Here is a 72,089-nt window from a genome sequence, read left to right as displayed (position 1 = left end):
TCTCTATCCCTCACTGAGCTATCCCTCCCCCACCACTATTTCCTGTCTCAAAAATGGCAGTCCTAACCAGTCTGTTCCAAAGCCTTAACTTGGAATTTTCCATTTGGACTAAGAGGAAAAGATATCTATCCCTTTGTCAAGCTGGTGCAGTGCCCTTCTGACACTGACCACCCTGAGTGAGGTCAAATTCCAGGTTAAGGGCACAGTCCTCTACAGACTTCCCTCATGTCAAACGTCAGCTGCAACCCCAGGGGGGTCCCTGGACATCCATTCTTCTGACCAACTACTAGAAATTCAGCGGTTTCCATCCCTGGTAGGTGAGCAAAAGAAAACCCGGGTAAACACTTACTTAGGGTTACAGTTTTATTATAAAGATATAAAGAGAGAAGTCAGGATCAGACAAAGAAAAGAGTCACATAGGTGATTTCCAGAAGGTTCCAGATGCAAAATTCCCACATCTTCAGAGGGCATCGCCCTCCCAGCACATCGGTGTGTAGATGCCAGAATTTTTATGGGGCTTCATTATGTAGGGATGATTGATGGAGTCAACAGCCCCATGACTGAACCGGTCTCCAACCTTCTCCCCTCCAAGAGGTCTGGCTGATAACACCTGGCTCACAGCCCAGCTCTCTAACGGTTGGCCTTTCCTTTCCAGAATGGCCAGCCCCATCTTGAAACTATCTGGGGGCCACCATGAGTCATCTCCATGGTTAAACTCAGGTGTGGTCCAGGCAGCCCACGATGAATAACAAACACACCCCTACCACTCAGGAAAGTCAAGAGTTTGGAAGCTGCCTCCAGGAAACAGGGACCAAGGTCAGCCAAGTCCATTGCACAACAGCTGGGCAATGGCAAAGCCTGCAGACTGTGCTACCAGGTGCACCAGCTCCCATCGCCTACCACACAGAGGAACCCACCTGCGGGAGGAGGATGAAAGCAACGAAGAGAGAAGCAGGGGCGGGAGGTGGGGAGCAAGAACACGCCCGGACACAGTCGGACGCCCTGGGCACAGCCCTGCCTTTCCCACTTCAGAGTCCTCGCTCTTGCCCAAGCCATGTGAAGTTGAATCCCTGTGCTTTGAATCCCTGATGGCCCCATCCTTCCAGCATGCTGTCTGGCTGAGGGGTGAGAAATGCAGAAGAGATGACAGTTACGAGGAGGTAACCTAAGAGTAGTCACACACCTTTATATGAGCAAGTTCCCAAAAAGGAGGACAAAATTGTTCCTCCAGGAGAGTTCAAGAGCTACGAACCCCACCTTCATTCCACTCCTCCCTCCTCGGCAGGCCAGATCTTGGAGTGACAGGGCAAACTCCCCAGGAAACCGTGCTGAGCGCAGGTGGAAATGCAACCCAAGGAACAGCGGAGGCTCCCTTCCCCTCTCCCATTATCTCCAAGGGAGGAGGACTTGCTGGAAAGCACACTCAGAGTCACAGAGCTCAAAAGGCCATGTTGATTTTAAAACAAATCCAACATTGTTGCATTCACCTTTTTAAAATATCAATTCACAGGCTGGGGCTGGAGTTCAGCGGTACCGCACTTGCCTGGCATGTGTGAAGCACTGGGTTCGATCCTCAGCACCACATGCAAATAAATAAATAAAATAAAGGTCTATCAACAACTAAGAAAATATTTTTTTTTTTAAAAAAAGGCAATTTAGAGCTCCCCAAAACAAGTTGAAAGTTGCATTTCGATGGCTGTCAGGTGGAAGGCATAACAGCAAATTCTCGAGGGACATTTTTCACTTCTGAAACATTGGAAACCACTGCTTTACACAGTGGGTGAGCTTCTGAGACTCACTCTGTGAGTGCCAGACAACGTCAGAGCTGCAGTCTGCTCCGCTCACCCTGGCCATCAGCCCTGTGTCATCGCCCCCCAGCCCTTACTAGGTCTATAAGCAGAGCAAAAGCAAGAACAGAGCAGGTGTTGGTTCTCTGAAAAGTACATTTCCCACCAGGAGAGCCCCAACTCTGAGTGGGTGTGATGAGCAGAGACTGGCAGCCCACTCTGAGCAGCTCTTACTAACGTCCTTCCATGGAGGCAAATTGCCAGCTTCAGTGTGAGCTGGTAAGTCCCCAGGGACAGCCTCAGCTCATGCAAATTTGACAAGGAGCTTTGGTGCTCAGGGTGTCCTTCATCCGAGAAAGCAGAACAGAGTCTGAAACCCCTAGAGAGCTGGTGAGAACATGGTTATTCATGGGCTTGGACCTGCAGACAGCATCTGGCAAAACCGCCAGTTGCCTACCCACCTCCCACCACCGGCAGGCATCCTCCTGTAGCATAAAGTATGCAGTGGAGACACCAGAGGAAGAGCAGGTTTGCAGCAGGGAAGAAATCAAGAGCTTAGTTTTGATGTCTTAAATTAAAGACAACAACTAGGTCTGTATTTCTGGCAAATTCTGGCACTACATGCACAGCTACCTGGCTGATGTCTTAGGAGCCTGAAATGAGCATCCGTCATAGCCAAGTGCGTCCAAGACTGGTTTAGAAAACTAAACTTCAGAACATTTCAACAGCACAGCACCTGGGAATACCAGCCAAGGACAGTCTTCCCAGCAGGGGGCCAGCCAAGACTTATACTGAATGAAATGAAGACACTGACTACCGTTTTATTCAATCTCCCTACATGCCAGGTCCTGTACTAAGAATTTTATGTCTGGTTTGGATGTGAGGTGTCCCCCAAAATCTTACATGTGAGATAATGCAAGAAAGTTTAGAGGAGAAATGATCGAGTTATAAGAACCTTAGTCTGATCAGTGAATTAATCCCCTATTGGGATTGAGTGGTAACTGAAGGCAGGTAGGGTGTGGCTGGAGGAAGTGGGTCCCTGGGGGTGTGACTTTAGGGTGTCTATTTTGTATCTGGAGAGTAGAGTCTCTCTCTCACTGCTTCATGATCAGCATGTGAGCTGCTTTCCTCTACCACACTCTTCCACCATGGTGTTCAGCCTCCTCTTGAGCCCCAAGTAATAGAGCCAGCTGAGCCTTAAATAAACCATGAGTCCTCAAATAAATTTTCCTCCTCTGCAGTTGTTTGGGTCAGGCCTTTTAGTTACAGTAGCCAAAAAGCTGATTAAAACATTATACAAATATCATCTCATTAATTCTCACAATAACCCTGAACAATAGGCAGGGTTTCCCCATTTTGCAGATGAGGAAACGAAAGCTCATACTCCAAACACTTAACTCCCATGCAGCCAATGCTCCTGATGCCCTTCCAGCTGCTGCCACCCCCACCTCCAATACTTGCAGATCCTGGTTTTTATACTAGAAAGTTCCCTCTCCACCTATGGTCCAAGCAAAGCATACGGCTCTAAGCTAGCAGCCTCCAAGAGAAGTTGAATGAGATCCACAAATGCAAGTTAGCAGATTAAATTCTAACTTTTGTGGTTAGTGGAAACATTTAAAAACAAACAAAATTTTTAAAATTAATTTCTATAATCTGTTTCATTTAACCCAATATATCCAAAATATCATCATTTCACCATGTAATCAATGTTCATATTATAGATATTATTAAGTTATGAATACGATGGGAATGATAAAGGAAAGAAAACAGCAAATGAACCCAGGGTTATGGGGTGAGGAGGGTGCTATTTTTTGTGTGAGATCAGTTAACACAAACTCTGAGCAGAGAGGAGTGAGTGAGAAGTGGGCCACATGAGTGTGTGTCTCCTGAGCTGAGGGGAGTACAGGAGAGAAGACCTCGGGTGAGACGTCTGAGCAGGAGGGAGTTGGAGAAGTCCAATGTGGAGTGTTCTACCTTAAAGGAAAAGATGAAGGGAAAGTCTGAGGGCAGGTGTTGAAATCAGGTAGGGCACGTTCTTCTCATCTGAACAGGACAAGAAGCCACCACAGTGTTTTAGAAGATAAATAGCATTATCTGCCATACACTTGAACACTCACGACTGAATGGGACCAGACCAAGTGGGCAAGGGGCTGCGCCACCTCCCAGGAGAGGAGAGAGGGTTGGAACTAGAGTGGTGAGACACTGTTGGATCTGGGTGTCAATTTGAAGATTTGCTTTGTGCTTGGGAGATGTCGGAGAAAGAGAAGAGTTGGGGAGAACTGCCCTGAAGATCAGGGGTTGGAAGAAATGACAGAAAGGACTTGCCTTTTATTGAGAAAGAGACACCTGGAGGAAGAGCAGGTTTGGAGCTAGAAGAAAACCCAGAGCTCAGTTTTGGTGTCTTAAATTTGGGATGCCAGTTAGGCATGCCATAGCAGAGCTGGTCTTATGAGCCTGGAGTATGGTAGGGAGATCCAAATTGGAGGTCTAGATTTAGGAAGTCCCCAGCACAAAAGCAACATTAAAGTCATGAGACAGGATGAGGTCGCCCAGAGGGATGAGAGGAAGAGAGAAGAGTGCGAGGACTGGACAAAGGGCATTTCCATGTTTGAATTCCAGAACATCAGAAGGATCCCACTGGGACCAAGGAGGAGTACCAGTGCCCAGGTGGGACAGGACAGGCTGCTGTGTTCAAAGCCGCTGAGGCGTCAGGAAAGGAAATCATCTCCTGGACTTGTCAGCACATTTGGGACCTTGATAAGCTTTAGTGCAATTGTTAGGAGCTTAGATACCAGGTGTCCCCCAAAAGCTCATGTGTGAGACATGTATGTGTGCCACAAGGTAAGAATGTTCAGAGGTGAAATGATCAGACTATGAGAGCTCTAACTTAATCAATGGGCTAATCCATCCACTAGTGTGGTTTAACTGAGTGGTAACTGTAGGCAGGTAGGGTGTGGCTGGAGGAAGTAGGTCACCAGGGGAGTGTCTTATAGAGTTTGTATTTCGTCCCTGGTGAGAGGAGCACTCCCTCCGGCCCTTCCTGGTTGTTAGGAGCACTCCCTCCCGCCCTTCCTAAGCTGCTTTCCTCCACCAAGCCCTTCCACCATGATGTTCTGCCTCATCTCGGGCCCAGAGCTATGGAGTCAGCTGACCATGGACTAAACCTCTAAAACCATGAGCTGAAATGAACTTTTCCTCCCCAAAGTTGTACTTGTCAGGCCTTTTGGTCACAGTGAAGGAAGGAAAATTAACTAAAACAGCAATAAAGAAGCATGAGTGGGGAAAACTGGAAGTTTGAAGGAACTGGAGGAGAGTCAGGAACAAGGGCAATCTTTGGAGGCATTTTGCCATAAAATAAATAAGAGCATTTGTGCTTTTAGGTTGAGATGTTTGGGGTGGGGGGGTTGTAGGTGCCTCTTGTGTTTGTATTTGATTTTGAAGACAGGGAAGGGAAAGAGTGGCACAAATGAAATCCTAGGTAGGGGGAGCCTCCCGTGAATTACTTGAGGGTCTTCTCTGGGTATGGAGTCATGGAGATTTAGGTTCTTCCTCGGGAACTACCCAGGCTCCCCCCCACACACATTAGATTGCCCGAGGCACATGACCTTTATCTCCGCTCTACTAGGAAGACCCCCCTTGTAGCTCAGAGTTGGGCGTAACCCGTTGGGAACTGGACAGACCACCTCCTACCTTTGATGTTCCCCAATATGAATAAAGCAAGTGCGGGCTCCATTTGGCTCTTTTCAGTGTGGAGGCTCCATCCCTAAGATCGGCTGGCCCGCCCCGCCCCTGCTTTTAAAACAATTTCCTGTTCCGTGGGTTTTTCACTGCTCTGTCTTTCTTAGCCTTTATTCCACAGCCTGCCCGTTCCACCAAGAGGAACCCCTGTCCACCGCCCGTGGGGGATGTGGACGGGACTTAGGTAGGCAGAGTGGGAGTCGAGCGGCACCCAATTTGGAGGAGTGAAATTTAGATGGGATCACAGACAACTCACCCGCAACTCCTGGTTATGTCAGGAGGTAAATCTTAGTGATCAAGCCTTTTCGTTTGCGTTTTCTGCTATCTACAGCCAAAAGAGCATCCCAACAGAATCACTTCAGTGGAAGACCCTGGAGGATTTTAACAAGTGACTTGGGTGGTCAGTCCAGGCGTGGGCTTTGAAAACAGGCCAGTAGGCACGGCAGAGTCGGCAGCACCCAGTCAAGGAGCCCGAGGGGCCACGCAGGGCGGGTGAAATGCCTGAGTGTTCATGATGGCGCTCTTACCAGTTGGTCCCTAAGGACCCTCTCAGTGAAAACAGAGCTGGCCCTCCCCAGCGACTCATCCCACCCTGGAGTGATCTCCTTGAGTAAGAAGCTCGGCTGGAAGTGCCTGTGCCCATAACAGACCAGGAGAAGTGCCCCACCCCGACCTAAGCTCAAGGGGACTGCCCCCACAGGCAATAGGGACAAGTCAGTTTTACTCAGGATTTCGTTTAAGGAATGGAGAAGGAGTGATAGTAGGGATGTGGAAATCTGTCAGACCACCCCACACAGCAAGGTGAAGAATGTCTATAGGAGGCCCTTTGGTCTTGGAAGTCAGGGAGTCGGGAAAGGGGAGAATTACAGGACCTGGCTGGGCCTCTAGTCTTCCCACAGAAGTCAGCCCTCATCTCCATCTCATCAGGCAATGATGAGTGATTAAACCCTCTCCTGTCCACCCCGTGAATTTTTAATCAGGACCTCACCTCCTTCCTCTCTGTCCCTCTTAATGCCATTAGCTGATGAATGGGTTGACTAGTTGAGGGGCTGGTTGACTTCTGGGCTGTCTTTGTTGGGTAACTGGTTGGTCGGTCGCTGGAGGGGGGAACTTCTTTGTAAAACAACTCGAAGGGATTATTTGAACATGCCTGTGCTTTAAGAAATTTGTACAAAAGACAGAAAGTGATTTTGATGCTCTCTGTGCCAGGGAGACGGACCGAAGAGTCAGGAAAAGAGGGCCAGAAAATTTGGGGGTGTAGGTGGAAATATGACTCATCCTCAGATAAAAAAGGTGAAGTTAGGCAACACCATCTGCCTTCGCCTTACTGATAGAGTAGGACTCTCAAAGTTGACTCCCCGGACAAGTTTGTTTTTTTTATTTCCTATTCTTAAGTAGTAATAGTACTTCAAATAATAATCGGAATTCACCACACAAAGCTCAATTTAAAGTATGTTTCAGAATAGATTATTGCTATGAAATACAGATTTGAGAGTTAGAGTTGATCCTGGATATACCAAGTTCTTAGTTTTAAGCATTTTGTATGGAGAATTTCCATAGAATAATAGCATATAATTTTAATAGTATAATCATTCTATACATAATTCCAATAGTATAATACTCTATACTTTTAATGGCATAATTATAATAATATCATGAATTCTTCATGCATCCATCAGAAACTGTCAACACAGGGAAATTTTATCCTGAGGACCCTCTCCACATCACCCAGCCTGGGCACACTACAGCAAGTCTCAGATGCACTTTATTTCATCCAAATTCTTCAGTATGTATTTTCAAAAGATAAGGAGTGGCTGGGATCTTTCTGTTTAACAACCACAATGCTATTACCATGTTATATATTAATCACCCTTTAATATCACAGTCACAGTTTGAATTGGGAATAAATATTTTGAGACCGTTCCTACAAAAAAATTTTAAATATTTTATTTTAAAATGTTTTTTAAATGAATATGAACATTGTGTATAAGTATTTGATGAAGCATAATGCAAAATTTGCATGAACTTCTTGGTTTGTCTTACTGTTCAAAAATTTCTAAGCAAGTGTGGTTGCTCATAAGCCCATAATTCCAACTACTTGGGAGGCTGAGACAGGGGTCTTATCAAGACTCCACCTTAAAAAATATTATGTAGACATTCACACATAGAATTTAATATGGAAGTTGTTTGGGCTGAGAAGGGAAATCTTTATTTTTTTAATTGCTTTTACACATACGTTGGTCATCCCTCAAACTAGGTACTGATTTTCTTATTTTTTTTTTTCTATTGCTCTTCTAGGCATTGCAGATCCTGGGGCTAACAAGAAGCCAATGCCTATGAGATTTGAGCTCACATTCCGGTGTCACATGCACTGCACATGGGAGCATGTACTACCCATAGAAACAGCAGTATTTACTGAACACACTAGACACGGTTTTCTGAATCTTGATTTTCACACTCAACACCATCAAATCAACAGGCTTAGTTCTATTCATCCCTTCTAATGCTTCAATATATGCTGTCATTTGTTTGACCATGTCACTGACAAGTATCCCCTTTGTCCACAGGTTTTTCTGGCCACCAGACATCCTTCCCCCATGTGACACACGAGATTGGAACTTTTAATTCAGTGACTATACAAATAAAATCAAGTCAAGTAGGCACAAATGACAGGGAGGGCTTTAGTTGAGGCTTCATTCAAAGAGGGTAATTGGAGCTTCAGCTGAAGGGACACTGCACCAGTCGGGGGCAGGGGGCAGACTGCTCCCCAAATGAAGGGAGATGCAAGCTTCTATTGAACACTATTTGCTGGTGTTCGCTAATGCCTGCTAATTTCCAGAGAACAGGAACAACTCCAAAAAATGTCTCTCCTTGTGCAAGACTCAGACCACTGGGCAGTCATGGTCAACTAGCACTCTGTGAAAAGAGCCTTTTAAGAAATGGTGCAGGGAAAACTGGACATAAGTCTATGGAAAAATCAAACTAGATCCCTGTCTCTCACCCTGTACAAAAGTCAGCTCAAAATGAATCAAAGACCTCAGAATTATACCAGAAACACTGCAAGTACTAGAAAACAACACAGGGTCAACACTCCAACATATAGGCACAAGCAATGACTTCCTGAATAAGAAGACTGCTAAAACCCAACAGTAATACCAAGAATTAATAAATGTGCTGGCAACAGGTAAAATGAGTCTGAGCTAAAAACAAGAGTGTGAAGAGAGAAGCCTACAAAGTAGAAGAAGATCTTTGCCAGTGGCTCTTCCAACATTGGATTAATATCCAGAATGTACAAAGAACTCAAAACAACACCAAAAAATAAATAAATAACACAATCAATAAATGGGCAATGAACTAAACAGACGCTTCTCCAGAAAAGAAACACAAGCTGTCAATAAATACTTGAAAAAATGTTCAACATCTTTAGCCATCCAGGAAAAGCAGATCAAAACTGCACTTGGATTTCATCTCACTCTGGTTATAAGAGCCATTGTCAAGAATACTGCCCTTGCTGGACACGGTAGAGCAGGCCTGTAATCCCAGCAGCTCAGGAAACTGAGGCAGGAGAATCACAAGTCAAAGCCAGCCTCAGTACCTTAGTGAGGCCCTAAGCAACTTAGCAAGATTCTGTTTCAAAAATTAAAAATAACTAGGAATATGATTCAGTGGTTAAGTGGCCCTGTGTTCAATCCCTGGTACCAAAAAAAAAAAAAAGAAAAGAAAAAAGAATAGTGTTAACCCTGCAACTGAAGCACCAATCACCCTCTTTGGAGGAAGACCTAATTAAAACCTTGCCTGTATATTCACGTTCACTTGATTTTATTTCATTTGTAGAGTCACTGAATCATCAAGATAATGTAATAATAATAATAATAATAATAATAGAAGGAATATAAATAGAGCAAAGCAAATAAGGGGAGAAATAGAAGGAAAGGGACGTTACCTTGGAGAGACTTAGCAAGTTATGTGCGTGTGTGAATATGGCATAGTGAATCCCACTATTATGTATAATTATAATGCATCAATTTAAAAAAAATTAATTAAAATTTTTAAAAAGGAATAATACAAATGATAATAAATGCAATTAAGGATGTCGGCAAAAAGGAACACTTACAAGCTCTTGGTGGGATTGTAACTTCATACAACCTCTATGGAAATCAATATGGAGGTTCTTCCAAAAACTGGGAATTGAACCAGCATATACCCAGCTATACCACTCCTCAGTACTTTACAAAAAGAAAACTGAAATCAGCATCCTATAGCAATACATGCATATGCATGTTTATAGCAGTGCAATTCACAATAACTAAGCACAGCTGTCTGTCAACAGACGAGGGGATAAGGAAAATGTGGTATATATACAAGATGGAGTTCGACTCAGCCCTAGAGAAGAATTGCAAGAAAACCGAATTTTTTCTGTTTTCAGAAAACTTGAGAGCATTATGCTAAGAGAAAAAAGCCACTCAGAAATCAAAGGTCATATGTTTTATCTCATACATAGAAGTTAGGGGGAAAAGTGGGTGTGATCTCATGAAAGTGGAAGTGAGAGTACAGAATAGGGAGGAGGGAAGGGACGGGAGAAGGAGGAGAGGGAAAAAGGGAAGGGACTGGAGAATCCAGTTGACCAAATTATGTTATGTGCATGAATGAATATCTCACAGAGAATCCCAAATCCCACAATTGTTCCTAATTATAATGCATCAATTTTTAAAAGAAACATTTTTAAGCGTATGCTGGCACCGTCATCCTGTGCAAACATTCTGTGGCTTTATCTGGGCCTCAGGATAGGGCTGAAGGACTTGGGATGCTCAGGCTGCTATCTAGCTGTCAGAAAAGCCCACGCATGGGTAGAGGAGAAAACATCTCAGCTGAGACCAGCAGGGGACATATCTACATGCAGAGCTGAGCAGAATCTGACCCAAAGGTTAAGACAGCAGAGGAGACAGCAATGATGTGAAGACAGAGTCCTGTTCCAGTCACCCATCAGGTACCTGCAGGCAAAGCCAAGAGTCAGTGTTCATTGCAAAAGCAGCCTTCTAGTTACCTAGGCAACTGCCATCATGGTAACCCATGGGTCAGAGGTTCTTATACTTATTCTTATACTTCTCTCCCACGACCTGGGAAGGCTGTGAATTTTTGATTTCCCTTGTGTGAAGTGTACTGGCTGAGAAATACAGCGAAAAATCACACGACACAGAAAGTCATTTTCAAAAAGCAGGAGACGGGGCAGCTCTCTGATCTTAGTCCTGCTTCAACATTGAAGGAGAGAAAGAGAAAGAACCCACATTTTCTTTATTTATACAAGGGGGCTTCAAAAGGATTTCAATGAAATGTTCTTTTGCCAAATAAGGTAGGAGGTGGGCTGTCCAAGCCTAATGGGTAATGCCCAAGTCCAGAGCTACAAGAGCTGTCCCATTGGTAAGGCAAGGGCAGAGATCTCACTCCTTGGGCAGTCTACACACTGGAATGCCAGGATCGTTCCCAAGGGGAGACCTAAGTCCCCATGGCTCAGTACCTCGTAAAAGATCACTCAAGTAGCATCACAGGTAGTATACCACAAGAGGTGTCATCTACAATAAAGCTAGCAGGAAACTAGCAATGTATTGCCCAGCTGTGTAACCTCCAAAATGATTTCTAAATTGACTTAAAATAAGTGAAGCCAGAGCCAGGTGCAGTGGTGCTCACCTGTAATCCCAGCAGCTCAGGAGGCTGAGGCAGGAGGATCACGAGTTCAAAGCCAGCATCAGCAATGGTGAGGCACTAAGCAACTCAGTGAGACCCTGTCTCTAAAGAAAATATAAAATAGGGCTGGGGATGTGGCTCAGTGGTTGAGTGTCCCTGAGTTCAATCCCTGGTACCCTCCCCCACCAAAAATCAAGCCAGGGGTTTATCTAGGGTTTTCCCCAGTAACAAAGCCATCTTGTGCAAACCTTCTACTTCAGGATTTTTATCAGGGTCTCATGATGAGTTTTGCTGAAAATAGCACAAGGTACAGAAACAGCATGCCATGCCACCTGGGGCAATACTGCTCTGTGCCCACAGGTTTACATCATTGTTCCAGCCCTTCATCCCCAGGGCAGTTCCTGTCTCACATGTCACTATGCCTAGGTGCTTTAATGTCTGCAAATTCAATTCCTAGAAGCCCAATCACCATGACAAAGGATATGTGTATTTTTAAAATATTAAGATTTATTTTTAAATCATGCTGCAGGTAGAATACTGAGAGATAAGCAAGGGTCAAGGGAAAGAATTTTTCAGGAAGGTGGTGGTGGGTTGTATCAGATGTGAAGTCAGGGCTGGCTCCTTTAATTCTGCTCAGAAGGCATTTAAGACTTTTCTCACCACACACAAAAAAAAAAAAAGTATGTGAAGTAACACATATGTTAATTAGCTTCATCTAGCCATTCCACAATGTATACATATTTCAAAATAACATGTCAGCACATGATAAATATGTAATATTTTTACTTGTCAATTTAAATAAATAGAAGACTTTTTTCTTTATCCTTAAGGCTTCATAATTTTAACAGGAAATTCTTTGGCTTCTTCACATCAAATTAGCCCAGAAACTGATTCAAACTTTTTTTTTTTAAAGACAGGCTCTCAAGAGAATGGAAAGACAAGCTCTAGACTGAAAGAAAACATTTGCAAAAGACATATCTAAGATAGCTCTGTTATACAAGATATATTTTTAAAAATCTCTTAAAAGTCAACAATGAAAAAATGAAAACCCCCATTAAACAATGGGCCAAAGATCCAAACAGACACCTCACCAAAGAAGATATACAGATCATAAACACCTAGCTATTCATATCACAAGTCTATGAAAAGATACTCAGTAGCACACACAGTCACAGAATTGCAAATAAAATAAGATACTAGTGTACAACTATTAGAATGATACAAATCCAAACATTGAAACACCAAATGCTGGTGAGAACATGGAGTGAAACTTAAATGCAGGTTACTGAATGAAAGAAGTCAATCTGACAAGCTACATACTGTATGATTTCAGCTATATGGCATTCTGGAAAAGGCAGACCATGATGAAAATAATAAAAAGATAAGTGGTTACCACTGGGCAAGGTGGTGCACACCTATAGTCCTAGCAACTCAGGAGGCTGAGGCAGGAGGATCACAAGTTCAAGGTCAGCCTAGGCAGCTTAGTGAGACCGTGTCTCAAGGTACAAAATTAAAAGGGCTGGAAGCATAGCTCAGTGGTAGAGCACCCCTGGGTTCAACCTCTAGTACCAGAAGGGAAGAAGGGCGAGAGGGAAGGAAGAAAGAGAAGGGAGGGAGGGAGGGAGGAAGGGAGGGAGGGAGGGAGGGAGGAAGGAAGGGAGGCAGGAGAGGAAGGAGAGAGGAAGGGAGGGAGGGAGGGAGGGAGGGAAGGAGAGAGGGAGGAATTGGTTGCCAGAGGTTGGGAAGGCAGGATGAATGGCCCGAGCACAGGTGTTCTGAGGCAGTGACACCATCTGCATGACACTATCCTGGTGGATCCATGTCACTGTGCCCCTTACAACCCATAGAGTGCACCCCACCAGGAATGAGTCCCAAGGTCAACCATGGACTTGGACAATGATGTGTCAGGGTAGGTTCACCAGCGGTGACAAGTGCAACATCTGATGCAGGTGTCGGGGGGTTGGAGGGGGAACAGCCAGGAACTCTCTGCCTCCTTCTCAGTGTTGCTGCAACTATGAAAGTGCTCTAAAAATGATCTATAAAATTTGAAAGGAAAAAAAAGAACACAGTCTGAGGTTGGCTTCAATTCAGGGACTCTTCCTTTGGTACTGGTGGAATGGCTGCTTCTCCACTTCTAGATGGTTCCTTTTCCTCTCTCTGCCTCTGCCACTTGCACGTCAAGGGCCCGGGATCTACCCACCAAGCTCCTTTTCCTCTCCCACTTGCTTTCCGCCTCTCGCTGTCTTTGCCCTGGATCAAGCGATTTCTTCCCTTTGGTTTTCCAGGGGAGAGCCCTCCATAGTGATCTATCCCTGCCAACAATCTACTGAATTGTACTTAGTTAGGAAACTAGGATTTTAAGCTCCAGAAAGTCTTTTTGTGCTGTATTTAATTGACACTGGATGTCTAAACTCTTCTTTACTTCAGATGGTTTTATGTCTCCTCCAATAGCTCACCTTGGGCTGCTGTCTAGGGCAAGGTCCCCTGGAGACAGACACTGCTGTCTTCTTCATGGATCCCTGTTTTTGTGCATCCTGAAGTCAGCTGTTTCAAGGATGGAAATGGCAGAGCATATCTCTGTGTGGTTCAGACCATAAAAGCACAGGCCATCTGTCCTCCGTAGAGGTCCCCACAGTCTCCAGCCTCAGGGGCAGGAAAGACTCAGCCCACTCATTCAGTGGCCTCTTGGTCCTCTCAAGGCCAGAGAGATCAGACACACTCACCTGGAACTGTGTCAGCTTTCCCCCAGGGACTCCCTTGGAGCCTAAATGTCCCCTGAATCCAGCTCCTTAGTGAGACGTCATCTGCCTCAGAGGAGGAGCAGAGAGGCCAGAAACAGAACACAGATGAAAGGAGCCATGTTCAGTGGTGAGACCTCCCAGAGTCCCTCATGAACCCTCGGATAAATCATGATGACAGATAAAGGGGGGGGGGTCAGGAAACCCCAAGCCTTCTGGCAGTACATGTTGTTCTCCTTTACGACTGATGGAAAGAGCTGAGAAAAATTGAACAACTAGAACCTGAAAGAGCCAGGAAATGAGAATGAGCCAATACACTAAAAACGCAAGAGGTTGGGCCGGTGTTGTGGCTCAGAGGTAGAGCGCTCGCCTTGCACTAGCAAGACCCTGGGTTCCATCCTCAGCACCCATAAAAATAAATAAGGGAAACAAAGGTATTTAAAAAAAATATGAGAGGTCTTTAAAGGAATTCTTAGAACATGCCTACCTGGTTCAACTGCACCCAGACACCCAGACTAGTGTATTCTGCAGCCAAACCTCCAAATATCAACATGGTAACATTGTAGAGGAGTATTTCTCACAGAAACTCTAGTTGGAGTTGGGAATGCTCCACATAGTCATTCAGGGGTCTAGGTGGGCACAGCCTCTGCCAGTTTCAAAAGCTGCCACTCAAGTTCATTTGAGGAATCAACATGTAGTCATCCAAGTGAGGACAAATCCAGGCTCTTTGGTAGGAGATTTTTCTATGAAGCTAACTTCTTCGCTCAAGAGCGTAGGACACACCTTGCTATCTTCCATTCTAGAAGTTATCCACATTAATTCCATTCACATTCCATTGGCCAGAATTCAGTCTTAGGACTGTGCTAACTGGAGGGGATTCTGGGAAATGCAGTCGAACTTGATTGCTAACCAAAGGAGTCAAGTTTGGTATTATGGGGCACATCTTTCCAGAAAGCCCTACTGGTAAGGCTAGCTCCTGCTTGCAACCCGCTATGAGTCCCTATTCCCAAAATGGATTAATCACTCAGAACTCCAAAATCAACAGAAAATTACTTGGATTTGGGTTGTTGACAAAATACACATTTCATTCTTCCTCACTCTGGCAGCTTCAAGGTAAGTCCTGCATTTAACAAAGTGATCTAACGAGAATCCTAAATATTAGATGTTTTCAACAAGTAGGGTATTATTTATGGGACTTAATAAAAGTTTAATAATGTACAATGGGCCTCTGAGTTTATTGCATCACTGTTTTACAAAAAGGGAAAAGAAGCCAATCATTGCAGCAGTTAGAGGAGCCAACTTCTGCGCTCCAGAGCGTAGGACACGCCCTGCTGGAGGATGCCAGACCAGGCGTGGACTTGTCAGGGCCACGAATCAGTGGCCTGTTGTCTTTTGCTTAAGATGCAAAAAGGACAGCATCTCAGGGCCTTTTTCTGGTTAATGAGGAAGTAGGTTTTGTCTGAAGATGCATCTCAGGGGGTGTCCCTCAAAGCATCTCAGGGGGTGTCCCTCCTATCTGATGGGAGCCATTAGGACAGCCTAATTCACTCCCTGAATGTGTGCATTTCTATTTTGTCTTGAAATATGTCTGAAATCCACCCTCCTCTCTCCACCTCTACTTTTCTCACCTTAACTCAAGCCAGCAGCTTCCCGTGTCTCACCTGGACCACAACCGGCCTTCTAGGTAGTCTCCTCATTCATCCCATCTCTTTCCCATCCATTTGGTCCCCTTGATTAAAGCGCCATAATGGTTTCCCATTGCTGGTGAAAAGCTAGAATCCGAACAGGGCTCCAGAGGCAAAGCCCCTCCACGCACCCGGAGCCCCCCTCCCTCCACGCCACACCCCCTGGGCTCAGGCACCCAGGCCTGTCTTCAATCCTTACACACCTCCTGTCTTCCCTTTGCTCAAAGCACTTCTCCCTCCGCCAAGCCTCCTTGTTCTGCAGCAGACCCCTCCTCACGCCCTTGAGCAGGTGGCACCCCACCCCGCATGCTGTACCTCCAGGGCAGCCTACGTGGATTTGGGCCATTATGGGGCTAGCGTCCACACTCCTGCAGAGAATAGGTTCCACGGAAGCATTGCACCCCCACTGCCAGGCAAGTGACCCGCCCAGAACAGGTAATGATGGAAAGTGCGGAACACGAAAAAGTAAAACAGTGGTGCAGGTGAGCAGTTCTGAGTGGCTGGCGAGGGCTTTTGTGGGTGACCTCACGACCCCTCTTTGAGATCCAGTCTAGCACCTCCTTCCTGTAGGTGGAGAAACCTGGTTCTCAAATCTTGCTTGGTCTCATTCCCCCTTGGTTTTTAACAAGGCCGCATATTAGTCCTGCTCTTCTTTTCACTGTTTCTGCCCTTTTTTCCTTTGGGTGGGCTCTCTTGCTCTTTTCCTTACTTCTTACGTGGAAATTTAGCTCATAAATTTATTAAGCTTTTTTAAATGTTCATTTAAAGCCCAAACTTTCCCTCTAGATATTCCCTAGCTGTATCTCACAATTTTAATAGTGTTTTTATTGTTAGTCTGATCAAAATATTTCATTTTGATTATGATATTTCCTCTGATTTTTGAATTATTTAGAAGCACTTGCTTAATTTTTTAAAAAACTTGAAAACACATAAAATTAATTTGTTTTTTTCCCCACTCTCAAATATTTGGCTGTGTTTTAGTCAGACTTTGTGTTATTGATGATATCAGCTCTTGGATTTTGTTGAGATTTCCTTTATGATCAAGTATGTGATGAAATATTGTTAATGCCCTGTGAGGGCTCAAAGGCTGGGAGTTATATTGGGTGTCCACTCTTGGGTCAGGGGACTGTGGGACCTAGAGTTACCAGCTTTATACACTTGACTTTATAAAGTCTTTATTTGCTTTCTTTTGAATAACACTGAAATAAAATTTTAAAAAAAAAAAACCTGTTTCTGCTGGTGAATATTTTGATCCATTTGTGGCATTTCCTTGTTCCTTGCTTTACATACATCGGCTCAGTTAATTTCTGCAGCACCATCAGAGAGTCAGGGGTCATGAGTGTTCCTGTTTTACAGATGAGCTCCTGAGGCTTACAAAGGTTAATTGCCTTTCCCAGGACAATGATGTGGTGAACAGGTTTTAAACTGAGCACAGACGTTCAGGCCTACCCAAGAGCACAAGCCACAAGCAGTAGATAATCCCCTTCTCTCCAACTAAAGGAATCTGGGTGGGCCCTGGGAGCTATGGCCATCCCAGAAAAAAAGATACACATGATTCCTGCAAGGCCTGGAATTTACAATAGCTGTTTTCAGTAGAGATTAAATCAAGTTTCAGTTCATCCAAATCAGAAGCAGCATGGGCTGGGAATGGGAACCACTGCACAAGAGGTCTGAGCTCCCTCCAGCCTGGAGCTGCCCTGGGCTTGCTTCTGGTTTGCAAGCACAGATAGCTCTTCCTTACCTTGGCTTCCAAGGCAGTAAGTGGATCTTCTCTGTTTTAAAATATGTGCAATGAAACATAAATACAATTATACTATTAAGATAGAAACAAAAGCATAGAAGAAAAGAAATATGCCAAAACCCTAAGTAAATATAGGTCCTTTAACCTTAAAATTCACTATGCACATTCTAGTAACTTTAGCAAAAAAGGAAATGTGGTGGGTTCTGAAATTTGAAACAACCAAGGAGAAAAGAATGCAAACTTGTTCAACAAGAGGGACTTTGTTTCTCATAGAAGATGTCAAAAGTCCCTCTGGCTATAAATTTTATAAGTGCTCAAAGCAAATAAAATGATTTCATCTCATTTGTTTAGACTTGTTCTTATGGCTCGATGCTTTTTACCGTAAACTTCACCTAACACGGATATTAAGCCAATCCATGTGGAAATAATAGATGAACAGATAACTAAGAGACTCAAAGTGCAGCAACTGGGAGCCCCGTTGCACAGGGTAGAGCAGTGGTTAATATCATGGATTTGCAGACAGAAAGATTTGGGATGGTTATAAATATTAAATATATCTACAAAGGTGACCATAGAGCCTGGCATATCATATAGTTAGTTCTCGTTAACCTAATATTTCTAAATAATGGGGAACTTGCATTTGACTTTGGCACACTATAACACCAGTTATAACCCAACCATCCCACTGTCTGATTATCTGACTTGGCTAGGGATAAGTTAGACTTCCTGGCACAGGGACTGGCTCTGTATTTAACCAGCTGTGTGTCCTTGGGCATGTTTCTTAGTCGCTATGGGCCTCCACTTCCATACATATAAAATGAAAATAATAATGGCACCCACCCCACAGGACTGTTGTGATGATTAAATAAATGAATATATGTAAAGCTTTGGGCAGTGCCTGATGTTTCAGAAGGCCTATATAAATATTAGCTACCACAGAAATGAAGCCACCAAATAAAATATATGCCCACTATACATACTTCGGGAGTTCTTTCCCAAATGCAAAAGAGCCAGGAATTGAGACAGGAATTTGAACAACATTTTCCCCTCACTGGAGATTTGTGGGAAGCCAAAAAAGATGTCCATTTTTCCTACAGCTCAGTTTATATTCTGTACCTGTAACTGCTATTTCTTGTTTCTTTTTTCTTCTTTTTTCTTTCTTTTTTTGGGGGGGTGGGGGGCTACTGGGGATTGAGCCACCCAGGGGCACTCTACCACTTAGTTACACCTCTAGCCCCTTTTTTTAGGTTTTTTTTAATTATTTTGAGACAGGGTCAAGTTACTGAGGCTGGCCTTCAACTCGTGATCCATTTGCCTCCAGAGTAACTGGGATTAACAGTGTGCCCCACTGTATCCAGCTGGAAACTGCTATTTTCATATTTTAATAATTCTAGAAATGATTTTGGAATCCTATGTGGACCTACAGATTTGTTTTTAGGCATTAATTAGCAGAGAATTACTGTGATCCTATGGAAATGGACTCCATTTTCTTTTCCAAATAACTTGCCAGCCACAATTTCATCTAGAAACTGGCCAGTTGGATAAAACTCTCCGGTGATCAGTGGTTAATCAACAGAACTAATCAGGCACCTTCACTAACATGGGTCTGCTCCCCATGGAGAGACTCCCCACTTTGGAGACCAGTGGAACACCATCTCTGGTAATCTTCTTAATCTTTCTGACACTGTTTCTCCTTCCCTATAATTAAAACATCCATCTCTGCCTCACAGTGTCATTTGCATGATGAAATAGTAAGACACCTCAGTAGGACAAAGGTCTGCATCAAGCTGGCAGGTGCAGAGCAAGGAGCTAGGCAGGACAAGGCCCCAGGAGATCCTCAGTGGCGTTCTGAAGTCTTGTTTAGAGACTAAAAACGATGCATCATGATTATGGTTACTAATCAATTCCATGAATCAGCCCAGGTCATTGAGGTTCTTTGAAAGGAAGTGTTTGAAAAGAGGGAGGCTTTCTTCTTTCTTTGTTGGGTGACTAATAAGGCAGTCTTGTTTTGTTTTCTGGCAGGAGATTCTGCAAGTATTTTCAGAAAGAATAGAAACCTTTCATAAGACCCCACGCCTCTGTGTTTAAACTCCTTGGGATGTCTTGCAGGAAAACACCTGCCCAGCCATCTTTTCCACTCAAGGAAGAAAAGAAAAACACTGTACAGGACAACCTCGTTCCAAATAGAGATACTGAATTAGTCCTTGATTAAAAATAAATAAATAACTCTCCAAAAGGAAAGCCAGTGGCCCCTGGGTTCATCCTTAGCCACTGGAAGGAAGCAGAAAAGGAACATTCCTTTGGGAGATGAACTGAGTGCTTTGCGGTATTGGGGGGCCCCCTTGTGGTGGGAGCTGCAGGAACTCAGGAGACAGCAGGAAAGCGGGCAAAGGAAGGCAGAGGCCTGAGCAAGCGTCCACCAGCAGGGAGCACTTCCAAAAGCTAAGTGACAACCCACTCCACGGATTGTACCCACCCTCGAGGCTGAGGATTCCAAATGGAATTTGTGGGTCTGGAAACAGATATATGCTCCTGCACACGTGAATCAAGTTTAATCATTCAGAGCTAAAATAGCCCAGTGATTGCTAAAAGCAGTTCAAATCAATTGCACCTGAGGCTGTACAACCAGTCTTTTGATTTGAAAGATCCCTTTTTAAACTGTCAGTTTCTGATGTATCATTACTTCTGAAACCAGTCTTGAAAATCAGAATTGGGTCCTCGTTCCCCCATGCTGAAAACATTCAAGAAACACCAACGCAAGAGCAAAAAGCAAATTTTATTTAAGAAATGTGGTGTGTGGCGGGGGGAGACTCCTCCAGAAAGAAGGAGGTCCAGAGCTGGTGCCCAGGGGAGTGGGCATGTCCTGCCCCTTTATAGATTTTAAGTTTACTTTCTTCTGGTGTCTACACGGCCAAAAGTGATCAAAAGGCAGGAAAAGAGCCATCCGGGGGAATTGCTTGTGTTGGAACATGCTATCTTTCCACTCCCCCGGAGGTTGTTAAGCAAACCCATTTCCTTTTCTTTGATAATTAACTAACTACCTGTCCTTTGCCCCTGTCTCACATCTTCCCAAAATTACTTAACATTGTACACTAGCTTACAACCAATCAGTAACTTCTAAAGAAAGGATGATCTTGATCCTTTGCTTATTTTCCAAAATGCCCATGACACGCCAGATATATCAATCAACACATATTTTTGCCTCCATCTAATATACCTGGGAGACTGAGCCAAGAGTATATAACATAAGCAAAACAGAAATGCATGAAAAATTAAGTCGTGCCAAACAACTAGCACTGGAAGAACAACATGAAATCTTTGTTTAATTTGCAACTAATATTAGGGAAGATATAACACTGAGTTCAATGCACAGAATCAGCTCTGTGGTCCAGAGTAGGCCAGAAGTCTGGTGAGAGAAAAAGATGCTTTTAATGTGAGCCTTAAAAATAGGAAGTTGGAAAATCAGGACAGGAAAAGACATTCCAGAGCAGAAACATGATGCAGTTAAAGGCAAGAAGCCTGAAACGTTTCTTAAAGGAAAGCTTCATCGCCTGCTATCAGGGCCAATCAACAACAAATAATTAATGAGCAGAAAGTGTTGATTGGATGCCTGCCTCCTCCTTTCCTGCAACTGTCTAGACACAGGATCCCCACATTCAGGACTGGCTACAGACTCTTCACAACCCAATACAAAATGAAAATGCAAAGACCCTGTTGACGCTGGGAAGAGCCACAACCAATACCTGGGGAAGGGGTGGCCTCCAACGATTTGCAGCCTCCCATCTGGGAAGGGCCTGGTTTCTGGACTAGGAACAGACAAGAAGCCCTGAAGCTGCTCACCAATAGGCATGGCAATGTGCCCATCCTCCTGCACAGAGGTGGAGGGCAACAGTGGGCTGTCGGCAGAGTGGGGGCCTGCCCACATGGCGCGAGTAACTGAGGATCAGTCTCAGGGAGGTAGCAGGAAGCTCTGGCACATGAGGGCCCTCACTTCAACCTTCAGGTACAAAGTGCAAACTCTGGCTGGGTACAGCTCATTTGGTAGAGTGCTTGCTTTGCATGCACAAGGCCATTGGTTCAATCCTCAGTACAACATTAAAATATATATATATATTGAATGAATGGCTAGATGAGTTAATTAAATAATTTTAAATTGTGGCATAAAGGTGTATTAAGAATTTTAATGCAAAAATTAATTTAAAAAGTGCAAACTCTGATAAAAATTATTAAGAATTTCAAAGCGAAAACACAGAGCAAGAACAGAGGCCCTTCTGAGCAGGACCCTGGGTGACTGCACAGGTCACACAGTAAGGTAACGTAGGCCTGATCTCTCTAGTCGTCTCCTCATTTGAAGAACTACATCGAACTCTCCATTAAGGTAGTATTTGGGAAACCAACAGATCTCTGAAATAAGCAGGTTTAATAAGCTTTTTCAGATTGTAGCCAAAGGATCCATCCTAGGACAAATTCTCAAAGCTACTGGAAGCCTGGCTAGACAGTAGCTGGAAAAATGTCCACCAAATCAAAGGAAGAAGACTAATTCATAATGAAAACTTGAGGATAAGAAAATACAAATCACTCACATTGAACATACACCAGACATTGATAAGAGAGGCAGACATCATGAGGCAGGCCAGTCTCAGCATAGGAGGAGAGTCCATAAGGAGCAGCACCTGTAGTTTCTTGGTTTCTCACATAGCATGTGACAGCACCGTATGGCTCACCTAGGTTAGAAAGGAAAGGAGTGTGGAGCAGGATTTTTTCTTTTTCTTATTCTGTTTCTTCCCCATCCCCTCTCTTTTTCCTTGTTGTTTTAGCCCAAAGCTGTCAATTAAAATAGCTCCTTTGGGGCTGGGGATATGGCTCAAGTAGTAGCACGCTTGCCTGGCAGGTGTGAGGCACTGGGTTCGATCCTCAGCACCACATAAAAATAAAATATATTGTGTCCACCTAAGGCTAAAAAATGAAATATAAAAAAAATAGCTCCTCTTATTGCTTCCTCTCCTCGACACTCATCCTGCAACTAAATTTAAAACATCTCAGAATTCTTTTCTTATCAATACCCATGCAAATGTACATTACCTCCACTTTCTAAACTAGTCTGAGGAGCTACCCTCTAAACATTTAGCAGTACCCCTGGGTGTACCCCCAGTTCACCAGGAGTCAAACATGCCCTGGTGTGTCTGCTGTGCTGGAGAACTAACATGGTCACCAGTCTTCCTACAAGAGGACGTTTTAGTCAGCTATTTTGCTGCTGTGACTAAAAGATCTGACCAGAACAACTTTAAGGGAGGAAAAGTTTATTTGAGGACTCACAGTTTCAGAGGTCTTAGACCACAGAAGGCCGGCTCCACTCCTCGGGGCTCCAGGTGAGGCAGGACATCATGGTGAAAGAGTGCGGCAGAGGGAAGCAGCTCACGTGGTGATCAGGAAGCAGAGGGAGACTCCACACTCCAGATGAAAAATATTACCTCACAGACACGCCCCTAGTGAACCACTTCCTCTGGCCACACACCACCTGCCTCCAGTTACCACTCAGTTACTCACATCCGGGATTAATTCACTAAGTAGGTTAAGGCTATAACCCAATCTTCTCCTTCAAACCTTTCTTGCATTGTCTCACACGTGAGCCTTTGGGAGACATCTCACATCCAAATCATAACAGAATAAGGAACCTGTTAGGAAGGAACACATCTGGTGGGGCCAGGTGAATCCAACAGTGATACACAAGCCCAGGTAAAAGGATTTGGGGGATCTTTGGGCTTACCTGTGCTGCCTCAAATACCAGGGCCTCAACCATCAGTGAAGATCCAAATCAGCCTTGAAGACTCCAAGAAATAGTTGGGGACTGTGTTGGTCAATTTTCTAGTACTGTAACAACTACCTGAGAACTAACATTAAAAGAAGAAAGGTTGATTTTGTTTCATGGTTATACTCCATGGTCACTTGGCCCTATTGCCTTTGAACCTATGGTGACGTTCATGGCAAGAAGCACACATCGGAGTAAGCATGTTTGCCTCATGGAAACCCGGAAGAAAGATTAAAAGGAAAGTCCAGGGTCCTAATATCTCCCTCCAGGGCACACCCCCAATGACCTGACTTCCTTCTAGTAGGCCCTGCCTCCGAAATGGTCCACCACTTGCCAATATCATGGCCCTTGGGACCAAGCCTCATCCATATGGATATGGACATTCCATATTCCAAGCACAGCATTCTGCCCAGGCCCGTAAGCTCATATTCACCTCACAGTGCAAAATACATCCAGTCCATCTCCCACTCTCGGCAAAGCCATAGCCATTTCAGCACTGCTCAAAAGTTCCCGTCCAAAATCCCCTCTGAGACTCAAGGCAAACTTAGTTTTTCAGTTCCTGAAAATATCAAAAAGAAAGTTATGTACTTCCAAGACACAATGGAAGGACAGGCACAAAGTAAATAGTCCCACTCTAAAAGGAAGAAACAGAAAAATAGCAGGAAACAAATTAACCAAAGCAGAATCAAACGCAGCAGGGTCAATATTAATTCCTAGGTCTCCATGTTCAGCATCTGAGGCACATGGTGTAAAATGTAAGCTCCAAAGGACATGTACAGTCCCAATCCTGTGACTTTATGATTACAGGTGACATGCACTCCCTTGGCTGTCCCTGGTCCCTGCCTGCAGCTTCACTTGGCATCTCTAATTTCTGGGGTCTCCACTGCAACTTCAGTGGAGTGGAGCTTCATATGTCCCCCTGTGAGATGCTGCTTGCAGGATTCCAACCTGCCATACACTGCCTGACCTCCCAGGTCTTCCTTTGAAATCTCAGTAAAAGCCTCCATGACCCATAACTCTTGAATTCTACATCCCTGCAAAACCAGCACCACATGAGCCAGGCACAGCGGCATGTGCCTGCAGTCCTAGCTGCTCAGGAGGCTTGAGGCAGGAGACTCACTTAAGCCCACGATTTGGGCAACATAGAGATACCCTGTCTCAAAAGCAAAACAAAACAAAAGTATCATATGGATGATGACAAGTTCTGCTGCCACTGGTGCAGGCTCCACCAGGGCCCACTTGAACCGCAGCTGCAGCACCCCCTGAGTGCCTTCTGGCTGAACACAAAGAAATGAATTCTGGGAAGACAATTCCCTAGGTGGCCCTGTGGGAGCAGGACACCTGAGGGCTCTTTTCAAATGAAAGTCTTTGAAGTCAATTCACATTTTTACTCCTTTGATCCTGCAATCATGGGACCTTTCCATTCCTGAGATGCCCCCAAAGCATCTTTCTTATTGTCCTGGTACAAAGTATTTGACTTCTTTTTAATGGCATTAATATCTTCAGCAACTTCACTCTTTGGCAACACCTTTGAACACTCTTTCTGGCCAAGTTGCAAGTTTTTTAAATTATCCCACCTTCTCATTTTTGCCTCTTTTTTTTTTTTTTTTTTTTTTGGTGGTGGTGCTGGGGATCAAACCCAGGGCCTTGTGCATGCCAGGCAAGCACTCCACCAACTGAGGTGAATCCCCAGCCCTCATGTTTGCTTCTGACTCTCACAATATATATGGCTACTATAGCCAGAAATGCTCATGATTCTGCCTGAATGCTGTGCTGCCTTGAAATTTTCTTCACCAGATGAACTAATCTGTCCCCTTTAAACTCAGCCTACCCAAAAGTGTCAAGGTGTGGACATCATGTGGTCAAATTCCATAACACACTGTAAAAAAGGTTGCCATTTAGTCCAATTTTCAATAGAGTTCATATTTCCATTTGCAGCTCATTAGCATAACCCTCCTTATTTCTACCAGCATTCTGGTTCTCTGAGCCCACACAAGAGTCACATATTAAGCTCTTTGTATGGCATTCTAAAATGCCTTTAGCCCACTCCTTCAAACTTTCCCAAACTCCTCCTGCAAAACAATTCCGAAGGCTTCTGAGCCCCATCATCAGGTATGGTCACAGCAATGACCCCAATTCCGTACCCATTTTCTGTGTTAGTCAACCTTCCATTACTGTAACAAACACCTGAGGTGACGAGCTTAAAAAAGAGTAAAGGTTTGTTTTCAAGTCCACGGTTACTTGGGCCCATTGCCTTTGGGCGTGTGATGAGGTGACCCATCATGGCGGGGAACAGAGGGTGGAGCGAGCTGTGCCCCTCAGCAGTAGTGACCACTAATTCCAGGGATGAAGATGCCATAGACACTTCCTAACCTGAGTGAGTTTTTATCTCACAGACGCCGGAGAAGAACCTGCAGATGGTCAGGCAAAGGTGGTGTGAGGTCTATGATACTCGTCAGCAGCAACCCAAATGGGTTCTGCTCCTTCCCCATCAATTCCAGAGACAGTAAGGTCAAATGCTTCTCATATACCTTCAACTGACCCAATTTGAAAGCCTAAAATAATAACCTCGAACCTCAGCTCTCCCTGCATAGTTCACATGACTTTAGAATTCCCCCCATTTTTTCCCTCTCCACTTAGCCCAGCAGGTCCAAAGACCAATATTAATATTTGGAGCAAAAAGTTCTTAAGAAAAATGAGTATATCCGACGTTGAGTTGCTTGTGTCCTTTCCTCCCACTGGGGAGAACCATGCAATTTCTCTGCCATTTCGCAACTTCCCGGAGAAATGCTGATTTTCACTCACCACACTTGAGAGAATCTTAGAACTTCCCTCTGGTTCAGGTCTGTTATGGTTTATATGTGAGGTGTCCCCCAAAAGTTCATGTGAGACAATACAAGAAAGTTTAGAGGGGAAATGATTCAGTTGTGAGACCCTTAACCCAATCAGTACATTAATCCACTGATGGGGACTGACTGGGTGGTAACTGTAGGCAGGTTGGGGTGTTGCTGGGGGAGGTGGGTCAATGAGGGCTGCTGTGGTTTCAATATTAGGTGTCCCCCAGAAGATCATGTGTGAGACAGTGTAAAAGGTTCAGAGGAGAAATGATGGGGTTGTGAGAGTCTTAATCCACTCAGTGAATTAATCCCGGATGGGGATTAATGGAGTGGTAACTGAGGTGGTGGGGTGTGGCTGGAGAAGGTGGGCAGTGGGGGTGTGGCTGTGGGGTGAATACTTGTATCTGGCAAGTAGAGTTTCTCTCACTGCTTCCTGATCATCAAGTGAGCTGTTTCCCTCTGCTGCACTCTTCCGCCATTATGTTCTGCCTGACCTTGAGCCTGGAGGAATGGAGCCTACTATCTATGGATTGAGACCTCTGAAACCACAGTAAGCATCTAAATAAACTGTTCCCCCTTTACAGTTGTTCCAGTTGGATCTTCCAGTCATAGCACCAAAAAAGCTGACTGAAACAAGGGCTAAACCCTTTGTGGTTTATATTCTGTCTGTGATGAGGGAAGTCCCTCTCTGCCTCCTGTTGCCAGGTCCTAAGCTGTTTCCCTCCACCACACCTTCCGCCATGATGTTCTGCCTCACCTGGGCCGAGCAAGGGAGTCAGTCATCTACAGGTTGAGACCTCTGAAACCATGAGACCCAAATAAACTTTTCCTCCTCTTGTCGTGGGGCAGGTCACTCAGAAAACACACCAAGTCCCAGGTTTTTTCCAAATTGAAGAGCTTTTATTTAGCGGGCTGGCCAGCCACTACTCCCCACAGGACCCATAACTGTCTCTGCAAGGAACAGCCCCAAGCCTGAGCATTTTAGGATATTTAAAGGCAAACACACACACACACACACACACACACACACACACACACACATCTGGGTTGATGTAGATGCAAGCAAGCAGGTACAGAAGCTGAATTGGGCAGTTAGCGAGACAATGCAGTGGGTACATTGGTATTGCCGACAGGACTTTCCAGGTTGGCACAGCAGCAAGCAAGCAGAAGGGAAGTGGGTCAAAACGACCTAGTTCCGGACAAGTTAGAGAATGGTTACTAACATCTAGACGATCAATCTCTGATAAGGTACATTGCCCAAGAAAAATGGAAACCAAAGAGAACAATTGTACATTGTACAAGAATTGCTGTTTTGTGTTGCCAAGTATGTCATTCGAGGTAACTGTTAATGTACAGAGCGGGGGGGGCTTTCCCATGGAAGAAGCATTTCTTACATGATATAGAGTCTCAGGGTAAAATGGAGTCTGTTTCGTCATTGCCCATAGCCTGGCCCATAACACTCTAATTGTTCTTGTCAGGTCTTTTGGTCACAGAAATGGGGGGAAAAAGCTGACCAAATCCTAATAGATTTCCCATTTACTGACTTGGAAAAGTTAAGAGGAAGAGCAAACTTGGAGGACACATCAAACAGTTGTATTTGGAACATGTTAAATTCAAAATGGCAAGTAAACATCCAAAGAGAACTGTCAAGAAAGTGTGTGGGTATGCATGTCCAGACCTCATGGGAAGAGTCTGACCTGGAGAGGGAATTGGCAACTGTTAAAAGAAAAAAAAATTATAATTGGGAGCCCCATAGGCTGAGATGACTGCAGGACTTTGAGTTTCTACATTAAAAAGTATTTTTGTCCTTAAAGAATGACAGGCTATTCCACATGGGAAAGGGGGCAAGTACAGGACAAAGGGGAACAGATAAAAAGAACATACAGGTTTCTGGAAGAGGAATTTTGGAAAGACTTTTATGTATGGTTAGTCTGGCCAAGACTTAAATGGATTTATTTATTTTTAAATGATGAGCTTTAATATAAAAAATGCATTGCTGTCATTTTCTTGGAATGTTAGTCTGCTCTTGATAGAAAATGTAGAAGGTTTCTCTTTTACCTTTTAAGTAATCTTCTTTGAACACCAAGATGTTGTCTTTATTAGGTCTTTGATTACTTAGGGAAATTGAGCCCCCTCCATTGGAAGACCTAAAGTTATTCCTACAACAATGTAACCTTCAGTATTTACATATAAAATCTTTTCACTGTTCCTTTCCATAACTAGGACTGTTTCACAGCAACCTATGATCCTATTTAATCAGCTCTTTGAACCTTTTGACATTTTTTTAAAATATTTATTTTTTAGTTGTAGGTGGTGGACACAATATCTTTGTATCATTTTTACATGGTGCTAAGGATTGAACCCAGTGCCTCACATGTGCTAGGTGAGCACTCTACCACTGAGCCACAACCCCAACCCGGCCTTTTGACATTTTTGACATCTTTCTAAAATCAAATTTTAAGTCTTTGTGACCTCAAGCTAAGTTTGGAGATTTCCAGAGAACCCCTGGAATACCTCAAAAGGATTTGTTTTCTCTCCTTATAAAAGAGAGAGATTAAGCGAATTAGGCTTGTTCAACCTGTTCAGTTGTCAGAATCATTATGAGTAAGTGATGTTAAACCTTCTTTAAGTTCTATTTGTATAGGTAGGTTATTAATAAGTGTCCCAGAAATTGTACTAAAATCCTAGAACCTGTTATTTCATGGTATATTATTGGCTATAATTTCGATTATCATATTTAAATGCTGAATGCCACAGAAATAACCAAATTTTGTCCAATAAGACAGCTGTTTCCATAAGAGATGAACCCCACGAGCCTAGGTCACTCCATAAGTCTCCAACACTCTGGCCTGGCTTTGCCAATTAGCCACCCCCACAACGCAATAAACCCTGAAGGAACAGCTTTCCACCGAGCTGCCAGGCCAGGTATGGACGGAAAGAGCATGGGCAACTGGCCACAGGGCTTTTGGGAAATTCTTTTCCAGCTCTAATCAAAAGCTAAATATAAAAGAGAAATGTTTATAAAATGCAGAAATCCAGCCCTCCTGTCTGGGGGCCAGACTACAGTAGGGGAGACGCTGGCGAAAGGGCTGTGTAACTTTGTCCGGGGCAGGCATCCGAGGTAGCTCCTCTGACCTGACAGAATAGGACAAAGGATTTTATGACCTGGAACACACATGCCCCATGCGGTTTGAATATCCTTTCCTCTAAGTCAGGTACCATTTTCAAGTGAAGCCTAGGAATTTTTAACCTCAGAATGCATTGCATTTCTATTTCACGCTCGACACTCTCCTTCTCTGAAGGAAACATCACTAGGCTTTAGGAAAGGATGGCAGGGCACCAGGTGCCTCTGGGGGAGCCTCTGAGATGAGGGCAAGATGAACAGAGTCCCGGATGGCAGTGTGACCTGAGAAAACAGCCTGCGGGTTGATCCAGCCCAAGGAGGGGGCGTGGACTGGCAGAGTGTCACAGAGAAAGAAGGAAAGGGTTGGGGTCTGCGCATAACTGAGGAAAGGAAGTTTCATCTCTGCCTTGACTTCCCCTCCATCAAAGAACGAGGTGAAGCCCGTGAGCCTGAGGTCGGAAATCACTACTGTTCCCCAGGTCACATTCTCTTAATCAAAGGCATCGGCCTTAAAAATTAGAGGGAGAGGAGGTAGCCAGCTGCAGTTTCCTCCTAGCCCTCCCTTCCTCCTCTTTCTCCATCTGAGCAAGACTCCAAGCCTTGGCCCCTGTGAGATCCCCAGGCTATCCCGGAAGACCAGCAGCCCTGCTACCCTGGGCTGGCGCTCCGGGTGCCAGCTCCTGGTCTCCCACACACCTTTTTAACACAGCCTTAGTCAAGAGCCAACCAGGAAATCACTCCATCCCTTCAGCTCCGAGACTAGTGATAGCGGTTTCTCCATGGGGGCTGCCAAACATCCCAGCTCCTGGGGCAGCTGCCAGTGGCCCCTGCAAAGCAGCAAGGAGACTAAACAAGATCCAGCCAAGCGCCTGAGATCCAGGCCGATTCCAGCCCACAAAATGCAGACCAGGAAAAGACCGGTTTCCGCTCCATTTTTAAGGCATGAGAGAAGCTACTGTGAACCGAGAAGCAAAGATGCAATGCCCTGAAGGAGGTACACCTCAGTGTCTTCAAATGGTGCTGTCAGCCTGCAAGCCACCAAAGCATCTGGTTCAAGCTAGAAACTGTTCCTGGGAAATGCTGCACCACTGCTGTCACCTCACCCTTAGGCCCAACCCCGCCCCTGGAGGACCCCACGGAAATGAGCACAAGGGCGCTATGGCTCTGGGGTCGTGGGCCTGCCTGCTACAGCGGGGCGTGGAGGGCAGGCATCCCAGGGCCTGCCACACGGTGGAGGGCAACAGGGCTCCAGTCTGGGACCTCAACCCCCTCAGGGCACCAGGCCTCCAGCACTGCCCTGCAGCCTCCAGCTCCGGCTCCCCTGGGATTTCTGGGGACCCCACCCTGACTGCTGGTCTTGGAAACATCTCCATAGAAGGACACAAAGAACAGGGACAGGTGTCTGTCCTCCCGTTGAATGTGTGCTAAGCCCTTGAAAACTGCAAACATTACCCCTAATTCATATGCCCAAAGGGCATTAAATTACACAGGAGCACCTGGCTGAGTAGCCCAGGCCTGTAATCCCAGTAACTCTGGAGGTTGAGGCAGGAGGATCACAAGTTGCAGGCCAATCTCTCAATTTAGAGACCCTATCTCAAAATTATAAATAAAATGGGCTGGGGATGTATTTCGGTGGTAGAGCATTTCTAGGCTCAATGTAAAAAAAAAAAAAAAAAAAAAAAAAAGATTAAATTATGCCAGGAAATTAAGGTTAAGAGGTAAGTTCTGCTGGGCCCCCTCAGTGTTATACGGGGTTTCCATGCTGTTTTCATGACTGAAATCCATGATCTTTCTTTTGTGCAAATATGGCACACCCCAAGCCCCAGCTCTGTCTGCTGGCAGTGCTGGGTGTGCTGCGGAGGCAGCAGCCCCTCCCAAAGCTCTCAGAGGTCGTCCCCAGAGTTTCCCTGTCCCTTTCTCTTCTCTTTGATCATCTTTATCCACATAGACAAGACTGACGGACCCAGGAAGCCAAAGGGCACCGGGCCGGCCAAAAGAGAAATAACACTCTCACTTCAAATCCAAAGGCACTCACAGGCTTAAGTTCATAATCCTGTGAACTCCTCCTGTGAAAGGGGTACCCGGCCTCCAGAGCCTGGAAGTGAGAGTGACCTCCTCTCTGTGGCTCCAGGAGCCGTGGGAAGCAGGCCACCTCAGAGAAGTCTCCCCGGCCTTAAAACTTACACTGTTTCATGTTATATCCATCTTGTTCCTTCACCCACTTCTCCAAGCATCTCAGGCCTGAGATTAAGGCTCTGCTTGTGTATGCACACACACGTGTGTGTGACATGTATGGCGTTTGTGTGTAGTTTGGGGGTGTATAGAATGTATATGTGGTGTATGGTGTGGGTGTAGGTGTGAATATATCATTTGAATTATGTGGAGGAGGTGTGAGTGTGTGTGGTGGGGGTGAGGGAGTGGGGAATGTGTGTGCACTGTGAGGTGTGCACTGTGAGGTGTGCACTGTGAGGTGTGCAGTGTGTGTGTGCATGTGCTATAGGTTGGTGGGGAAATTGGTTCCAAACCATGTTTCATCAATGCAGCTCTGTCTTGGGGGTTAGCTTCTGCCTCCACTGCTTAGTTTCTGAGTTTTTAATACATCGACATTCATTGTGAAAGCTAACACTTGACAAAGGAAATTATTGGCTGCTAGTGGCCCTTCCAGTCCTGGTTATTAACATACCTCTTTGGATACCTCTTTTTTGCTGGGGAGCGGGGGAGGGGGGTATTGAACGGAGGGCCTTGTGCATGGTAGACAAGCACTCTACCACTGAGCCACATCCCCAGCCCATTTTATTTTTTATTTTGAGACAGGACGTTCTGTCTTAGTTCTTGCTAAGTTCCTGAAGCTGGCCTCAAACTTGCTATCCTCCCATCCCAGCTTCCCGAGTTACTGGGAGAACCTAGCAAGATACTTTATTTACCAAGGCTAATGAGCCTCTGTGGAAGCTGTACCTGACCTTCAGGAACACACAGCCAGCGAGCAAAAACTAACAGCCAGTGTCTGGCAAAACTAACCGTATTTCCCTTTGGTAAGCAGAGCAGAGCAGCCCTGCTGGCCTGTGATGGGACAGCCACCAGGACATGAGCAGCCAGGGTTGGTGTGACCTGTGCAGCTGAGCCCTGGAGCACAGGAGGTGCTCCCTGCACGTTCTGGAACTTGGCGCTAGATCTTACCGTTAGATGTAGAGGTTCTTGTCTCGGCGACTAGCATCCCACGTGATCCACCCACGAGTGTAAAATTGGCTGGGTATCTAAGCATGGACACCACTGTGCTGCAAGCTCAGGACAAGAGCCTATGGAAGGTTAGGAATGTCTGTCTTCCTCTGATTGCCTTCTAGCCTGGTCCCCATCCCATTCCATCAGATCCTTCCAAAAATGAGGAAACAAGAGGTCTTATAATCCATGGAACAAGTCTATCGATTCCTTACCTCTGCAATAAGTATCTGTGGGTAACAAAGATACCCTGGACCAATGCAATCTTCATCAGAACTAAGCAAAGGAAAATAAGGGGCAGGAAGGGACGATTATTTTAACGTGTATAAGCAGTGCTAGGCAGTGACACAGGGTAACCTGCTTATTCCACAGATGGTCTCAAAATGTAATCTTCTTGTTTGTTTTTTTGGTTCCAAGGAATGAACTCAGGGGTACTTAACCACCATCCCAGCCCTTTTTTATATTTTATTTAGAGATAGGGCCTCACTGAGTTGCTTAGAGCCTCATTAAGTTGCTGAGGTTGACTTTGAATTCAAGATTCTCCTGCCTCAGTCTCCCGAGATTCTGGGATTACAGGCATGCACCTCAGTGCTCAGAAAAGCAATTTATTTGTGCATGATCATAGCAGTGGAAAGGCTATGACTTGAACTCAGGTATTTCTGACACAGAGTTGGTGCCGATTCCGGCAATCTATCTCAATATTCCTGAAGACTGACGTGTTAAAGGCGTGGTCCCCACTTTAAGAGGTGAGGCCTAGAGGGAGATCTGACTTTTGTCTCCTGATTGGGGACAAGGTGAGCATTTCTGCTCTGTCACGTGTCCCTCCGTGATATGCTGCTGCACTACAGTTCCAAAACATCAGAGCCAAGCAATCATGAAATGAAACCTCCAAAACTGTGGGTGAAAATTAACTTTTCTCTTTATAAGTTGATTGCATGAGGTGTTTGTCATAGTAACTTGAAGCTGATTAACAATATCCTTTGCTCTGTGCAGAACTTGGATCCGAGAACTGATGGAGCTTCTCCTGCCTCAGTCTCCCGAGATTCTGGGATTACAGGCGTGTAATTACATAAAAACAGAAATGTGTTCTGTTTTGTCAGATTGAAGGAGTTTCTTTCTACCCTAGTTAGCTGAAAGATTTTATTATAAATGAATATTAAATTTGGAATACGATTTAGTTTTTTGTTGTTGTGACTTGTTGTTGTGGGGTGGTCAATAACGTGATGAAGCACACAGAGAGATGTTCAAATCTTAAACCAGCTTTGCATTCTAGGATAAACTCTAGCTGTCATAATATATCATTCTTCTTATGCACCGTTGCATAAGATTTGCTAAAACTTTGTTAAGAATTTGTATAATTGTGCTCATTATATTAGCCTGTAGTGTTCTTATACTGTCTTTGTCTGCTGTTAAAATTTTTATGAAGTAATATGACCTTCAAAGCACATTCTCTTTTTTAACTGTCTGAAAGAGTTTAGGTGGAATTGTTACAAGTTCTTTCTTAAATGTTTGGCATGACTCCCCAGTGAAGTCATCTGGGCCTGAAGTTTTCTTTGTGGGAAGGTTTATAACTACAAATTCAATGTCTTTCAAAATAGGCATATGATTTTTAAAGTTGTCTATATCTCTTTTGAGAGAGTTTGGTAGGTTATGTCTGTCAAGGAATGTCTTCGTATCATCTAAGTTGTCAAAATGGACATAAAACTGATCGTAGGAATCCTTTATTATATGTTAATGTTTGTAGAGCTAGAATATCATCACCTCTCATTTCTTATATGGGCAATTTATGTCTTCAGAATAGCTAAGGTTTGTCAAGTTTGAACATTGTCTCAAAGAAGTAGCTTTTGATTCGTGGTTTGCTAAGATTAGTGTTTTTCAAGTGTTTCTTTCATTAATTTCTTATTATTTCCTTTCTTCTGCTTGCTTTGAATTGAATTTGAGCCCCCAACTCTTTTTTTATTGTTTGTTTCCCGAGCTGTAAGCCCAAATCCCTGATATCTTTCTTCTTGTAATATACCCCCCGATTTCCCCTAGGTGCCTCCTCAGTGCCAGGCCCACTATTACATGCTGCACTTTCCCTGCAATTGAAAGTACTCTCTAATTTCTCTTTTGAATTATCTGATCCATGTGGTTTTGGAAGTGTGTTGCTTAGTTTCCAAAGACTTGGGGATTTTCTAGAGATCTTGCTGCTATTCGTATTATTTAACTCCATTGGCTCTGAGAACATCAGTTTTGTAACTAGAATTCTTCTTGATGTACCAGGACCACTTTTATGGGGTGGTATATGGCCTATCTTAGCAACTGTTCTGTGTGCACTTGAAAAGGATCTGTGTATTGCTGTTGCTAAGTGGGTGTTCTATTAATGTTGATGAGGCCCAGTTAATTGTTAGTGCTGTCCAGGTCTCCTCCACAATCGTGCCAATTTTTCTGGTTATTAGTTCTGCTCATTATTGAAAGAGGGGAGTTGAAATCACTGATATGCCTGAGGCAGGGCCTTTTCTCCTTCTAGTTCTGTCAGTTTCTGCATGATGTATTTCAAAGCTGTTATTAGGCATTTAAATGTTTATGATATTATGGTCTCTTCGTGAATTGACCCCTTTGTCATTATGCGATGAATTTATTTATTTCTCCTAATTTACTTTGTCTACTTTGTCTGATATCAACTTTGCCACTATCACTCTCTTTAGATTAGTGTTACTATCTTTTCTGGTAATTTTACTTCTATTTGGGCCAGAATTAGAAGTCTTCTGTTACGGTTTAGGTATGGTGTCCCCTGAAAGCTCAGATATGAGACAATGCGAGAAGGTTTAGAGGAGAAATGATTGGGTCCTAGCCTTGAACGACTCAGTGTTAATCCCTGATGGGATTAACTGAAGGGTGACTGGGGGCAGGTGGGGTGTGGCTGGAGGAAGTGGTTCATCGGGGGCGTGGCTATGGGGCATATTTTGTATCTGGAGAGTGGAGTCTCTCTCTGCTTCATGATCATCATATGAGCTGTGACTCTGCCACCCTCTCCCGCCACGATAATCTGTCTTACCTGGAGCCCTGAGGAATGGAGCCTGCTGTCTGTGGACTGAGACCTCTGGAACCGTGTGAGCCCCCAAATAGACTTTTCTTCCTCTAAAATTGTTCTGGTCAGATCTTTTAACCATAGCAGCGAAAAAGCTGACTAAAACATCTTCTGAATTCTTTCTTTCATCCTAATCCTAAAAGACAAATTGGCATTGAACCTCCTTGGTACAGCTACCTGGGGTACAGTGACATCAGGAAGACTTCTCAAGTTCCTCCCAGGCTTGTGAAGCTCCATGTTGGTGGGCATGTAAGCTGGGGACATAGGGGTGGCACCAACAGTCCTCCCCATCCCCAGGTAGGTGCCCCACTGTGTCTTCGTGAGTACTTGTCCCATCCTTTCTCAAGGCCAGTGGGGCTCTAGGGCTGTTGAGCTTTCAGGCCAATGTCATGCCCCGTGGATCAGAGAATCCCCTGGTCACACCTGACCTCCAGAGCTATTTATCAGACCACCTGTAGTATTTACATCTTGAGTTTCTGAAACTTTTAAGGAAGGTTTTAGAGTAAAACATTAATTTTGAAGCCTATCTTGAAAAACCAGCCCCTCTGGCAGCCCTGAATTGGCCTTTCTGAAGGCCAGTCTCTTGAAACAGGAACTTGATGTCCAGGTGACCGCCTTCACCTGCTGGCTTCCTTCACACATTTTCCCTCTTTGTCCCCATGGATATTTGGTGGCCTTGCCTCTGCTGCAGATGAAAACCATGCAAGATCAATATGGCAGACACCGTTTTTCTCTTTGTCAGATGTCACAGTGTCATGTCCAGGTGTAAGAGTCATTTCCGAGGAGCAAGGGCATACAACATCTGTACCAAATGACAAGCTGCAATGATGACAGTCCTGACTTTGCATGGAGAAGGGCCATATTAAGCTGTTGCCTTTAGGCTTCTCCCTGCTCAGTCCTCAGAACTATTATTATTAGTTATTATTAGTAGTAGCCTATTATAAATATTATTATTATTATTATTATTATTAGTCACCTCCCTGTTAATTCTACATAATTTTTATTCTTAAAAGATCTATTTTAAAACACTGAAACACTGACATATAAGAGTTTTTGGACCACAGCACTTTAAATCAAAATAGCATGTAAAGTACTTCACAAGGAAATTTTGAACCTTAAGCGAATGCATATTTTAGCATGTGTTTTCAGTTATTTGGAAATGAATCTGAAGCCATGGAAACCAAGCTTGGCACTGCAAATGACTGGCCTGGTGACCCTCCCACAGCTTTACATCAATGACACAAACCAGCCTTCCAAACAAGCCTTCTGAGGTCCACTTCCAAGGGTCATCTAGCCCACCCCAGACCTTTTATGAAAAGAGGAAAATATGTATTACCTCCCCCTCCAGGTCAGGCCCCAGCAAATAAACTGGGACATGGAATTCAGACGCTTGATTTTTTCCTGCTCGTTACATCTCAGAAGTGCCAACTGCTTTTCTCCCATCTCCTGGGTTCATTCTTCATTGGAAACTGAAAAGCCAGTTTGGCTATACTTGACTTTTCTGCATGTGTTGGCTTTAAGGGATAATTTAGTCTGAACGCCCTCCTAGTTGAGTGGGAGACCTTCCCCAGCCAGTGGCACGTTACTGCCTCCTGGCCAAGTACAGTGTTCTCTGGGCGTACCACAGCGAGGAGGATTCCGGGGACACTTAAGTGGCCCAGGAGGAGTTGACTGAGCATGTGCCAGGTAGATCCCAAAGTCAACCCTCTAGATGAACATTCCCCAAGGGCCTGGCCAAGGAGAAAGAACCAACAGAGAAAACTCAAACCCCAACCCGGGCCTCAGCAAGAGCAGCTCTGATTTCATCAGTTTTAACATTCACTCTTTAGGGAATGCTCCATGAAAAGGGAAATTTGATGGATAAAATGTTTGAAAGCCACTTCTAAAGGATATATAATTGTTGGACAACCTAAATACCTACCCTAAAATATAAACCCCTTTTTTTAAAAGGCACTCACATGACCTGACCTCATTGTCCAGAGCTACTTGCTTCCTGGATTTAGCAGTAAAAGTCCCGGTGGACACACAGGTCTGCTTCTGTGCTGTCGAGTTTCCACTGAAGCATTGTTTAATCATGTACTTTTGAGCTTTTCATGTTTTAATTGCTCAATTTTAATCATGAAACTTGGGGTTGTTGGTATATAGGAAAGGGCATGAACAAAGAAGTCACATCCAATACTCCACCTCCCGATCATCTTTCCAACCAGGAAAATGATAGAAACGTCCCCACATGCATTTGGACTTCAGATCAAGATTAAAATTTTGAAAAAGAAACTCTTGGTTACGCTGAGCTGAGAAACTGACTGACTGGTGAAAAATGTGCATCCTCCTGCAAGTTCGCCCAGTTTCTAGGCAAAAAGCTGAGCTCAGATCTTAAAGAAATGGTCCTTTGGGGCAGTGGGACACCCTGTAAGCCCTAGAACTTTCTCGAATCTACAGCCAGGAACCCTGCCCCCACTTAGCAATGCTTATGCCTTGGGGAAGATTTTGCTGAATATTTCAAATTTGGACTTTTGGGAAAGTTCCAATAAGAAAGCCCTGAGCTCCTGTGGATGGAAGGGAGGGGCTGGGCATCCCAGTAGGTGCAGGCTCCACCTGCCTCACCTTTTGAGCCTGCGCTTCATGATTGCCTCCCACAGATAGAGAAACTGAGGCCTGGGCCGGTGTTAGCCAAGTTGGGAAAATCCCTGGACTGTTTAGGGACATAGTCAAGAATCTGGGCTTGGAGCCAGTTCCTAAAGCTGTGCCACACTCAGAAAATCCTAGATGGGTTTTCCTTAGGAACAAAATCAATCCTTCTTACCTCATTCAACTTTTCGCCTGATGTACCAGGTTCTTTCCAATATTGTCAGTGTGACCCAACCAGTTCCTTCTGTAAATATTTCCCTTTGACTTCAGAAGACATTCCCCGCACACAGGCAGCACCCACATGCACATGAGGTGGGTTGAGAGGAGGCCTAGTGCGTGGGAGCCCAACACGCACTGAAGGATACAGGTTCAGATAGCGAGCTCCCCAGGGCGACAGCAAAGGCAGCATGCAAAGGGAGGACCCCTGGAGGCCCCTCACCCAAACCTCAGTCACCACCATTTACACGTGTTCAAGGTTGTCCATGTTCTTATGATCATGGAAGATGAGCGAGGAAAGGGACACCCTGAGGCTGTCCAACCCACGCTCTGCATGGTGCCTTCATCGGGAGTGGATGCCACCATTCTGCTCCGGCACCTGGGTGCTCAAGGGAGATGTCTGCTCTGAGGTACAGCGAGCCCAGTGCTTCCCCGAGTCATTACACAGAACTATCAAGACTTTAGCACTAAGGAAACTAATATGGGTCAGATTTTGTCTTGTTCTCCCTCTCTATGAAATCACTCCCTTTGTCCTGATTTAAGGACCCTACACCGAATCATCCTGCACCTTTGGAATCCAGAGACCTCAGGCTCCAGGATGAGAGTGGAAGGAGACGTCATGTCCAGGCCTCCGTTGGTGAGTTGTCCCAGTGGACCCAGAAGAGCTGTCAGGAGGTCTAATTGCCCCTTAATCACACTGAAGAAGCCCTGGCTCCTTTGAACCTGGATCTGAACGTGAGCTCGGCCAGGGAAATCTTTTCAGTACCATAATAAACTTCCTTCTCCGCTTCCTGACACCAAGCTCTCGAGGGCAGGCAAGTCAGTCTCCGGGCCTGGGGGAGACGAGGGAGTCTCTCTTGGGCTCTGCTCCGGGCAGACAGGCCTGCTTTCACGGCAATGAGTGTTGTGACTGGGCAAGGGGACAACAGCCCGGGGAATGAAGCACTAACAGTGTTATCGTTTTCCTTTGTCACATCAAAGTTAGAAGGATATATTTTATTTCCTAATTTTGTTGAATGAAACGCTCCTACAACTAGTGTCATTATCATAAAACACACGCTATTGCTATTTCAGTTCTCTGGATTGGTGCTAGAGCAGAGCTGTGAGACCAAATTAGGATGCATAGCCACCGCGCACAATCCCAGCAACTCCGGAGGCTGAGGCAGGAGGATCGTGAGTTCAAATCCAGCCCTACAACTTAGTGAGGCCCTAAGCTATTCAGCAAAAGTCCCTCTAATAAAATATAAGAAAGCACTGGGGATATGGCTCTGTGTAAGTGTCCCTGGGTTCAATCCCTGGTACCAAAAAAAAAAAAAAAAAAAAAATACACATAGAGTTCAGAAAATATTAACTATTACTTCACATGTCTTTTTAAAAATATTCATTATAATATATAACCCATATTCTTTATAAATATTTGCTTATTTATAAATTAATGCAATTACATCATGTTTATTCTTATAAATTTGATGTTATTTATAAATACTCATGTCTTTTAAATACTAGGATATTAATTTTAAAATACGAAGAGTAAAAACAGAAAAACATGCCTGGCAGCCCATCAGAGGCTTCCCCTAGTTCCAAAGAACAAAGAAACAGGGGAAATGAAGAAGAGTGACGGACAGATAGACAGTCAGGAAAGACTCAGGTGGTATGGAGCTCCACCCCAGGCAGGTCCGCACTCCTCCTGCAGAAGAACACCTTCTCTCAGGAACAGCTCTTGTTTGAATACAAAAGAAGAGCAGCAGGATGGTTGTATCAAAATAGGAACAGAAAAGCACAGGGTGGAGATGGAGACTTTGCAAATGAAAGCCAGATGGCAGCATCTTCCCTTAAGAGTGTTCAGAAGATGACATCACTTCCATATTATGTAGTAATGAGCACTTGACTCTCCCGATTTTTTCCATTCTTATAATTATAGCAACCACTTCAAGCTCTGGGAGCTATGAGCCTCTGATCCCAGTGTGTTATGGAGTATTTATTACCTTTGTTCCAGAAATTCTCATGTCTATAGATTAAATAAGTAAAAACAAAGATGTATGTACCACTGTTTTCAAAATATAACAACTTAATCTGTAAATAATAAAACTTAGGTGGCAGCATTACTCAGTTATTATCAGTTTTTATCACTCTATTTTTTGTCACTGATTAAACCTGAAAAGTACAACTGCTATGAAGCAGAAGCACTGCAAATGTTATATTAATTTTCTTTAATTGAGCTTAATTGCCCATCTCTCTGGATAGATAGGAAATTCAAGTCGGTTTTCCCAGCATTCCCTTCACTCAGATGTAGGGCTAGTTTTCCATCATCAGCTCTTATCAATTCTCCCCAGAGATGTTAGCAGGTGTGTGAATCTTCAGAGATCTGTCACAGGTTGCAGGACTCCGCGTTCCTCTAGGGGCATCTCAGCTTCCCAAGGTCAGGACCACAGAGCTCCCTGGCTCCTGAATACTCTGTTCCAAGGCTTCAAATAACAAGGAAATAAAATATAGAAGGAAACAAATTCAAAATTCTATCAATTATGTACTATTATCTTGTATTGGTCATGATAATTAAGAGGCAGAGGAAACACACGCTAATTTTAATAGGAAGGGTTTAATATAGAGAGATAATTACAAGAGTAGAGGATTAAATCTATGGGGATAAAAAGTACTTTAAAGAATAATCACGGGATGAAGAATAATACTCACAAAAGGATAAACTTGAAAAAGAGAGGACCCTCCCCATGACTGGGATTCAGATATATTGGAAAAGTCATTGCAGCCCACTGGGGGCCGGGGGATGCGGGGGGATGTGCTTGGTTGCCTTGAACAAGAGCTGTCCACAGGGGTAGGCAGAGGTTGGTGGGCAGAGCAATGTGGGCCAGTACTGGCAAGCTAGGAGCCTCCTACTGGGTGCTGGTCAACAAGCTTTAGGCAAACAGCTGCAGCTGGAACTGGTAAGCAAGAGACACCCCTTCCAAGAACATGTGAAATTCAAGACTAAGAAACCAGCCACTGGGTGCTGCTTGACTCACTGGGAATCTGCCTGTGGGGATAAAAACCCAATGGCACACAACTGAATGTCCCTTTCCTATGCCATTGGCTGCCACAGTAGGATTTTTAAAAAACACATAAACCACTTGGGGGAAGAAAAGAATCACAAGGAAGCCAGGAAGAAGATGCTCAATTGGCCCATCTCCATCAACTTAAAGCAGGCAATGAAGGGTGGATTTGGGGCTGAGAGGCACTTGTTCACATAAAGAGTAATAATTACTCATATAAAGAGTCCTAAAAATGCTTGTTTCAACTGGGGCCTAGGGTCCAAAACATCTGGAAACTAACCATTAGCATTAAGTAGTGAAAGACCCTCCGATTCCCTGTCCAAGAAAGACGCACGAGACACTGGCTGCAAAAACAAGAGGCAATTTATTGATACACAGGCACCTGCAGGTGCTCAGCAAAACCTCAGCCGGAGCTTTGGTGAACTGGCACACCGGGCTTTGGGGTACAGGTCTTTTATAGGATAAAGGGGCAGGTTTCGCGCGCGCGGGAAGTAACAGGTTTCTTATTGGTTATTTTGAACCCAACATATAGATTACCTAAAGGGCAAAGTTATTTTCCTGGATAAACCTCATGACAGTTACATATTAACACTCTGGTTTTTCTGTTCCTGCTTATCATTATCAGTTCCTGTTTGTTCAGGCATGCCTTGGGATCTGTTTTTCTGTTCTTTCTCAACCATCCTGTCCTTTCACAATAGACTACCCTTAACTGATTAACAGATAGACCTCTCCGGTGTTTACGTGGGTTAGCAACATGCCCTGATGGTTTCACAATGGGGCCTGGGGTTTCTGGGCTGGGGTCTTTCAGTAGCAGCCCCCTCCATCCTGCCATCTCTAGGGCCAGGGCTCCCCTCCAGTGGACATCATCTCTGGACCACAGTTCCCTCTCTTCCCAGAGAGACCTGGACCAGAGACCCTCTTTTGCCCTTCTAGGATCCAGGCCTTTCCCCATTCTTCTCCCAGGGACCAGTCTTGTGACATGGACCGGAAGCCCACGACCAACATATTTAATCCTCCAAAGAAGGATTAAACTTTCTGGAATAGCTACTTGGAGATTGAAAGGCAAAGACTGAAAACATGCATATATGTCACCTCATGAAATTTTCAGTGAAAAATGTTTGTAGACCTTTTTGTTCCCCTATTTATATAAATATAACTTCCAAAAGTAGCTCACAGGCTGGAATATATGTTTTTCTGAAAGGAAATAAAATTTAATTATGTTAAACAACTTCAGCCCCCACAAAGATCCCAGCTCATCACAAAATATGTACCCTTATGTGTTCAAATGAATCAAATTAGTTCTAATGGAAATAAATTTTTGAGTCTTTATATAATTTGAATTTAAAACTTCCACAGAGTTATGAAATGCTTATAAACTTTATTTGGAGAAATAAATATTGTAAGTGAAAGAAAAAATCTTCAAGTGATATAATCCTATACCACAAAGAGTAGAAATTGATATTTCTATAGTTGTAGACGGACACAATAACTTTATCTTACTTCTATATTTTTATGTGGTGCTGAGGATCAAACCCAGTGCCTCACACATGCTAGGCAAGCGCTCTACCACTGAGCCACAGACCCAGCCCTAGAAATTGATATTTAAAATCAGAATAAAAGTTTTCTATGAAGTGAACACAAGTGAGAAAAATATTTAAATAGCTTTCCCAGATGCTAGCAAAAAAAATAAATAAATAAAAATGAAATATAATGAAAAACATTCCCTTGTAAAAATATCAAGAATAGTTAGGTAGGATAAAATCTATACATTTCAAAAGAATGACTCATGTCCACAGGATATTTGTAAGATGCTAGTGCTTAGTTGGTGCCTGGTACATAGTAAATTCTCAGAACTATTTACTGAACTGGCTGGAATTGAAAGCTTAACACATTTTGGCAAATTGACTTTGATTGATCTGTCATCTTTGAAGATAAACAGAGTTAGCTTTGAACACGCAGGTCAAGTCTGTGGAGTATTGCCCAGGGTCCGGAACTTGGCAGGCTTGTTCTGTGAGGCAGCAGGTGGGCAGACAGGTATCCACCTACAAACTCTCCCCCTTCCCTAGTGTTGTGGCTCAGCTCAACTCTATGAGAAGAATTTTCCACTGATAAAGAGCTGAAGAGAGCCTGGGAGTCAAAGCCAGTTCCTCATCTAGTCCGGTCCCTCAGTCGCCTGCCTCCTCTTCTTCCAAAATGACAGATGCTGCTGTGTCCTTCGCCAAGGACTTCCTGGCTGGTGGAGTGGCTGTGGCCATCTCCAAGACTGGGGTAGTGCCCATCGAGCGGGTCAAGCTGCTGTTGCAGGTACAACATGCCTGTAAGCAAATCACTGCAGATAAGCAACACAAGGGCATTAGAGACTGCGCGGTTCCTCTTCCCAACGAGCAGGGAATCCTGACCTTCTGGCGTGGTAACCTGGCCAATGTCATCAGATACTTCCCCACCCAGGCTCTCAACTCTGCCTTCAAAGTTAAATACAAGCAGATCTTCCTGGGTGGTGTGGACAAGAGGACCCAGTTTTGGCGCTACTTTTCAGGGAACCTGGCATCAGGTGGTGCTGCAGGGGCCACATCCTTGTGTTTTGCGTACCCTCTTGATTTTGCCTGAGCCCGCCTAGCAGCCGATGTGGGGAAAGCCGGAGCTGAAAGGGAATTCCAAGGCCCCTTTCAATGCTTTATCACTCAAATTACTGGATACAATTTCATTCTATAGGTTCTTAATCAAAAAAACGACAAAACTAATGCTAGGCACTGCAATAGACATAATTAATTCACAGCAAACAATTCTAGATTAATTCTAGGCACTGCAAAACACACTTAATCATGACAGGCTAGTGACAGTCGTTCCCTCTGCATGCTAAGTTCAGAAGTCTCAAGCCTTAGGCTTTATGTCCAGCGGATGCACACTCACTCAGACTGCGGTGATCAGGTCCAGAACCAAGGCAGGATTTTCCTGGCATGGAGTGGACGAACGCTTGAGGAAAGGGTCCTAGGGAGAAGTTGCAGCTCTCACCAGGGTCCAGACAAGGCAGTAGAGTTTGAGAGCGGTGAGGATCATGCCGAGGATCAGGAAAAGATGACAAATGATGGGATGTCAGGTCCTCATCAGGTTCTCCGGTGCATCCTTGTTTTGGCTGGCTGAATCCTTGTTCATCAGCTCTATTATTTATACTAAATTTGGGGGCTTTTGACCCCTTTCAATCCTGATCAGCTACCACCAGATTTCTCCATTGACTGTCAGCTTTGACTGACCCAACATGAGGCCTGAGTCCCTGTGACAGGTTTTTTATTAGATTGAAGGTTTTTTGGTTTGTTTTTCATTTTGTGGATGTGGGTTCACTGGTTGGTTGGTTAGTAACTGAAATTGCGGACACTAGTTTAGCCTTGATGAAGCGACTTTGCCCATAGGTCCCAGCTTCCAAAACCAAACAAAAATGAAGATGTAGTGACTCAGGACCCAGAGACCAGGAAGGAACATAAGGATATCCACACACCTCTCGGACCTGTGGCCTAGACAGTGAGGGATTATTCTCTCTTGAAACATCCTAAAACAAACAGCATTCTAAAAAATAAATGAAGAAAAGAAGGGAAACGGATAGCAAGGGAAGGAGAGAAAGGAAAGAAAGACAAAAAAAAAGAGGTGCTACGTAAGAAAAAAGAAAAGGAATTGGTTTGTGACCTTTCTTTTTTAGACAGGAATGGAGGGACTTCTTTAAAACAATTACCAAAAAAAAAAAAAATTATTCCGAAAGCATAAACAGATGCTGGTAGAGGATTAAGAACTTGGCCAATTTTTAAAACTTTGCCCCTGAAGAGGTTTATCCTTAAAGATAAATACATGGATGGATGGATGGATGGATGGATGGATGGATAGATAGGTAGATGAATTTGGATATAAATTTGAATTGAGCATCAAGGTAAAGGTAAGTTTTTTTTCTAAACACAGAGAAAATGTTAGGATAAAAGAATTATTCCAGGCTTGGGGAGTGCACACCTATAATCCCAGTGGCTCCGGAGCTGAGGCAGGAGGATCAAGTGTTCAAAGCCAGCCTCGGCAACTCAGAGAGGCCCTAAGCAGCTCAGCGAGACCCTGTCTCTACATAAAATATTTAAAAGGGCTGGGATGTGGCTCTGTGATTAAGCCCCCTGGGTTCAATCCCTGGTGCCAAAAGAAAAAAAAAAAATTCTACCATGCAAAAACTAAAGAGCACAGCTGTTACACATCAGATGTGAAACACATCACTGCTTTAGGGTTTACTTTTTATTGGACTTTGTTTACTGTTAAACCAGGACTAATTACCCTTCTACTTGACAATGACTTTATTCTTTTGTTAAAAGACAAGCTTTTGACCACAGAAAGCCCTACACAGAGCAGCCACCTCTCAAAACTGGAAACAGCCACACTGGCTCCAGGGACTGTACGGTGGCCAAGTATTGAACTGGGAAAGCAAGTTTCTAGGTTGGAATTCTTCCACTGATGTAGAGTAAAACAGAGGGGAAGAATAGCTCCCACACACTGAGGTCTCTGTGGGAATTACGCGGGTCAACTGCATAAGGCACGCAGCTCTGTTCCTGACACGTGGTGGGCACCCAGTGGATTACTTCACCTGACTGGCCACTCTAAAGTTCTTGAAGACCATTCACAGCATTTCCCAGCACTTCTAAAAATGTAGGAGGAAAAAGACTGTCAGGCTTTAACCCAAAAGAAAACAACTTAAAAAAAAAAAAAAAAGCCTCCAATCAGAAGTCTCCTGTTTTAATTCCTAATTTTAAAAAAAGTAGGAAAAATAGCTCTTCCTTACAGTCAGTGAAACTAAGTAGGACATCTGAGAGATATGGTCTAGTCTGTTTGGGGGCTCTAACATAATACCACAGCGGGGTGATTTATAAAGAAAAGAAATGGATCTCTACCAATTCTGGAGCCTGGGAAATGCAAATCAAGGTGCTGGCATCTGCCAAGGGCCCTCCTGCAGAGCCATCCTTGAGGGACCACATCCTGGGTGTAAGGACAGCAGAGGGAGGGAAATAAACTCCTCCTTCTAGGAAAACTCACTCCTGCAGCCAACACTGATCAGTGTCCCCACGGCCCAAACACCTTCCATTTAATGTCACCTCCCAGCATCACTACATTGGGGACCAGCTTTCCCACACTGGAACACTGGGGACAGTCAGACCATAGCACAAAGAGTGAATATTATTTTTTCCATTTGCACAAGTCTATTCTACCTATTTATCCAAGGAATATTTTGCCCACAGGCCATGAACATGTATTGAGAGGATGAAAAAGAAAATATTAAATGCAGAAGCTGAAACAAATCATGGCATGTGCAGGTAAATGGATGGAGTTAGAGAAGATAATGCTAAGTGAAGTTAGCCAATCCCAAAAAACCAAATGTGAAATGTTTTCTCTGATATAAAGAGGATGATTTATAGTGGGGTAGGGAGGGGGAGCGTGGGAGGAATAAATGAACTCTAGATAGGGCAGAGGGGTGGGAGGGGAAGTGAGGGGGCAGGGGGTTAGAAATGATGGTGGAATGTGATGGTCATCATTATCCAAAGTACAGGTATAAAGACATGAATTGGTGTGAACATACTTTGTATACAACCAGAGATGTGAAAAATGTATGCTCTATATGTGTAATATGCATTCTGCAGTCATAGAAAAATAAAAATAAATAATACAAAGATGTATAATTTGGAAACGCAAATGTTTGAGCCCCTGTGTGTACAAGTTGGCTTTTCTTTACTCTGTTCCGCACACCAACCGGAACCGTGGTGCCAGATTTTTCGCTCAAGCCTCACAAAGCAATTTATCACCGGCTTGTCAAGTCCTTCACCAGGCTGCCAGGGGGAGTTTACCACTGCACATTCTGAAGAACTCTGAGGAATCCTGAAAACAGACGACAGAAACACCAAGATCCCTGTGCACACAGGAAGAGCTCAGGCATCAAGCCTCGGCTCCCAGAGCCTGACCTCCAGGAGCTTCACACAGGCCTTTATCTTTCTCCTGTCCACGGTGACCATCCCAACTAAGCTACAATATGGGGGAAAGGTGTATGCATGACACTATGACAGCATTCACAATAGGAGAGGTGAAATGACCCGCAGGTGTCCCTTGGTATCCAGGGGTTTGGTTCCAAGTGCGAGGATGCGCGAGCCCCTTCTATAAAATGGCGCAGAGTGTGCATATGACCTGTGCCCACCCTCTCCGTACTGTAGACAAGCACTCTGCCCCTAGCTACACCTCCAGCCCCTTTACCTTCCGTGTACTTGAACTCATCTCTAGATTGGTTTCAATACTGAACACAACGTAAGTGCTATGTAAGTAGCTGCTGTGACATTGTTTAGGGAGGAAAGACAGGAACAAAGTCTGCCCAGGTTGAGTACAAACAATTTTTTTTCCAATGTTTTTGACTCATGGTTGGTTGAATCCAAGAATGCAGACGCTGATAGTTCAACTATAGCACATCACCTCCCAGAGTACTAGGAAGACATTTTAAATGATGGTGACAAAGACCACGGACAGCAGGGAAGTCAGAGGACCTCATGCCTAGAGCTGTATGATGGCCAGAGTCAGGAAACTAGGCAGTGAACACAAGAAAGGATGTCCCCCGTGTTACATTTTAACACTCGACATGTGACACGACACCACATGCTATGTTCCGTGTGTGTCCTCCCATTGTAAAGCAGTCCTGTCACGTGGACACTACCAGGACAGCCTTTCCACCTTCACCTGCAGGGGATGCATTGCCTCGGGCAACTGTGTCCCTGGATTTCAGGAGGAAACCTGTGCTTCTAGCACAGGGGAAATTTTGGAGGAGTTCAGAGCTAGCCATCATGGAGCCCTCTCCCTCAGCCACACAGCTTCCCACTCCAGTTTCCTCATCTCACTACGTTGGCATAACCAGTGACATGCCCTCCTGCTGGAACCATGCCCAGTGATCTTCCCAGCCCTTCCAGGACAAACATTAATTGGTCAACTGGGTCAGATGGTCGCCTGTGTTACTAGACTCTCTGGGCCTAAGGACATCTCGGTCTGACTGTAGCACACCGAGAACCAATGAGCCTCCTGGGAAAGCTCATCTTCCAGCAGGAGGCAGATGGTGGTGTTCAGAGAAGACCCCTAGCATCAGAGGGAGGCGTGATCACAAGTGCAGCCACAGTGTCCGACTGTCCTCCAAAGGATGCCCCCAAAACAGACCTTCCCAATGGCACCTCCAGCAGGACTAAGAACAGAACCGAGCAAGTTTTTATGAGAACCTAGGAAGACGCTGAGACACTGTCCTGAGCCTTGAGATCGCGTGGTGCAGAGGCATCCGGCTCTATAACCACGGCCCCAAGTGTCCTTGGTGACCATTCACCAACACAAAGACCAGCTGGCTGCCAGGACCCTAGAGAGTCTCATCATGAGAGTCAGGAAGGACTCTCTCACATGACTAATGAGCTCTGTACACAACAGCTTCTGCCCTGTGGCTCAGAGATCCCACCCTCATCTCCAAGAGAACACTGCGACTAGGCCGGGCAGTGAAGGGCAGTGGGCAGAACCTTGCAGAGAGATAGGCGTGTCATTTATCACCGCAATCTGGAAGCTTCGGAGGAGGCAAAGGGGCATCCTCAGGAATTACAGAGAGAGCAGGGGGAGCCCCGGGCACCCTGTGGATCTGCCCCTCCCTCTCAGTGGGAGAGAAAGCCTGAGTCTCTCACTCATCAGTTTTTTATCTCTCTCTTCCTCTTGCTCAGTCGAAGGAACACCCAAGTTTCCCGAGACACCTTGATGAAACGCACCCAAACTGGACAGTCCTCCTCTGATCCCGCTGCATACTTTCTTGGTCTTGGCCTGCATCTTTCTCCACAGGGGCTTCAGGGAGGCATGTTCTCTAACTAAAAGGATGCAGGTGACCAGCCATTCAAAACCGCCTTACCCTGGAGAGCTGCCTATTATTCATTGGGGAGGGGGACACAGTCCTTAAATACCAGGCTCCGGGCTAGTGTTGGGTGACAGTCATTGCTAGGGCTCTGGATCTGCATCCGCTGAGAGGCAGGCCATGAATAAGCAAGCAGAGAGACCACTGGAGAGGAGCCTGGCTAAGCTCTTGCCTCTAGGGGGGCAGGGAGAGTTTATTTAGAAGGAATGTCAGGCGGAAGAGTAGAGGAAGGAGACTAGGGGGAGCGGAAGAGGAGGCTGGTGGACTGAAATGGAGAAAAGTAAGTTCCATGCATGTATGATCACGTCAGAATGACCCACCTGTTATGCATAACTATAGTGCACTAAAAAAAGCATTGCAAAAATAGTTAAAAAGAAAAATCCTATAAAAGAAAGGGCCCTCAGGGAGATCGCTAAGGTGACATTCCATGGGATGGCAGGACAGCATGAGGGGCCTGCCCAGCCTTCTCACAGGCCACCACTTTGTTTCCAGCCACGGCAGCTCCTCCTGTTTCCTCTGCTTGCCTAAATCTCAGTATCCATGTCTTGGAGGCAGCCCTTCAACGGTTTTCACATAAAATAGAATGAGTGCAGATGAAAGCAAAAGAAGCCTCTCCCGCAGCCTCGGGGATCCCTGAGGAGCCCAGGGCAGTGGAATGATCAGGGCCATCAGCACAGGGGGACACAGGAGGCCTGACATGAGATGCTCCTGGGTTTGGTTTTAATCATCTGCAAAGTAATCACCATCTTCCATCGTCCTGGCTTTGGAACCAGTAAATGAAATCTACACCGAGGAGTGAGGACAGACTGGCCCACGCTGAACCAGGAGCCCATCTTTTCTCAGGATGACCTTGAATTCGCAGCCAACGCCAGCCCAAGGGACATGATCTTCCCAGCACTGCTCAGTCTCCCAGGGCAGTGGTCCCGCTGCAGACCCTCCTAGGGTCCGTCATTCCTGGTTTCCAGGGCCCACCCCTGCAGGCATTGTACAGAGCAGACCTCCTTCCATCTAGCTGGAGCGGCCTCGCCTCTCCTTCCAAACAGCCTTCAGGCCAGTGTGGAGCAGGTAGGGGTCCTAAGGAAACTCTCAGCATCCCTTCTTTTTTTCAAATTCCAGCTCAAGGTCGCCCCACTCTCTCAACGTTCTCCAACATGTGGGTTTTGGAAATGTAACAAAAAGAAAGTCCGAGCAGACTTTTTAACTGGGGCCCAGCAAGAGCCAGAGGAAATGGAATAATGCAGCGTGTTCTGCTCCTCAGCGGGGATGTGTGGCTTGGGCCTTGCACAACATTCAGGTCACACGGCTGGCTCACGTCCCTGAAGAACCAACTTATCCATCCTAGTCTCCTCTACTTTCCATTTCTTTTTCATAGGCTCTCTTTCCCTCTCTCCCTGTGAACCTTCTGCTCAAAGTCAGTTTGTATAACAGCAGGTTTGATGAAGCCATTGTTCACCGTGATCTACCTTGTTGTCCTTAACCAAGTCTTGTTTGACAGCTCTCAGACGTTTCCTCCTCGTTGGCAAGGAAGCTATATGTTTTTCATTCCTCTTCTGTGTGTTAGAATGTTGTTATTTGTCATATTATATGGACCTTCCGTAGATTGATTTCCAGGTATCTTACTGTGTGACATCCAGGTAGTGCCCAGTAAGAGCATAAACTCTTATTAAATGGCCCTTACGATATTCCAGGTATTATTCTAATCCCCCAGCAGCCCTGTGTATTTTAACATTTTACAGATGAAGAAGCTGAAGCACAGAGAAGTTCAGTGGCTCACCTTTCGTCACCCAGCTAATAGTGCTGAGCCCATAACAGGTCTATTGTATTTGTTCCTCCCCACTTAACCTTAGTAGTAAAATTTCATGATTTTGTCTGTGTCTGCTATTGAGTTCCTTTTGTTTACTGAAAGAGAAGAAATAAATCAGTTCAAATAACCATAAGCATATTCAAAATAGGACCAAACATCCCCTTTTGATCAATGATGGAATTGAATTGGCTGTAACCCTGCTCTTCCAGAAGATGGGTCATTGCCTTATAGGGAAATGGCTCAGGTGCATTAGCTCTTGCAGGTCACCGGGCTAACTCATTGCTATGCTCTGGATCTTGAATGTGCTCCCAAAGGCCTCATGTGTTGAAGGATCAGTCCCCAGGCTACTGGGAGGTAGTCAGAACTGGGCAGAGCTAGGGCTTGGTGGGAAGTCTTTGGGCCACAAGGGGAATGCCCTCCAAGGGAGCTGTGGAGCCTGTCCCTTCCTCTTCCCCAGTGAGTGGTTTTGCTCTGCCACTCCCACCATGATGTACCACCTCATCAGGGGCCCAAAGCTCAGGGCCAAAAGGTCGTAGAATGAAACCTCCCCAGCACACCTGTAATCCCAGCTGCTTGGGAGGCTGAAGCAGGAGGATTGCCTTTTCAGAGCCAGCCTCAGCAACTTAGCAAGGCCCTGAGTAATTTAGCAAGACCCCTCAAATTTAAAAATAAAAAGGGGAAGGGGAGGTGGTTCAGTGGTTAAACACCCCTGAGTTCAATCCCTGGTACCAAAAATGGAATGAAACCTCCAAAACCCAAAATAGGACTTTTCTCTTTATAAGCTATTATCTCTGGGATTTGTTGAAGTGACCGCTGACTGACGCACTCATCAACATCGAGGGGTTTGGGTTCCTGCCCGGCACACTGAGCTCTCACGAGCACCCAGCTTCCTCCTTTCTTTCTCCTGTCACTCCTGCCTTGTCACCAGCATCCTGTGACCCCACAACATTAGGATTTGTTAATAACAAAAATTACAGAAAGGCTAGTAAAAGGTTAAACGGGATGTGCCAAGAGCAAAGGCAGAAAACACAGATTCAAAACTGAACCTAGTGTCACCATACGATCCAACAGCCGGGCTCTCAGGCACTCACCTCGCTGGTTTAAAAACTGTGTCAGGCCGGGCGCCGTGGCACATGCCTGTAATCCCAGCAGCTAGGGAGGCTGAGACAGGAGGATCTCGAGTTCAAGCCAGCCTCAGCAATGGCAAGGTGCTAAGCTACTCAGTGAGATCCTGTCTCTAAATAAAATACAAAATAGGACTGGGGATGTGGCTCTGTGGTCGAGTGCCCTGAGTTCAATCCCCAGTACCCCCCCAAAAAAAGAACTGCTGTCAGAACAAAAGGCTACACTTGATGACTTCTTTGCTCATAATCACCCCAGGCAGGAAGCAACCATGACATCCTTCAACAGGTGACAGCAAACAAACTGGGTAACCCCCAGGCAATGAGGTACTCGGTGCTAAAAAGATATGAGCTGTCAGTTGGAGATTCTGCAGAACACTAGGGACAGAATTACCATATGACCCAGCTGTCCCACTCCTTTCCCCAGAAGATCTCAAATCAGCACAGTGGGGTCGTGATACAGCCACCTCAATGTTTATAGTCAAATTATAGAATTAACCCAGGTGCCATCAATAGATGAGTGAATTAAGAAACTGTGTATATATGCAGTGCGTTCTACTCAGGCTTAAAAAAGAATGAAATTATGCATTTGCCAGTAAGTGGATGGAAATGGAGAATATCGCGCTACGTGAAATAAGCCAAACTCTCTCATGTGCAGAACCCAGAGCAGAGGAAAGGAACGGGAGGGAATGACAGGATGTCCTAAAGAAAAAGGAGGATCAATAATGTAGAAGGACTCCAAGAGGCAGAGTGGAGGGATGTGTACGAGGAGACAATGCAGAACGAACCTCAAAAACTCATGTTATGTGCACATACAAATATACCAAAGGGAATTTCACCCTTATGTATAAGTAAAAAGAGCCATTCAGATATAGATCAATAACTGAGCTAAAGGAAGTCTGGTGGAGGAAGGAGAATGGGGGAGGGGAAGGAAGATGGAGGGAAAAGAGGAGATAATGAACTGAAATCGAATTCCATGAGTGTGTGAGTTCCTCAGGATGAACCCAACTACTGTATATACTGTATGTATATTCAAAAGCTTTAATAAAAAAAAAGAATATGAGTTGTCAAGTCACAACAAGACGTGAAAGCACCTTAGATGCACATATCAAAGTGAAAGAAGCCAATATGGCTGGGCTTGGTGGCACTCACCTGTAATCCCCACAGCTCAGGAGAGAGAGAGGATCTATATATATGTGTGTGTGTGTGTGTGTGTGTGTGTGTGTGTGTGTGTGTATATATATATATATATCCTAGCTGTCAATGAACCTCAGGAGCTGAGACAGGGGATCTCAAGTTCAAAGCCAGCCTCAGCAATGGTGAGGCACTAAGCAATTCAGTGAGACCCTGTGTCTAAATTTAAAAAAATACAAATAAGGGGCTGGGGATGTGGCTCAAGCAGTAGCGCGCTCGCCTGGCATGCGTGCGGCCTGGGTTCGATCCTCAGCACCACATACAAACAAAGATGTTGTGTCCGCCGAAAACTAAAAAATAAATATTAAAAAATTCTCTCTCTCTCTCTCTCTCTCTCTCTCTCTCTCAAAAAAAAAATACAAATAAGGCTGGGGATGTGGCTCAATGGTTGAGGGCCCCTGAGTTCAATCCCTTGTACAAAATAAATAAAAAATAAATAAATAAAGAAGCCAATGAAAAAAATAGTTGGAATCTTGTATGATTCCAACCATATAACATTGTGGAAACAATAAATCTTTGGAGAGAGCAAAAAAAATCAGTTGTTTCCAGGTTGAGGTAGAGGGAAGAAGTGTTGAAAAGGTGAAACAGGAAGATTTTACAGTGATGAACTCTCTCTCTCTCTCTCTCTCTCTCTATATATATATATATATATATATATATATATATATATATATATATATATATCCTAGTTGTCAATGGACCTTTAATTTTATTTACTTATTTATGTGCTGTGCTGAGGATCAACCCAGTGCCCCACACAGGCTAGGCAAGTGCTCTACCACTGTGCTACAACCCCAGCCTTCTCAACTAGACATTTCATCAAATTACCCCAAACTCCAGGAGTGCATAGCAAATTCTTCAAATGGTCTTTTTGAAACCTCTTTTGTGGGTTGAATTTCATGCCCCAAAAAAATATGTTCAAATCCTAACCTCAATACTTGTGAATGTATTGGAAATAGGGTCTTTTCAGAGATAATCAGATTAAGATGAGGTCATACTGGATTGGTCAGATCCTAAATCCAGTCTTATTTATAGATATCCGCTGTATAAAAAGAGAAGAGGCAACCCAGACACACAGGGAGAACACAGAGGCGGAGATTGGAGTGGTGTACCTATAAGGCAGGGAACATCAAAAATTCCTGGATACCACCAGAAGGTATGGAAAGATGAGGAGAAACCCTCCCTCCTATGCTCTAGCAATGAAACAATGAATTTCTGTTGCTTTAAGCCCCCAGTTTTTGTATATTGTCACAGCAGCCCTAGAAAAAATAATCTACCCCTCTTTAAGGTGAAGAGGCCTTACCCCTACCCTCCCCAAGTGAGGAGTCCGTATGGAGATTCTGATACCTTCCTGCAGCTCTTCCAGGAATCGCCTCCTCATCATCACTTGCTCCTCAACTGCGGTCCAGCCTGGAGGTGGGCAATGAGCCACGCAGACCTGATTAGGGACCACTCCCTCTGCAAACCCCACATGTGCCATCTACACCTCACTGGGCATACATGGCCCTGTGTTTTGGTTTTGTCCTGGGGGGGCCACTGTGAAATGAAATGAAATCCTGCAGCAGGTGCTCATTCAGCCTGGAGCACATATTATACTCACGTTAGCCTACCCCATTAGCTGAGTTTCTTCACCGCCTCTTATTTAATCAGAATATTCAGGTCAGACGGATCCCCTTGTTATGCCACCTATTTTTTATACAGTCATACTGCCATTTTCTTTTTACAGTTGGGGCTGCATAACCCCCACTAGTGTCTTCAGCACCGCTCTGGAGCTCATTCTAGGGCTCAGTGGGAAGAGAGCACCAACTCCACCATCATGTCCTGCCGATTTCTCCCACAACTCCTGCATCTCCCACCAACTCCACACTAGATCTCATTGATCCTTGGAATCCTAGGTTTCCTAAAATGGAAACCTCACTTCTCCAGGATTCCTATCCCAGATGTCTTGTGCTTCACTATTTTCCTTCCTCAGCACTTTCTGGGACATTTCTCACCCTCTACTCCAGTTCTTCCAGTCTCTAAATCCAGCCCATGAGATGAGGTTTTTCACAAATCTGCCCAATCCTTGTCTCACCTTCAGAAAAGAAAGTCCAAGTCTTGGATTGAGTTTGTACCTTTTGCCAAGGAGGAGAATTGTATCTTCTTTCCTTCCCCATCATATAGCAAACCCTGTGGTTCTCCCCATTCCTTTGCCATAGCATGGCTTAGGGGATTGATACCAGCTCTAGGGGTGAACCCTAACTGGTCTGCACAAAGCTGCTGTGATCTCACCCTCTTAGCCGAGACAGGTTCAGGAAACCAGGTTTAAGCCAATCAGAGAACAGACTCATTCAGAAACAGGCATGGGACTCAACACAGATCATGCAGTGAAGAAGTTTGGGTTTCTGGGTTTCTGCTTGCTATGATTTGAACATGGTTTGTCCCCATCAAAGCTCTTGTTGAGGCTTGGTCCCCAGTGCAGCAGTGTCAGGAGGAAGGAGTTGGCAGGAGGTGTTTGATCTTGGTGGCAAAGCCCTCATGAATAAGTAAATGCCTTTCTCAAGGGATGCAGATGGCTACTGCAGGAATTCAGGTCACCTTTTCTCTTTTCAAGCCTGCTTCTCCTTCTGAATTCCACCACGTTATGAAGCAGTGCTCAGCCCTCCTAGAAGCTAAGAAGATGCAGGCACTGTGATCTGGAACTTCCTAGACTCCAGAACCATCAGCCAAAATAAACCTGTTTTTTTTTTTTTTGTTGTTGTTGTTGTTGTTGTTTGTTTGTTTGTTTTTTTAGTTGTAGAGTTGTAATAAATCTTTGTTTATTAATTTACTTTTTATGTAGTGCTGAGGATCAAACCAGTGCCTCACACATGCTAGGCATGCGCTCTGTCACTGAGCTACAGCCCCAGCCCGAAACCTCTGTTCTTTATGAATCACTCAGGTATTCCATCTATTTTCAACAGAAAACAGACTACAACTGCTCTTCAGAGACCTCGAGACACAATCTGGTGGATGTAACCGGAGAATCAGGAAGCCCTGACCCACTTGCAACCCAGCCAGGACTACGCAGAAGATGAGCCTTTGGTACTACAGACATCAGAACAGACAGACTGGAGAACATCCCTGGCATTTGCCATGTCCCTGGACTGCTGCTACTGGAGCCTCTCAATCTTCTCAGGAGTGAAGCTGGTCTAAGTTGCCATAAAACACCCTAACCAATGTACCCTCGATTTAGCTCGACCTTCAGGCTCACTGAATATTCAACTGGCTGTGAGCTCTAGTCTGTATACCCATGTGAACACACTTGGAAAAATGAAAACTAAAACTTCTAACATGGGATTTTTTGTTTGTGTAATCCACAAGGTTTCAACAATGATGGAATAAATAATGGGTACAGTAAATATTGTATCATTGCAAGTACATAAACTCACACAAACATACAAATACATTTTCCCCCCTAAACATTAATTTTCTCTGTAGGTAAGATTATGGTACATAGATAACAGGACGCTAATGAAATGCAAGTAAAACTTGTGGTGACATCCATGTCACCAAGGATTTCTCTTTGGCCAACGTCCCATGTGAGAGGCCAACCTTACAGGTGACTGAGTTACACTCCCCAGCTGGGTGCTGAGGCGCTCAGTCACAGAAATGGGTGTGTCTTGCTACAGCCCCATGGGTGAAGCTATGCTCACCTGTTCCTTTGTAATATAACTCCTTGCCCTGTGTAGGATAGAATCTTCCATGGAAGTGCCTTGTGGGTGTCCCCTCCTCTTACTGTGCCCTTGGGTGTGGCCTACCCAGGTGTCAGTCAACCTGCTGACAGTGGACATCATGAAGATAGACTCAGCCCCCTGAAACCTGACCCCTTGCCTCATTTGAATAGCTTCTCCCCAATAAAAGGGGTCAGTGCATGCTCTCTCTTTCTCTCTTTCTGCAGACCCTTAAGGTCAGAGGAGCTGTCACAGCAACCCCAAAGAAAAAGGTATTTGTGTCTCTTGTGTGGTTATTTTGTGCAGCCAGTTAGCCCAGTTTAACTAGAGTGACCCCTGAGCCTTTTAGTCACAAGAACAGAAACCCAGCAGTCCCACCTGAACAAACATGTCTATTTTCTAGGCTACAGTACGGCCAGGTTGATACCATGCCAAGATTCTGGTTGAAGACTAAAAGCCATATAGTAACAGTGGGTATCTCCAAATAGACACGGATTTGGAATATGAAATAAAATTTCACATGTTAAAATTTTCATCCCTGAATCTAACTCACTTTTTCTCTTTATCAAAGTCAGAATTAAATTTGTAAAAACTAAATCGTTACATTTGTGTATCTTACCAATGAAATGCGAACATATTTTATCTGTAAACCACTCCCTGCAATAGAACCAGAAAAGAAAACATGAAATTGAATTTGAAGTTCCTGTTCTTTTTCTTAAAATGGTCACCTAAATATTCAGGCTCCCATATATTTTTAAGACGTAGATTCCACACTAATTTCAAAAATCTAATTTTGAAAGATTCATTTATCTCAAATTTTCACAGATGTTAGAGTACCAAACCTCAAATTTAAGATATGTACATTCCCTGGAAGTAGTAAATTTATACTTTATTTTTGAATAATTTGCAGAATGCTACAAAAAATGTGTAAAGTCAAGGGAAAAAGTAACAGCATTTTAATTGAAGTCTCTCTCCTGACAATTATGAAAGACTAAAAACAGATAATTAACCTGTTTATTATAATCTAAATAAACACCAGTAAGTTTCAGATAAACTACCTAATGAATAGTCCAGAATAAAACAATATGGTAAACATCATCTCCAAACAAAATTTTGAAATATTTGACTTGAGTGGAAAATAAAAAGTAACAGTCTTGGCATTTTCCCAAGGCATGCACTTTCAAATTACTGTGTTTATTTACTAGAACTACATAGAAGCTTTCATCTCAAGAATTTCACTCAGTGTTGAAAATTTTGAAAATAACCAGAGGCTAACACACTTTCTGATTTTCCGTACCCAGCCCAGCTTGGTTATTTGGGACTGAATAAATAGGCAGCAGGTAATATTTAGTATAATCATCTCCTCTCACCCCCAAGGATTGAACCCAGGGGTACTTAACCACTGAGACACATCCCCAGCCGTTTTTATTTTTTATTTTGAGACTGGGTCTTGCTAAGTTGTTTAGGGCCTCACTAAGTTGCAGATTGCATAACCATCTTAAGCTACAGTCCTCTGGTATATTTTTGGAGACTGTCAACTTTTCTACCCACACTATTAAATTCTCATTGTTTCCATTTCAGTATTCATCTAAAGTTTTTGATGTGTGCCCTCCCTGGGCAGCCTGGGTGCCTATGTATGTCACAGGATGGGAAACTGTCATCGGTGGTCACGCTTGTGCGTTACTTAACCAATAGCTGACACCACTTACAGTTTCAGAAGTGGAGTTATTAGATGAAGGATTTATTTCTACCATGAAAATATTCTTTAATGTTATTTTTTAGAAGCTTTTTTGTTTATATTTTATACTTTCATCTATAATCCCCCTGAAATTTTTGTTTTAATTTTCAGCTCGTCTTTGCTGTTTTTCCCCCTCTTTCCACATTTTTTATTGGGGCATCATAGTTGTGTGTGATGGTGGGGTTGGTCACACACTTCTCCATGCACACTGCATGCCTAGGATTTGCCAGTACCATTCCCCAGCCCTTCCCCACTTCCTCCCTCCCTCCCACCCTGGGTTCCTCTCCTCTGTCTGCTGACCTCCACCTGATTGTCTGAGATCCTCCCCTCCACCTTTCTTTTCCTTTTTCCTTCCAGTTTCCACATGAGAGAGAAAACATGCGACACTTCACCTTCGGAGTTTGGCTTATTTAGCTAAACATAATGGTCTCAAGTTCCCTCCATTTTCCTACAAATGAAATTTTATTTTTAATTTTATTTTTTTTAGGGCTGAATAAAACCCCATTGTGTATATACAATCACAATCTACTTATCCATTCACCCTCTGATGGACACCCGGGCTGGTTCCCTAGTTTGGCTATTGTGCGTTGTGTTGTGTGTGTGGAAGGATCATTTTGAACCCAGTAGAGTTAAGCTGCCTGGCAGACCGCAGGCGTATAATCTTTGCAATATCTGACTGAAGCAAAGTGCTAGAATGGCATTGCCTCAGGGGACAGGGCAGAGGCCAGCCGAGGAAGACAAGAGGGAGGAGGGGCAGCTGCAGGAGTGCCACCTGAGTAGGTGGGCTTCCTTGATGATGCTAATTTGAAGTACATCAGTTCCATAATTTGGGTGTACTACATAATACGTTAACTTTACTTTACAGTCATATAAGAGGGGCTTTATACATGTTTATATTTTCCCATTAAATGTATTGGTCATCTAAGGTTAAAAAAATGAATTGAGTCTTCTGAATTCTTTCACACACACACACACACACACACACACTCACACACACACACACACACACACACACGGGTTTTCTTATTGAATTTTACCATTTTTCTGCAGTATTTTCGACAAATTGGCAGAATGGAAACATTTCAAACAAGTGTCGTATCATGATAGAAACTGCGCACCATGACCCATGTCTTGCTAGCAAAACAATGCTTTTTTTTTTAAAGGGGGAGGGGTACTGAGGATTGAACCTAGGAACACTAGACCACTGAGCCATATCCCCATCCCTTTTCTGTATTTTATTTAGAGACAGGGTCTCACTGAATTGTGTAGGGCCTTGCTAAGTTGCTGAGACTGGCTTTGAACTCTCAATCCCCCTGCCTCAGCCTCCCAGGTCACTGGGATTAACAGGGATGCGCCACTGCACCCAGAACAAAATGCATTCTTTTTTTAATTTAAAAACTTTTCTCTAGTTCTAGATGGACACAATATCTTTATTTAATTAATATATTTTTATGTTGTGCTGAGGATCAAACCCAGGGCTAGGCAAGCCTCACAGAGGCTGAGTAAGTGCTCTACCACTGAGCTGCACCCCCAGCCCAACAAAATGCATTCTTACAGCATGTTCTTAAATAGACAGATTGTGATCCAATAATGTAAATGCCTATGGCCTCCTAAATAGAGGTTTTATAATATGCAGCTCTGGCATTGTGATAGTAAAGAAAATAGAAATAGTGACACCAAGTCAATGCATGCATTCACTCAGGTGTGCAGGGCACTGCAGCAGGCGCTCCAGCCACTACGCTGATTTACAATCAAGACGTGGCCTCTGCCTTCAAGGAGCTTATCGCCAAGTGGAGAAAATAGCTCCACTTGAGAAACAAGCAAGTAACCAGGACCGTGAGAACTAACTGGGAAGCGCTCTGAGGTCATCTGGTGCTTTGAGAAAGCTTACAGTTGACCAAGCCAGGTCTCATCAACCTCATATTCTAGTGCAGAAGGGGGCCCTGGAGGATCTAAAGTTGACTAGACTAGCTTTCTGGCTGCCATCAATGAACACGACTTTGGAAATCCCAGAGGTCTTATTTTTCATGATCTTCTCTGTAAACCAACCAGCTCTCAGGAACATGGCTCGCCTCACATTGTGATCTGAGAGAAAACTTTCCTGTTGATCTCCCAAAAGGAGGAAGATGAAGGGGGAAGGGAAAAAGGAAGGGAGAGAAAGAGAACGGAAAGAGGGGAAAAAGAAGAAGAGCGTGTGCCACAGAGGGGAGGAAGGGAGAGAAGAGGCAAGGTTAAAAGGAAGAAAACGATGATACACAAGTTGAAAAATACTTCTATTGCTCACACTACTCCAGGGGCACCTGTATTCACCTTTCATTATCAGAATGAAAAACCTAATACCTTTTAAAGAAAGAGGTTTAGACCAGTCACCATGGTGCACACCTGTAATCCCAGCTACTCAGGAGGCTGAGGCAGGAGGATTCCAAATTCGAGGAAAGCTGGGCAACTTAATGAGACCCTGTCACAAAAATAAAATTAAAACATCTGAGGATGATGCTCAGTGGTAGGACACCCCTGAGTCAATCCCTGCTACCAAGAAAAAAACAAAGCAAAGCAGAGAGGTTTAGTTAAGTCATGATTCCAGAGGTTCAAGGGATGGCACCAGTGTTGGCCTGGCTCTGGTAGAACCTCGAGGCAGATGGCATCATGAGGGGAATGTGTGCAGAAGAGAATGGAGAAACCCCTGGCGAGACAGGAAGCCAGGGCGACAGGGAGGGACCAGGCTTGCTCTTACAAAAACTCCCATCAGAACCACATCAATTCCTTCCCCATCAGCCCCCCACCTCTTGAAGGTCACCCATGACATCCTAGATTGCTGTAGGGAGGACTGTGCTACCAACACAGGAACCCTGGGGGACACCCTCAAATCATATCCACACTCTAGCCACTCCCATCTCAATGAGAGCAAACGCCAATGTCCTCCAGAGGCCAGCAAGGCCTGGGTGAGCTGCCTCCCGCTTCCCTGTCCAATCTTACCACCAACTGCCAGCCCTCTGCTGTCCAGCTATGCAGGTCACCTGGATCTTCTGAGAGCACACAAAGCTCATTTCAAGTGAAGGCATTGGTGGGGCTGCTCCTCCTTAGATATGTGGCTCTCAGCCCTCTTCTGCAAATGCTCACCCAAGCGCACCCTCCCGGGAGGCTGCCATGCACCCTTCTATTTCCATGGCGTCGTTACCATCTAACATAGTAAACTACTGGCTATTTATTATGCTTACTGCCTCCCCACCATCTGGTACCTACTGGATTCAAACACTTTGTTTTTGCTTTAAAGTAGTTTTTTGTTGTTTTGTTTTGTTTTTCATGTCTGGAGGACTTACTATGAACAAGACACTGTGCTAAGTGCTATCCACAAATAGTCTGCCTAACCTTGACCAGAGCCGGGATTGGTATTCTCACCCAGAGTTACATATGGGGAAACAGAAGTCTTGGCAAGGTCGGGAAGCTGCCGGTGGGTGCGTAGGTGCCAGGAAGAGCCAGGATCAGAGCAGGATTTCAGTCAGGAACATCCGTCTCCAGCCAAGCTCTTGACCACTCCTCTTACTCCTCAGCTGTTCAGGAACTGGAGGTCAACCAAAGACCATCCTAGCTGGCTGCACCTGGGCAGCACCATGGGCTGCCTAGTCCAAAAATGGTTTTAGAGCACCCAGAAAAATCTAGAGGACATATTGAGGGCATCATCTTTATCATAATGGTCATCATGACAATGATAACCAAGAGGAGGAAGAGCAAATTATGTTGGCCAGAAGGCAAAGCCTGTCACGTGAGGAAGGCTCGTACTGAGTGGTCACGCTCTAGTTAAGCTTCTCTAAGTATTACTTCTAGATTTTCATAAATATTGATCAGCAGAGAGTTTGGGGTTTTCTCTGACAATTATCCAAAGTGAAATTATACATCACCGTTGCAGGAGGGCCTCATCCAGGGTTTATAGAGGAAGCCACAGTGTGGCATTCACTCAGGTGCAACCCACCTGTCGGTCCAGGGGACAGTTCTTGGTCCCCTGCAACATGGACAGATGGACCCTGTTTTAGTCAGCTTTTTCACTGCTGTGACCAAACAATATGATAAAAACAGTTTTAGAGGAAGAAAAGTTTGCACCAAATGCAGGGTGACCCCACCTCCTCCAGCCACACCCTCCCTGCGCACAGTCACCACCCAGTTAATCCCTATCAGGGGGATTAACTCACTGCTTAAGGCTCTCATAAGCCAATCATTTCACCTCTAAGCTTTCTTGCATTGTCTCACACAGGAGCTTTTGGGGGACACCTCGCATCCAAGCCAGAGCAGACTCTTGAGTCCAAGTTGCAGGCCACTAAGGATACCAGAATTCTTACCAGGCTACTGTTTTTCAATGAATCTTACCAAATGCTATTTATTTTTTTTTTCTCTTTGACAAACTGTTTATTAAATTCTTATCAGTATGGGGTGAATATTATTACATCCTAGAATCGCAGACTTAGGGAGGTGGTAAAGTAGCAATGGTGAATTTGGGTATCTGGTCTCCCAAAAGTACCTGCCGCTCTACCCCCGATTCTTCAATGGCTGCCAGGCGGATCACCCCTCCACTGGAGCCATCCCGTTCCATAGCCAAAGCAAGAGCATTGGCAGTGAACTGCAGACACTCTTCCTTAGTCATGCCTTCACGGTAGGTAGCATCAACATAGCCATAGATATATGAACTCCCAGAGCCTCCAATGGCAAAGGACTGCTTTACCATCATACCTCCCATGGGAACTGAGTATACCTGTCCTCCTTCTTGAGGATCCCAGCCAGCAATGATAATTCCAGCCATCAGATCTTCCCGGTATCGGTAACACATCTCCTTAAAGAGGCTGGCTGCTGTGTGCACCAATGGAGGCTCATTCAGTTCAATGCTGTGGAATCCAAGCTGATAAGTGACAGCATCTGCTACAGCCTGGGTGTCAGCTGCAGAGCCTGAACGGCAGCAGAAAATATGGTCATGAATAGGAGTCAGCTTGTCAGTCACTCGATTGGCGATATAGGACCCAGTGGTTGTTCTGGAGTCCGCCCCCAGAACCACACCCCCGTCAAATTGCACAGCCATGATAGTGGTCCCTGTGGAGACTTCCCGGTTTTCCCAGTCTGGGGCAACAGCCTCCCGCCCCCAGGCGGGTGCGGGACCCTCTCCTCGAGCAGCAACTAAGGTGGCCGCCATCTTCCTCCTCCTGTGCTGCCACAAAGCAACTACCAAATGCTATTTATAATCCTTTAATTTTTTTAGTCAAGAGCCAGAAATATCTTTAAATATTTTAACTTTCAAAAAATTTAAATAAATTGACCTGTGAGGAACAGTGATACACACCCATAATCCCTGTGGCTCCAGAGGCTGAGGCAGGAGGCTCCCAAGTTCAAGGCCAGCCTCAGCAATTTAGCAAAGCCTTAAGTAACTTAGTGAGATCCTATCTTAAATAAAAATAAAAAGGGCTAGGGACATAGCTCAATGATAAAGCACCTCTGGGTTCAAATCCTAGTACAATAAATAAATAAACAAAGAAATAATTGACTTGACCATACAGAATGCTTAGCAAATAAGCCTATAAAATGGCAGGTGAGCTTGGAAGAGACTGTCTTATGTGACACTCCCTGCAGGTTCTTGGTGATAATAAAGCCATGTCATCAGCACATGGGATAATGCTTCCTGTTCCATTTTCAACAACTAAAGCACATGCCTTATAAACTGAGGAACATGCTACACTAACGTGTAAGAGGAAAACAGCTCAAGGGAAGAGCTGCGAAGTTGTCATTCATTTTAACTTGACTGCTCTAGGTGTCCAGCCCTGGGATAACAATAAATTCACAGGCCACACCACTTTCAAAAGTGGCAGTTCACTACATACTTCTGGGTCACCTGGCAGTCAAAGCCGGGCAATTGCAGGTTCTTTTGTTCAATCATAATTTCTAATGTCTGTAACTATCAAGTCACATAAGAAAGGACTAAGGCAGCCACAGGAGTTCAGGAGGGTCACCTGAGAGCAAAGGCAGAGAGCAGATGCCAAGAGTCACTGTAGGTGGTAAGATAAGATTAACCTGTTCAGGGCACAGAGCTCTCAAAGCACAGGGAATTATTCTAGGCCAAGGTCCGGATGGATGGTGGTTTCACAACTTGGAGTGGGCCTTGCGTGGTCACCACAAGCAGGAGAAACTGTACTCTGCTGAAGCCCAAGGATAGAGATTTGTCACTTGGTGATTTTCCCAGGCAAGGCTCGTGACCAATGAGCAGGTGATGGAATCAGGGTACCACTGTGTCCAGTCTCGGGCTGTGCCCCTTTGATGGGTCTCCAGTGAAGGGCTTGCATCATGCACTGGTTGGGTGTGTTCCATAAGTCGGTGGTTTTTCTGATATGAGTTTGATACACCCATGCATTCCTGTGCTTCTGATTAGTTCAGTAAGTTCATGATGGTCATTCTTTTTTAAAATATATATATATGAGTGTTGATGGACCTTGATTTTATTCATTTATTTATATGTGGTGCTGAGAATTGAATCCAGTGCCTCACACATGTGAGGCAAACACTCGACCACTGAGCCACAACCCCAGCCCCACATGATGGTCATTCTTATTAGCACTATTAATTCACCTGTCAGTTCACGCCTTGTGGTTGTGCCAGGGAGATGGTGGTCATTTACTTGTACAAACAAGGCACCGAGTCTGTCCACCTTGGCACTTCACCTCAAAATGGAGTAGCTGTGGCAAACTGCTCCCTTACAAAATGAAGTGACAAGGGTTTAGGCAGAGCCTGAAAACTGGGGTTCTAGACATCAAAGAGCAGACACAAAGGTGAATGAGGACCCCCTTCCCAGCCTGCAGCAGATTGAAGCCTCGTGTAATGGGCCACTGAGAAGCAGGAAGCCCAGAACCAGGAGAGAAACAGAGGAAGCAGTCAGCTCAGCCTGGGGTGCACCATTACACAGAAACGTAGGGCATGAGAGGACGTTCCCGGGGAAGGCTCTTCCCAAGAGCAAAAGGCTCAAATGCAGGAATTGCAACCTGCACAGGTCTGAGCACCTTACAGGAAACTCCTGATGTGGAGCGACCAGGACAGATGCCCACCTTCGGGACTGACAGATGCCAGTTTTCCTGCACCACCTCGGGTCCTCCCCATGGTGTCTGAACACAGAGTGGCATCTAGGTAACCCCCGTAAGAAGGAACCAAGGATTTGGGAAAAAACTGTGAACCGAGACCTCTCACCTGCTGGACAGTAAGAAAGAGAACGGGGACAACTAATGGGAATAGGCATCGCACATGGGACAACTAATGGGAATAGGCAGATTCAGGGGGCCTTTAACATTTAATTATCCTCATTTTAGAATGGCATTACATAAATAAAAATCACTGGGACAAGTTGATAGAGACTGCAGAAAATAGGGAAGAGCTTTTTATTTGAGTGCCTAAAACAATACCTTCTCCTGTTTTTCGAACAAAATTTTATTTTGCAATGGGTCCCATTAATTCTGTGTAGTCAACCCTGGCATGAACTCATGGTTTTCAATATATGTAGATACAGAAGTAAATATAACTATAGTTGTCTGAAAAACGTGTATGTAGATCACACACACACACACACACACACACACACACACACACACACACTCTCTCACATATTCCTTAGGTCTGTTCATGACTCTCAGAAGCAAAGAGCTCACCTGGCACCCACCTCTTGGTTTCTAAATACCATTGTACACTACAAGCACCCAAGGTTATGAGGAGAAATGACTGATCTGGGGGCAGAGGGATACAATGTGAGCTTTAAACCTGTGCCAGAAACTAGTAATGGGTCACATCAAAAGGACACAGATGACACCTTGAAGTGGTTCTCACTGATTAAATTCAAAACTATGGGAGCATCAGAATAATAACCCATGGCTATGTGTGGGTGTGGTTAGCCAGGCTGGGTCCTCGGGATGGCCACACTGGGAGGTGGTGGGAACTTCCAGAAGAGGGGCTTAGGGGAACCCCTTAGGTCATCGGGGTTGTGCCCTCAGAGGGAACACAAGTCCCTTGGAATGAGTTCTTGCAAAAATCGGTTGCTAGAAAAGCCCAAGCCTGGTGCCACCAAGCTCTGTCTGCTTCTCATATCAAAATGTGACCACTGTGCACTCCCATCACTGCCATCTGCCATGAGGCCATGCAGCCAGGTGGTTTGAACTTCCAGTCTCCAAAACTGTGAGCAAAATAAACCTCTTTTTCTTCATAAGAAGCCTGTGTCAGGTTTTCCCTTATAGAGATGAAAATCTGACTCATACACCCATTATATAAAATAGCAATTCAGGGCTGGGGATGTGGCTCAAGCAGTAGCGCGCTCGCCTGGCATGCGTGCGGCCCAGGTTCGATCCTCAGCACCACATGCAAACAAAGATGTTGTGTCTGCCGAAAACTAAAAAATAAATATTAAAATTCTTTCTAAAAAATAAATAAATAAATAAAAAATAAAATAGCAATTCATCAGTCCATTCTAATATGGAATGAATAATTTGAAAATTTGATGATAAACATGATATTTACATAGTCTCAAAATACCTCCTCACTAAAGTCTTACCAGTTACAAAGGAGTAAAAGAATATCTATAATGGAGAAGTTTGGCAGATACCACTGTGATCAGGTGACCAAAATTAACATTACCAGTAATGAGACAAATTGAAACCTTGCCACCAGATGGAATGCAATGACAACCTTCCCAGCATGTATGACTTTACTCCAATATAAGGCAACTTGGACAATCCCAAATGGAGGAGGTCTACAAAATGAGAATTACATGTAATCTCAGAAGTATCAAGGTCATGGGAGACAAGTAGAGACAGGGACATGTCCAACTTAAAGGATAGCAGAACATGATAAGTGGAAGGTTCTGAACTAGATTCTTCTACTATAAATAACATTATTGGGACAATGGTGAAGTTTGAATGGTATCCAAGGATTGTAGGACGGTAATTAATATCAACATTAATTACCTGATTTTAATGTCTGCACGGTGGCTATGTAGGAGAATGTCCTTGTCTGCTGGAAATAAAAATAAAGTAATTGGTGGTAATGAGGTATCACATGAGCAACTTATTACCAAATGATTCTGGAAAAGCTAAGATTCTTTGCAATTGCAAATTTTATATAAATTTGATATTGTTTCAAAATAGAATAAAAAATATAAAAGTAAAGGATTATCTCTTCTTAATGAACAAAACTAAAAAGTCCAGGGTAAAGCGTGTCTTGGGGGCCTCTTTAACACTATTCCAACTTCCTGTATTCACTCTGCTTCCGCAAAAGTCCTGTTTCAAGCTCCGAGCCCCTGGAGGGAAGAAAAGTGTAGAAACACTGCCACCTACTGGTAATATCCAGATATATTTAGGTTAGTAGGGAAAAAGACAATCCTAAAGTTTCCTTTGACAAGGGAAAATGGAGCCTTTTGTGGCCATCGACCTTCACAGGTTGTAGGAGAGCAAGAGAAACAGGCCTTTCTACCTTGAGGCATGCCAAAGAATAAAATCTGAGATGCAGAATAGGTGGCAGAGGGCCTTTGATTATCGGATGAGCCCTGTGACCAGCTTAGGAGTGGGGAGTGTGAGAGAAGGAATTCATTTGGAGGGCCATAAACAAACCAAATAATTTCCCACCCCCCACCTCAATTCCAGCAGCCTTGGAGAAGATGAATTGTCTAGAAAAGTGAAGAAATGGGAGAAGCAGTCCTAAGAAAGGGGCAGCAGGCCAGGACTCAAGACTGCAGAGAGCTAACCTGACTCACAGACGACTTTATGGGAACTGGGAGAGGACTGCTGAGCAGGCACAGCTCTGTGCCAGGGTGGGAGAAGGATGGGTTCAGCCCAATACTGGTCCTGTGTAGGACACAACATGCCTGAGGACTGAAAATCACTTTTTTTTTTCTTTTACAGTGCTAGGGCTGGAACCCAGGGCCTCATTCTTGCTGGGCCAATACTCTACCACTAAGCCTATGAGGTGAACATTTCACTGTTTAAAATATATTTATTAACTTTTTAAACTGTATTCTAGAATTTTAAACATAATACCCAATAATCATGCTCCTTAGCATTTACCCAAATGAATTAAAAATCTATATACAGCAAAACATCTGCACCAGGATGTTCTAGCAACTTCATTCCTAATGGCCAAAAGCTGGAAACAAACAGATGCCCTTCAGCAGGTGTCCGATAAATAAGTTGTAGTAAGTACATCCAGACGGAGGAATATTATTCAGGGCTAAAAAGAAATGTGACATCAAAACATGAAAAATTATGAAGGAAACTTAAATGTGCATTACATTTATGTAATGTGAAGGAAGCCAGTCTGATTCCACAGGTATGACATTCTGATAAAGGCAAAACTGCACAGACATAATCAAATTTTGACTTTTCAAAAATAAAAAGCGGGGCAGGGGCTATAGCTCAGTGGTAGAGAGCCTTGCACGTGTGAGGCACTGAGTTTGATCCTCAGCATCACATATAAATAAAGATATTGTGTCCATCTACAACTAAAAAAAATTTAGAAAATAAATAAATAAAAAGGGGACTTCTTACGTATTCAATTAAAACAAAACCAAAGAATTGATTTCATCTATTTCCTACCTCTATAGCCAGGAAATATGCAAGAAATCTTATATTCAGTCTTTAAAATAAAACAAGTAAAGCTTGTACTTAGATTGTGACCTCAAAGGACTAGAAATTCCCCATGTTAAAATTCTGTGAGACCAGGCATTATGTATAGGTTTTATACATTTTATACATTTGGCTTAATATCAAAGATACACATTACTGAAACTTATTCTTTTTCCATATTTCTTGCATCATTTGGAATTGACTTGTCTAGACTAATATTTGATTCATCCCTCACCTGGGATACTGAGAATATTTCTCCAAAAGAGGCTTAATTAAGGCAAGACACTCCAATTGACTGAATTGTAACTCCTGGAATTCATATCTTCAAACCCTAATTCAACCTTGATCTTGGACATCCACCCTCCAAGCTGTCAGAAAATAAACATCTGTTATTTAAGCCACTCAGCCCCTGCATTTCATTAAGGCAGCCTAAGCTAAGACGCAGAGCTGACTTCCTATTGGAAACACATCCTGTGAAGACATGCACACCTCTGAACTACATGGCTACATGTCTGTTGTGACAACCTATGTAATATTAGTCAGGATACCATATTTGATATGTGTTTACTTCAGGAGGATTGGGAACCACAGGAACCATGGGAACTTCTAGTCTGAGGGTTTCAAGCTGCATTGCTAGGACCGTCCAGGGCCTACCCTGGGGAGAGGGGAGCTCTTTACAGAGCACCTGTTATATATTAGACACAGTGCTGAGAGTGGTATCACAAGGTCCCTGCCTTCTATTTTGTTTTGTTTGAGACAAGCTCTATATTGCCCAGGCTGGCCTCAAACTTGCAATCCTCCTGCCTCAGCCTTCAAAGCAGCTGGGATTACAGGTGTGCCCCAAAGCCCCTGCCTTCTTAAAGGTTATGGGTGGGAGACCAACCTTACACGTAACTGAGTCACACTCCCCGGCTTGGTGCTGAGGCCCTCAGTCGCAGAAATGTGGTAGAGCTTTCCCCACCCTTCTTGGGTGCAAGGGTTGGTGTCTCGTGCATGGGTGCTACAGCCCCATGGGTAAAGCTACACTCACCTGTTCCTTTGTAATATAACCCCTTGCCCTGTTTAGGATAGAATCTTCCATGGAAGTACCTTGTGTGTGTCCCCTTCTCTTACTGTGTGCCCTTGGGTGTGGCCTCCCAGGTGTCAGTCAACCTGCTGACAGTGGACATCATGAAGATACTCAGCCCCCTGAAACCTGACCCCTTGCCTCATATGAATATCTTCTCCTCAATAAAAGGGGTCAGCGGTGCTCTCTCTCTCTCTCTCTTTCTGCAGACCCTTAAGGTCAGAGGAGCCATCACAGTGACCCCAAAGAAAAAGGTATTTGTGTCTCTTGTGTGGTTATTTTGCATAGCCCAGTTAGCCCAGTTTAACTGGAGTGACCCCTGAGCCTTTTAGTCGTGAGAACAGAAACCAGGCAGTTATGTTGGAATGGGAAGATGCAGACGATAAACAGGTAAAGGCATAAATAACCAAGATATTTACAGACTCTCCCTGAAGGAAATAGGTTAAGTAAGATGGCCAGGGAAGGTTTCTAGAGGAGGCATGGCACTGTAAGAGAGAGGACTCAGATCTCAGATGAGAGAACAGCAAGTGTGAGGACCCAAAGGTACAAAAGAACCAAGAGTGACCTGGAACCTGGTGCCTCCTGTGCTGCAGGAGAGCAGAGAGAGCAGGCAGGCACTGCGTCCACACAGCAGGCTGAGGCGCAAGTGCACTGGGGCAGTGTGAGCACTATTACAAGGATGAAAACCCAACTCAATTAACTTAAGCAACACAATCAAAAATGAATCAAAAATTGAATACAACCATTTCAAGAAACTTTTGGCTCATACAGGGAGTAAACCCAAGCACTGGCTCCAGGCACAGCTGGACACAGACTTACACAGTGGAGTGTGCTCTGCTGCTCTAGGTCACTCAGCTCTTCCCTCCTCCTTTTCTGGTCTTAATTTTGCAATAAATGTATCCACAGTAACCAATAAAGGGACACGATCTCATAGGCCCTGAGTGTAGGATCCCAAGGGAAGGGGAAATGGATGATGTGGCTACAGAAGATTTTCTTTGACCCAATTTGAGTCATAAGCCCACTCCTGGACTTTGCAAGCATCCAAGAAAATAGATAACTTGACTAGTCTGTGTGGTGAGCTGACCCTGTGGGTCAAACTAGGAGAAGGGAGAGCCAAGCACAGGGCCACACAGCCTCCCCAAGCCCTGATGGAGTGAGAAGAATTTGTTCCTCAAAGATTCCGTAGGGAGCTGTATTAGGCAGAACTCAAAAGCTGGAAAAACTGAGTGCTTCTAATTCTAAGCAGTGGAGATCCTGATTAAAAAAAAAAAAAAAAAAAAAAAAAATGAGCAACAGAGATTTAAAAACTCAGTCCAGAAACAAAGATTAAAGATGTGGCCTTCCTCATGAACCTACAGTTTGCGGTGGCTTGAAAGAGCTATGCAGTTGCTAGGGTAAGAAAGCAGAGATGCAGACATTGATCTTGAGAATTATGTTGAAAAAAGATTTATTTTAGAAGTGGGTTTGGATATGACCTGAGTGTCCCCCAAGGGCTCATGTGCTGGAAGTGTTAAGAGGGTGGTTATAATCTGAGTTATGTCGAGAGGCAGGGCCTCGGGGTGATCAGCATTAGATAAGGTCACTAAGGTGGAGCCCCTGTGCTGGAATCC

General features: G+C 44.5%; 2 pseudogenes; one reads left to right on the top strand and one right to left on the bottom strand.

Moving 5' to 3' along the window:
• Window positions 1-43,508: 43,508 nt before the first annotated feature.
• LOC143401733 (ADP/ATP translocase 2 pseudogene) lies at window positions 43,509-44,027 on the top strand (annotated as a pseudogene).
• Window positions 44,028-63,169: 19,142 nt separating this feature from the next.
• Window positions 63,170-63,975, bottom strand: LOC143401771 (proteasome subunit beta type-6 pseudogene; annotated as a pseudogene).
• Between the last annotated feature and the right edge of the window lie 8,114 nt (window positions 63,976-72,089).

Source organism: Callospermophilus lateralis, chromosome 6 (assembly GCF_048772815.1).
Source record: "Callospermophilus lateralis isolate mCalLat2 chromosome 6, mCalLat2.hap1, whole genome shotgun sequence".
Taxonomy (NCBI): Eukaryota; Metazoa; Chordata; class Mammalia; order Rodentia; family Sciuridae; genus Callospermophilus; species Callospermophilus lateralis.
The sequence above is the reverse complement of the archived record's forward strand: the minus strand, read 5'-3'. Positions and strand labels throughout refer to the sequence as shown.